The sequence below is a fragment of the Vitis vinifera genome, chromosome 3 (assembly GCF_030704535.1).
Source record: "Vitis vinifera cultivar Pinot Noir 40024 chromosome 3, ASM3070453v1".
Classification (NCBI taxonomy): Eukaryota; Viridiplantae; Streptophyta; class Magnoliopsida; order Vitales; family Vitaceae; genus Vitis; species Vitis vinifera.
In genome coordinates, this window is record NC_081807.1 from 16764822 (window position 1) to 16836910 (window position 72089).

At 35.4% G+C, this 72089-nt stretch overlaps 1 protein-coding gene, 1 long non-coding RNA gene and 1 pseudogene across 4 annotated transcripts; 1 reads left to right on the forward strand and 2 right to left on the reverse strand.

Moving 5' to 3' along the window:
* Nucleotides 1-10195: 10195 nt before the first annotated feature.
* On the reverse strand, nucleotides 10196-11323 carry LOC100853204 (uncharacterized; annotated as a pseudogene).
* Nucleotides 11324-21865: 10542 nt separating this feature from the next.
* On the forward strand, nucleotides 21866-39381 carry LOC104878910 (uncharacterized). Of its 3 annotated transcripts, none has more exons than XR_009465424.1 (4): nucleotides 21866-22006; nucleotides 22521-22722; nucleotides 35442-35663; nucleotides 35736-39381. It is a non-coding gene; the product is annotated as an uncharacterized LOC104878910 (long non-coding RNA). The 3 variants fall into 3 exon arrangements; XR_785503.3 differs by lacking the exon at nucleotides 21866-22006 and adding an exon at nucleotides 22045-22195; XR_009465425.1 differs by lacking the exon at nucleotides 21866-22006 and adding an exon at nucleotides 22045-22195 and having other exon boundaries at nucleotides 35564-35663.
* Nucleotides 39382-58827: 19446 nt separating this feature from the next.
* On the reverse strand, nucleotides 58828-60210 carry LOC132253486 (uncharacterized). The gene has a single exon (XM_059735689.1). The coding sequence runs from the start codon at nucleotides 60208-60210 to the stop codon at nucleotides 58828-58830; it is 1383 nt and encodes a 460-aa protein (XP_059591672.1).
* Nucleotides 60211-72089: the final 11879 nt, after the last annotated feature.

Below are 72089 nucleotides of genomic sequence, written 5' to 3' on the forward strand. Positions count from 1 at the left end.
CGATTCATTGTAGGTTTTGTCCAGTGTGCATCACATACACTTGTGCACTCATCATGAGAAACTCATCTCAACTACTAAGACAAGTTGTCCCTCTAATTAGGAGGTAGTGCACTATAGTTTCTATTGGATTTGCCCAAATTCATGAACTAAGTGTGGAAAATTTATCTATTTACAAGGAACCCATGACTTGTATCTTTTGTGAAACCCTAATGCACATAAGTTATGAACAATATGAGAGATATGAGTTGAATGCTCAAATCAATGTCAATGTATAAAAGTGATAGTAAGTGGATAGTCAAGTCTGGGCTCAATCCCAACAAATTCTCATTAGCCTTAAAAGTAGACTAGGCACTACATAAAGAATCTACTATATAGTCATATCGCTTTTCTTAACTATCTCATAAAGCAAGTAGCACTTTCTCTCAATGAGTTTTCTCTTTTAGTGGTATCTTGGTTCTTTAGACTGTGCCACCATCCCACTATTATTAAAAACATGATCTTGGATGATACAACCAAGGGAACTACCCATAAGCCATTTGACTTCCTTTGTTGCTTTAGAAGCAACAAAAACAACTTAGATGGTACATATACCTAGAAATAGACCTACAAGAGTCCTCGTCAGATTGAAAGTCTAATTCCTAATACCTAACGACTGCTATCTCAATGCAAAAACTCACAAGCACTAAATCCCTTGTTCTTCAAAGATACTTAAGTATATGCTTGACATCCGCCTAAGACTCTAATAATGGATTAGACTTATATGTACTCACCATTCTTACAACAAAGAAAATATTTAGTCTAGCACATACATCTCATACTTAAGCTACCCATTATAGAGGCATAGGATACCACATTAATGCAATCTCTTTCCTCAAATCTCTAAGGACATTGATCCTGAGAAAGACAACTTTAAACCCAAAGGGTAGCAAGCCATTTTTAGAGTTATACATCATGCACATGACCAAATGCTTATCAATGTTTGGAATCTCAGGTCACTCTGTTTCCTTACCCTAGATCTTATAGGGTGCATACATCTATCCCTAGGGTTCTCTAGATTTAACGCGACGAAAAATAATGGTTTCAAAAACCATTATAGAATAAAGATTTAGAGATTTGAAACTCATACTTATGATCTGGATGTTTCAAAATCAAAATCCATCCATTAAAGAACATGCCTAGAAAAACTGAAAAGTATTTCTCCTTAAGTTCCTGCCCACGTGCGCATCCCATGCGATTCTGGTACATGTAGCTTATGTGCGTCCATGTAGTTCTCATGCACGTAGCTTGTGCACATCTTGTGAACTATAGCCCTACATCCAAGGAGGTCTTATACACCAAAGTGTACACCAAAGGTCTTGTACACCAAAGATCTTCCACCCAATGACTCAAACCACAATCTTGGCACTCCAAAGTATGGGCTTTGGAAATGAGAAGTCTATGACTCTCTCTCTCTCTTTCTCTCTGGACGTGGAACACAACTATGACCATAAGTCATTAGAAAACCCTAACCTTTAAAGGGGTATTTATAGGGTTGGCCATTAAGCATAAGTGACTTAAGCCTAACAAGGCTTGAGTCACTTAATCTAACCCAAAACGAGTCCTAATTGATTAATTAACCATATACAATCATCTAATTAATCAATTAGCCCAAACCAGAAACCTTGTTCATTATCCCTTATGCAACCTTATGAAATTATAAAAATGCCCTTATGCACAAGAATAAACCTAAAACCAATCCAACCCTTATAAATCAAATCTTGACGGATGACAATATCTCTACTTTATATCCAATTACTAGATTGTCATCTACCTACAAGATCTAAGAGCACTACCATGTTTTCTTATGCTTTCTTATATACAAAGACTCTTTGCTGTGAAAATTTTTTGTTACTCCATCTCATAAATGAGATGCACCTTAATAGATAGGAGTATTTTGATTGATTTCAGTATGGCTACTGTTGAAAAGGTTTTCTATAATTGAAACAAAGTTTCAAACTATAACCTTTAGTTATAGACTAGCCACATAAAACTTAAGTTTTCCATCTACTCCTTTGTTCCTCTTATAGACCAACTTAAACCTATAGGTTTTATCCGTTCAAGTGCTTCTATAAGAACCCAAATTATGTTAGAATATAAGGATTCTAACTATACCTTTATAGCTCTTTGCCAAGACTGAGCACAAGAAACTCTCACTACTTTCATCATAATTCGTGGGATATAAATCTTCCCATTATGATGAGGTATTACGTACTAGAAATCATAGGAATGGTATGTCTCTAACCCTTTGGATCTATAATATCCTATGCAATGGGGGATTATCTTATATTGTATTCCAATCTATATCACTCTTTGCCTCATTCCTTATCATAAAGTCTTCATTAGAAATTTGGCATATTTGTCAACAAATATCTTTTGATGATCTTGACTATAAAGGTAATAAATAGGTTATCCGATCCTACCTTAAATTAAATGAGTGTATTCAAGGCATCAAATTTCCTATGTAGATATCCAAACCTAGAGTAATCATCACTAAAAGTGATGAAATGCCCATACTCTCCTGATGCATAGACACTAAAAGTTCCATACATGTCAGTATGCACTAACTTCAAATATTCCTTGGCTCTAATCATTTTGGTCATTTTACAATCTATATAAAATTTGTAGACTAGAAGATCTTCTGGAATCAAAGAGTCCAAACTTGACTAGTCTTGGGATCCTATTTAGATTAATGACTTAAGTATATATACTAAATGTTTAATTGGTACTAGGTTCAATCCTGAGATTTCACTATTGTGAATGGTTAGGAAATTTTATTTTAAGAAAAGATAAGTTGGAAAAGGATTAAGAGCTTTCTTTTCTTTTTAAAATTAATTCTTAGAGATTTTAATTTTGTTTAAAATCTTCTCAAATATTTAAGATCTCTAAGAATAAAATCTTTATTTTAAGGAAGAGCTCTTGTTTTTTCCAAATCTTTATAAAACAATATTTTTCCTATTTTGCACAAGATTCTAATTTAAAGAAAATAATTTAATTTTGGAAATTCATGATAGATAATTTATAATTAAGAAAGTTACCAAAATAAGTATTAAAACCTAAAGAAAAATATTTTGGTATTCTTAGTAAATTTTTATGAGAAGATTTTTCCAAGATTATTTATTAAAACTGTTTGTTGCTAATAAGAATGCTATTCCTTTTTAGTAATTTAATTGAGATATAAAATATTTTGAGAATACTTTTCAAAATAGATTGTTTAATTCCTTTTTGAAAATAAACATTTTTGGGAGTTTTTCATAGCGAATATTTTATTCATTAAGGTATTACTAAAATGTTTTGTTTTTGTTAGGATTTATTGGGAGAAATTGTTATGAAGTTTCCATATAAATATTTATTAAGTTGGAAACGTGTAGGGATAAGGAAAGTAAATTTATGAGGAATTTTGAATATGAGAAGCAAAAGTTCCATTATTGGATAAGGTGCTCTCAAGATTTTCAAAATCTCAAAAATTGATAATTCCCTTATTATAGTTTCCAATTTGGAAAATAAATATTTTGGAAATATTCATTAGAGATAATTTACCATTAAAAAATTATTACCAAAAGGCTTAGTAATTTGATGGAAATAAATTTCCTTGAAATATTTCTTTAACAAAATCTTTATTAATAGGAATTGTGTATAGAAGGAGAATTTTATGAAAATAGACTTTAAAATTTTTAGTAAATATTTTATCAAAATTCTTTTTGAATATTACTCTCATGGAAATTTTAAATTTTTCTTGTTCATATTCTCATATTACACTAGGTATCCAACTAAGAAATAAACATTTTTAGAAATTTTCAAAGTAGATAATTTATTTGTTAGGAAAATTACTAATGGTTTTGAAATGCTCTTATTTATCTCAAAAGATTAAGTAGGAAAGGGCCTTAGGCAAGCCCATCTTGATTTAGGTTCATCACCACCCTATTGGCGGGTTGAGCCCTAAGAATCAAGGGATATAAACTCCCCATTAGGATGAGAGTTAACATGTTTGTAATGGGAGTAACCTGGGGTTCCTTATTTGGTGACATTGATAGCTCAAGGACAACTGTTATACACTTATCATTGGATATAAAGTGGTTGAATCCCCCACCGTTGTCCCATTTGCATAGTCCATGGGCCAAATAAAATGTATGTTGATCTTGCCTTTAAATACCTCTCATGGTTAAGGTAAGAAAATCAATCTGAGAGGGTCCCTAACTAGTAATAAGGTCATGACCTACCCACCATAGGCTTGATTCTTATGATACTAGGATACCTTGCAAAAGGATATGTAGTTTGAGAGCACAACATTTTTGCTAAATTAATTACCAAATACCTTGAATGCTCAAATATGTCGTATGCTTTGGTTATATTCTTTGTTACATATATCAAATGTTGGTTTATTATCACTATATTTCTCATAATGGACCAAGCCCAACTAATCAATTAGACTTAATATTATTTTGGATATAGTAACTAATTATATAGAAGTTAGTTTAGGCAGAGCTAGCTATTCCTTATGAACTAACCTAGAAAAAGGAAAAAAGTGGTATATTAAGGTGGTATTAGATGGCTTAGAAGACCATGTGTCTAATACTTGGATCTTTGGATAATGTGTTGTAATAGCAACACATGTCTATTACCAAACACTTTGATATTTTCTTTCGAGTTTGTAATGGTTTTTTGGTGATAAGGGTAGGTTATCTTTGATAGGCTACTCTTATGATAGTTATGAACACTTGTTTTCATATGATCTTAGAGACCTTGCCATTTTCCTTTGAGATGGCTAAGGGAATTCTCAAAGATTATAGGGTGTTCATATGAAATTCAAAGGTTCTTTAGGTTTTTCTACCAAGAAGAAGAACAACAACACCTAAAAAAAATATGGGTATTGCTATGATATACCCCTTGAATAATTGAAAGTCCAATAGAGAATACCTAGAGAGGGGGGGGGGGGGGGGGGGGGAAGGAGGTGAATGAGTGATTTTTAAAATTAAATTAATATTTTTTTAATTATAAGCATTTTTTCTCATCTCAAAATATTCTAAGGATAACCTGGATATTCAAAAAGGATTTCACCCCAATAAAAATATGATTTTTATGGTTAATTGATATCCAAAGATTAACAATATATGTTGAAATATGTTAGGAATAATAATAACCACAAGAATAACCAACCTAACAAACTTAACAACCAATTAACCAATCAATCCAATCTATTCAATATCTTCAACCTTTTAAAATAACCTTGCAAGATATTAGGTTAAAACAAATTAAACTATTTTAGGCAATTCAAACGTAATATCAAATCTAAAGAGATAGACAATGAGGCACAAAATTTTTACATGGAAAACCCCTACAAACTATGGAAATAAAAAACCACGAGGTTTAAGATCTATTAATGGAAATCCACTATTCAAAATCAAGTCACACGGATTTATTTGCTACTTTAACCTAAAGATTTACTCTTCAATACCTATAACTTGATCCACGTTCACGACATAACAACTACTTGTTGCTCCCTAGTAGATCCTTCGGTCCCTCCCAAGGGATTATGAACTTCAACCAACAATTTAAAGAATCGAATCCTTGAATGACAAAATGAGAATGATGTGGCAAATTAGTCTTTTTCTTCACAAGGAGTACCTTTAAAGAATGAGAGGTCTCCAACAAACTTTAAGATCTCTATGATCTCTAACCCTCAAAGGGTCACAAGGTAGGTATTTATAGGCAAAAGCCATAAGGATTTTGGTATTCAAGTTTCTAAATTAGAGTTGGACTGAAATTCATTCAAAATATGTTTCTAAACTCGATAGAATTGTCATAATCACTTGAGCGGACTTAGACCGCTTTAGCACTCTAACCGCTTGAGTGGGATTAATTGCTTGAACGATCCCCATTTTTTGGAAAAACATTTTTAAAAAACCTTTTAAGCTCAAAAACGGTACCAAACCATTTATACCTTAAATAAGCCTTTATATGCCACAAGCCAAACCTTTTTAGACATACTTATGACTTCCTAATTGGACGAACAACAACCCTTGATTTTCAATGGAGAGTAAGTCACTATCTAAAAAGACTTATATGACAAAACATAAATTGGAACAAAATTGCCAACATATAAACAAGACTCAATGTCTTAGCAATTTCCCCTTTTGGCAATTTTATGACAAAACATCATTACATAAACCTACCCATACCCTCATAATGGAGTTTATATAACACGCATTAACGCTCAATTAAAACTAAACTAAGGGAATGCTTTGCAATGCTTTATAGTACTTATCTTCCAACCCTATAACCTACACATATATAGAAAACTATACCAAAGGTAAAGTAGTGTAAAGGATAAAATAATATTGTTAAAGCAAAACAGGATAGTTAGAGACTTTGCTTGATGCATTGTGTAAGCATGAAAAAGGAACATAGTCATGTAATGACACCAACGTACAAAGCAAAGATTGAGAGGAATATACATGTACGCAAATCAACCAAACATAAAAGAAGCTAGATAAGACCTAATAATTTAATAGTAAAGTGTAGGGTGCATTCACCAACCATAACATAACTAGTGAAAACCCAGGGAAGAAGCTTATATGACTAAGATTAGTTCTAGAGAGATAGACAATTCAAACAATAACATTTTTCACGAGGCATCGCTATTGGGTATCTCTCTTGAACTCTAAGAAGAGGTTAATAAGAACCATGTAAGGTAAACAAGGACTCTCACCCTCTCTCTCTCAGAATGGTTGGAAAATGAGTGTTCTAAAAGGCATGAAGGTTGAAAAAATGCTCAACCTTAATGCGACGACTTTGAAAGTGAGCATAGAAATGATCATGTGCCTCATGAGAGTAGAAACACCTTAAATGGAGATTAGAAGGGTCAAAAGGATCCTGAAGAGCGATGCCCTGAATGGGCTCAGGTGACCCAGGTAGAGTCACCTCTTGTTGATGCCTGCGGCTAGACATAACTAGGGGATATGAAAAGACACGAAAACGAGAAACATACTAAAAAAATCTAAATTGCTAGAAATGTCTTAAATAATGCGAAAAACAATATTATGAAGTCGAAAACTCGAAAAAGAAGATAACTAACCTCAAATGATAAATAAATAGAATCCCAAAGTGCTTGAGATGATAGGAAAATGTTTGAAATGACAAAAGGTGCACTTGATTGGTTTTTATACTCAAACGTACCACTGGATGTAGATTAGCGCTTAAGCAAGACACTTGAAGGATGTGTCGTTGGATGTAACTAAGAACACTTAAGTGATAAAGATGTTGGATAAGGCTTGTAAACTTGAGCGTTAAATACAATGAATGCAACGCTCAAGCTACCAGAGCCAGAATTAAATTCTAACAAGGGATAGAATATTCAACTAACTGAAATATAAACAAGGATTGACACCAATTGAAAGAAAATTTAACGATAATGAGTAGATAATTAAGTTCATAAACTTTGAACATTAGCTCAATCTATATAGATGAAGTATGTTATTGCAGATAGTTTATGTCAATCCATCAAGAATGAAATTTCAAGATTAAAGGTCAGAATTAATCATAATCTCATATTCAATAACCCAATGCATAATCATCAATGTATAAGAGAGTCAACATAGAAACATAAGTATTGATTTTCAAGGAAATACAACTTACTGCCTAGTTCAATATTTTGAAATTAATTACTTAGAATGGATCCAGTCATACCTTTGGTCAAATTAAAGAACACATCTAGTCAATTTGAACTAAGATCGCCAAATTTCTGTTTAACATGACCTCATTGATCTACATACAACACAACTTGTCTCTCCCTTGATATGTTATTTTGAAACCCCTTTAGTATAAACCCATGGTTTGGTTTTAAAGCCATAAGCATATAATCAAAGCCTTGTTGGCAAGTTGAACCTAAGAGAAGGAACCTTAATGAATATTTGTTCTTTGAGTTTGTTCTTTATTATTATTATTATTATTATTATTTAGTTTATATGACTCCTCCCTCTCTCACTAGCAAAAATATTTCTTTTTTAGAGCTTCCAACTAGTACTCATAGCCTAAAAATTCATATATCTAGGATAATTAATATAAAATTCCTTGTGGAGATGACTTAGCCACTATACAACTATTAGTTCTTTTTTATTTTTGGTTCAAGAACAGTAAGTTTCAATGATAAGTATGGCTTAAACCCTTTTGTTATATTTTTTTCCTTCCCAAAATTATTCTCTTTTAAACTTTAAACCAAAGGATTTTTAGTACGAACTAGTGATGAAAGCCATTTTCTCTTGGTCTTTTTCACGCATGGGGATATGATTTTATCCAACATACTCATTGATGAATGTTAAGAGTTCATCTCTTGATATAGCATCAACCAAATGAACAATCTTGCAAATTAGATGATTATTTTTTAGGCAAGCTTTGTCAAGATCAATGTAGTCAATGCAAATCCTTCTTGTCCCATTCTTTTTTAGAAACCATGGTTGGATTAACCATCGTTACTAAAATTGGTAATGATTTTTTCATAAATTTAAAAATGTGTGAGGAAGAAAGAGATAAATGTTAAAGATGAGAAAGAAGGAAAAAAAAAAGTATCGTGTATCTAAAAAATATGTATGCGGTGGATATATTAAGTTAATTCCCTTTTTTTCTTTTTGTTATATTAAGATGCAAAGTTTAGATATATGGATAAAGTGTAAAAATAAAACTCTCAAAGTTTAATTGAATAACTTATCCATAACCTTTTTCCATGTGCATTTGAATATGAGAATATGTGTGTGGAAAAAAAAAAAAAGTGCACGGAAAAGAAAAAAGGGTTGGAAAAAAAATTATGTATGTAGAGAAAACATATGCAACAAAAAAAAAAAGGTGTAACAATAAAATAAAATAAAAGCATGAAAAAAAAAGTGGAGAAAACAAAAAAAAAAAAAAAAAAAGTGTTTATATGACAGCAAAAAAAAAAGTATACATGGAAAAAAAAAACAAAAGAGGACAATCCATATAAGTAAAGAAATAAATTTCATATTATAAAATATGAGTGAATTTGATTATCAATGTATATGACTTACTCTTCTCAAGTGATTTATACGTAATAAGATGGTAATTCATGCATTTAATTTATATAGTACATAACTACTCTAAAATTTTTAATTTACATAATAAATTAAAGTAAGAATGAGAAAGTAAATGAATTGAAGGATGGTGGCACAAATAATGGCCTTAGAAATTTAACCACCCTAAAGAAGACCGCTAGTAGCATGATAGTCCATGTAGATGATATAGTTATATGCAACTTTAGGAGATAAATGACTTTGATTATCATTGTGTTGTTTCCTCTTTCTAAGTGATTTATGAATAACAAATTTTTCTATTGATGTATTTAATTTTTAAAATAAATAAAAAACTTGATTGACATAATAAATAAATAAAAAAAGAAAAAAAAGGGGGGGGGAAATTGGATGTAAGCACCCAAAAGATTAGTTTAAAAAAATATTTTGGATAAAACAAAAGATCTTTAAAGGTATCTTGGGTATGAAAAAATAGACAAACTCTCCATACTTCCACTTATATAAATTCATCCGTACACGCATATGTATAAATACTTCAATGATAAAGTTTAAACTAAAACAATATTAATAAAACGTGATAAAAATGGGTGCACTGCAAAACAATCGATACCAAAGGACATTTGCTTAGGGATTTCGTTGATATTGAGTCGACTATTACCATCGATTTGTCCATTACTTTGTATTTTTAGTCCTATTGCTTTACACTATTGGACCCATGACTTCGTACCTTCAGCCTCACTCACATTTTTTCTTCCATATATATACGTCAGCCAAAGTCAATTCTATTATAAAACTAGAAATAAATGGAAAAATAAAATTAAATAAAATGTATAGAGAAGAATTGGAAGAACCAAAGAAAGTACTAAAGAGAACTTTTCTTGTTCGAGGATGTCAATTATACAAAGGATCTTGCTGAACTACTTCCATTTAATACTCATCTTGAAGATGAGTAAACGAATATTCATAAATGAACTTCAATGATAGTCATTCACCACCTCATTTACAACAAATTCATGAATAAAATTAATTTATTTTAAATTTAATTAGGTGAATGAGGTGAATGGAAAAAGAAGGGGCATCTGCTATCTTGTTTTTGAATCACAATAATTGGTCAAAGTGCAGAAAAACAAAGGAAAGATAGAATACCAATGGTGTTGAGTGTTGTCATTATGACTTTAGCATGCTAGGCTTCATATGATTTTAGAGTGTAATTGGAATTTTAAGACCATATGATAGGTATATGCCATAAGCAACCACATATAAGAATTACATCTGGGAACAATCTTTTCCAAAATAGCATTCAGTTCTGTTTGGTGTTTCCAGATGAAGCTGAGTTTTGAGAGAATTTCGTGAGCCCTTGCCTTAATGCTCCAATATTTAACCCATTGCCTACCAAAATGCTTGTTACTCCCATTTTGGAAACCTGCCAATTCCAAGTCATCCAAATATCAGCAAACAAAGAAGAGGAAATGTTGGATGCCATTTTTACCGAATCAATATTCCTATCTTCATCATCGAAAAAAAGAATGGAGTTAAAGGGCACCCCAGTCCTATGAATTCTCTGGAAATGCTGTCTTGTGTGACCAACTGGAAAATATTTCCTGGGCAATCCAAAAAAGGTATATTAAAGAGATGTGTAAAGATTTTACGTGGGCACTTGCTTATCAGTCCTTACCAGTCAGTTTTTATGAATCATGAAAAGAAGGGGGAAAGAAAAAAAAAAGAAACGCAAAGAGTTCCACCATCAACAGTCATTTAGAAATCTTCTGTGTGCTACTACAACTTGCATTGATGTCAAAAAGGTACCAAATCAGTGACAATAATTGATAAAAAGAAATAAAATTTGATTCAACATCTGTTACGTTTTAGAATGCTGTGACCGGCTGCTCATGCCTAGTGATGTTAGCTAAAACAGAGGATTCATCATTTCTGAGTCTCCTCGTTTAATATTTGGTTGAACCTCTCCCCTTCTACATCTTTTTGGCAATATAAGATAGAATTCAATTACAAGTCACCTAGGCTACAAGCATTGACTTGATGCCCAATTTGTCAAGAACTGTTTTTGCTATATCTGGAGTTGGTGATCTAGAAGCTATAACCATATCAATTCCCTACAATTTGAGGGCATATAGTATGCCTTCAGCATGGGGATACAAAGAAGGCATTTTGCGTTTGGAACGACATTCATTGGAAAATAAGCATATGTACATTAAACACTTGATATAGAGTTATCCAAGCATTTAGGAGAAACATATTTTTATTGATAACTTCATAAAAATAGAACTTAAAAATAGAAAAGCAAATGATTTCTGGTTGTAGTCATAGAGTTATTGAATACTGAACTTAGTTGTTACCGACATCATTATGGATGGGCATATAGTATCGGTTGTCACCATAATGGATTTATTGCTATTCAAATAAAGAGAAGTGCACACAGTGAATAATGAACCCAAGTTATGAAATCTTCAGTTTTCAAATTAAAAAAAACCATAATATTTATTGATGACATGACAGGTCCTGAATGCAAAAAGGGATTCTCAGTGTTGAGTATCTATCATCACGATTAGAACACCTTTACTCAAAGAGAGGTTCCAGTGAACTTGGCCCCAGATTGATTGCTTTAAAGAGGGTACTTATACCCACAATTGTCCACACATAACTTGTATCATATGCCATTTTCCTTATTTTTCAACATCTTCTAATGCAATGTTCTAAAAGCCTAAATGTGGTTTGAGGGGTTTAGCCCAAATGAGGCCTCAATCAAGAACAAGACATAAGCCTCAACTTAGACAAAAATGTATAAATAATAAAAAAGAAAAAAATATCTCAAAAAATCTGAAAAATACTGATAAAACAACATTTTTTTGTAGGCAAAGATCAACTATATTAATGGAGTCTAACAAAAGGGTACACAATTGCATATAATATGTAAACAAAGATGCCAAAAGGCCATAACATGGCAGAGGAGTACACAAAAAAACAACATTCTCGTCTTAATTAGAGCTAAGCCAATTAATAAAGCACATATCATGGGCAATGAACAGTTTCCTATGTATACTCTAACCAACTTCAAAAAATTATATATGAAGAATTGTTTGATTGCTTGATCCAATTTTTCGGTATTTTAAATGCTCTCTCTTATTTCTCTCATTCCATATTATCCAAAATAAGCTCAAAGGAGTTGCTCTCCAAGCTTTCTTCCTCTTCTTACCAACAAAAGATCTATGCCAACTCATAAGGACATCTTTGACTATCGAAAACATTGTCCATCATACTCAAAAGACATTATAAATTAGTTGTCATAGCATGACCCCATTGTAGCAATGGAGGACGTGATTAACCAATTATTCTTCTCCTTTCACAGGTGGCATTTGTTCAGCATGCTCCCACTCCTTCTAAAGTGATCCAATGTAGTGTTCTTCCCCATATAGTTTCCCAAGTGACAAAGCCGACCTTCACTAGAACCAACTGATTCAAAACAATGGAAGAGGGGAACGCCTCCATTCTTCCATTAGATAAAGATGAACAAAAGTATTGAACTATGAGTTTGCCATATATCAAATTCAACCAAATTATTTTATACTTTAATCGTCTAACTCCCAATCATGAATCCATCTTGTGAACCTAGGGTTTCAAAAACCTCAACCCCTTCTAGCTCCCACACCTTGGCTACCTATGCATCTTTAGTGGAGGCTATTGAGAAATACATAGGAAAGACCTATTCTAGTAGTTTGTCATTGCACCACTTATCCTTACAAAATTTCACTTGCTAACCATTTCCCATCCTCAATCTAATTCTATTGTTAAACACCTCTCACCAGCTCTTGATTGTGTTTCACACTGACACCCACACCCTTCCTTCACTCTTCTAGAGCACCATCCCCACTCTTCCTCCCTATACTTTCCTTATAATCACCCACTTCCAAAGGGATTTGTTTTGAATTATGAATCTTCAATACCATTTACCGAGAAGAGCCTTATTAAGAATGAACAACTTTTAATACCCAAGCCCCCATTCCTCTTATCCATGCAAACTATTGACCAATTCACTATATACAACTCTCTTTCAAAAGCTCTTTCCCCTAAAAGGAAATCTCTTTGGATCTTTTCCTAGCTTTTCTCAGTATGATAAATAATGAAAAGTAGTTAATCAGTAAATTAGGGTGTTTGATCAAAGTAAGTCTTCCTCCTTTTTATAGGTATTGTCTCTTCCACACGATGAGCCATTTTTAAAATCTTTCCTCCACTAACATCTCAATCTCATAAAGATATGAAAGGAGCTCCTAGCTGAATACCCAAATAATTGGTGAGGCGGGCACAGGATCCACGACCTAATACCTTAGCTAGGTCCTCCATATTAGCAACCCTACTCATATCAACTTAGTTTTATCCAAATTGATTTTTAACCCTAAGATTGCCTTAAACCATATGAATGCCCAACTCAAGTACTCCCTATGTTCCTTATTGGTATCATGTAAAATAAGAGTATTATTTGCAAATAATATGTGGGACATGTCCATACCCACTCCTCTTCCACTAACTAAAAATAGCAAAAGAAAGGAAGGCCCCATTCCTATTTCCCATTTAGAATACAAGAGTATGCATCCATGGCCATAATGAAAGGATAAGGGGATAAAGGATCTTTGCCCTAAAGCCTCCAAAACTCTAGAAAAATCTTGTTGGTGTCTCGTTAATCAATATGGAGAAGCACGTTATAGATATATACCACTTAATCCATCCCTCCACTTAGAACCAAATCACATTTCTTTCCAAAAGTGCTAGAAGAAGCCCATTTAAAATAATCATATGCCTTCTTGATATCCAACTTACACAATACCCACTCTTAGTGTTTTTGGGCCTTGAGTCAATGGCTTCATTTGCTATGAGGATTGCATTTGAACTTTGTCTACCCTCTACATACGCATACTAATAAAAAAACATGAAAGTTTCATAATAAGAAAATCATATAATTAATAATAATCAAATTAATTGTCTATCATTTTCAATGGTTTCTAATATAGTTCCTCTTTCTTTCTTCCAAAATCTAACTCTCTTTTATGATTTCATCAAATAATCATCAATACTACCATGACTATCACTAGTAGAATCCTTCAAGGAATCACAAGGATATTCCATTGTTCTATCATCCTTCCAATTAGAGTTAATATCCACCTAAACTCCTTGTCCATCCATCAATCTCACTAGTTTTTTTCTTTTATTTAATCAATAATAAAATAATGATTATACATGAGCTCATCCACTATAATGGCCAACAAGTCCTTCAGTTCATCTTCTTAATCTCTTTTTTCCTTCTCCATTTAAAGGGTTAATTGGTAGCCAAGTAAGCCCTTAATTTATAAAAGGTTTAACCTAAATGTTGGACCCAAGACAAAACTATTAGAAGAATAGGCCAAAAAATCAGCAATTATTTTTTTCTCCATATATATCTGATTTCTCCTACCATATTTTTCCTTTCTTGTAAAAGCTGGCCCATGATTCTTGTACCAAGAATCTGAGTAAATTCCATATAGGACCCTTGCAACTAGATTACTTGATTTTAGGGATTTTGTTTTTTTATAGGTAGCCTAATTTAAGGGATCTCATTAGTTATTCTTTGTATATATGTATTGTAAATCATAATGAAAAGATATACGGGAGATTATTTTTCATCATGGTATCAAAACCATAAGTTTGACTATGCCAAGATCCATAGAGTCTTCATTGCTCAGTCACATACAACCTTCATTGTTGTAGCTTATTCCCTCTTTTTAGCTAGCCTTTATTGTTGGTTCCTTAGTTCCCATTATAATTTCCTCAAGCTCATATCTTGTTTACTCCAGGGGGAAAAAAAAAAAACAAAAAACAAAATACCTTGTTGTCTTTTCCCTAAAATGTTTGAAACTAGTGAAAATACACCATCCTCTCAAACAACCCTACCCTTCAATCCCTCCTTTACTTTCCAAACCTTACCACCTTTATCTACCCATCATAATAACAGCCCTACACTCCAAATCAACACTCAAAATCCCAATGGCCAGAATTTCCTAATGTTCCCAATCAACCAAACTTTTCATTAAAAGTAAAGGGAAGATGGTTTAATCAAGGGTGCCAAATCAGAACTTCAATGATCCACAATATGAATTATGGGATAAGGAAAATTTCATGGTCATGTCTTCGCTACTCCATGCAACCGGAGATTAACCAAACATACTTGTTTCTCTCCACAGCCAAAGAGATTTGGGATGCCATCCATCAAACTTATTATAGGATTGGAATAGCAACACAAGTGTATGAGTTGAATGAAGTGTCGAATTCATGCTACAAAGCAAGGAAATTGGTCAGTCACTGAATATTACAATAAATTGTGAAGCCTATGGTTGTAATTAGTTCATTACCAACACATAGAAATGGTTGTTACCGAAGACGGTACTAGATTGAAGAAGATAATGGAGAAAGAGAGAGTATTTGAATTCTTGGCTAGTCTTAATCCTGAATTAGACCAAGTAAGAGTAAAAATATTAGGAAAGAACCTCTTCCATCCACCCAAGAGGTTTAATCCTATGTGATTGAAGAAGAAAGTTGTCAAGTTGTGATGCTAGGAGGTTACACTCCAGAAAATTCAGCACTAACTACTGCTGGAAATTTCAAGTCGATGGAATCCAAAGTAGAAAGAAGAAAACCAAATGATAAAGATTCACTTTAGTTTAATTATTGTCACAAACCAAGACATATACATTAATCTTGGTGGAAACCCCATGTCAAGCCTTAGTTAAGAAGTAAAGGGGGAAGCAATAGAGGAGGAAAACCTGTCACAAGATCTGGAAAGGCACATCAAGCTGCCACCATTGATGTCTCTCATGAAAATCTCTCTCCCAATGAATAAGAACCTATATTACTCAGCAAGGAGCATAAAGCTGAAAACACTTCTCAACCAGCTTGACACATGTGCTGAAATTCCCACTACAAAACCGACTCATGCTCTTTTGTCCAAACAAGTAATATCGAAGCTTTAAGTGCCTTCAAGGATTGTTTATCGAGTATTTGGATCATTGATTCTAGTGCTACTAAACATATGACCAGTCACTCCAATTTTTTTCCAATTATACAATACTTTCAAGTAGAACAAAAGTGAAGGTTGCTAATGGCACTTTTTCTTCCATAATCGGTCAAGGCATAGCCTCCATCACTCTTTGACCTTGCAAAATGTGCTAGATGTTCCAAACTTGTCTTGTAATCTCTTATCTGTCAATAAAATCACTAAAGATTTGAATTGCTTTGTAAAATTTTGTGACATCCCACATCGGATAGAGGGGAAAGATCCTGGTGCTATATAAGTATGGATTCATCGTAACCCTATAGACGCATTTTAAAGTCATGAGGGCCCCCTTAGGCCCAAAGATGATAATATCTACATGGTTGGGTATGGGTCATTACAAAATGGTATCAGAGTCGATCCCCAACCCCAGTGTGGGGGTTTGTTTGGCCCCATAAGGGGTGTTTGTTTGGCCCCACAAGGGGTGTTTGTCTATTTGGCCCCGCAATCTTATGGGACACAACGAGGATGTTGTGTCTGCATGGAGGGGTGTTTGTGACATCCCACATCAGATAAAGAGGAAAGTTCCTGGTGCTATATAAGTATGGACTCCTTGTAAACCTATAGACGCATTTTAAAGTCGTGAGGGCCCCCTTGGGCCCAAAGCGGACAATATCTACATGGTTGGTATGGGTGGTTACACATTTACCCCTTCCTATTGTGTTTTTCAAGACCAAATAACGAGGAAGATGATTGGTCATGCTGTGAGGAAATGTAGACTCTACTACCTCAATACACATTGGAAGATTGGTGATTCTATCCCAAAGATCTTATTACCACCAACAATCCCTCAAAAGTTGATCAAATATGGCTATGGCACAAATGGTTGGGGCACCCACTTTTCTTCATCTTGGAAAAAATGTTTCCCACATTGTTTGGCAAAACTAAATCTTATGATTTTCATTGTGAGGTTTGTGAGCTTGTAAAACACCATCGTGTTCCCTTTCCAATAAGAAATAAAAAAGAAACATCTCCTTTTAGTTTAACACATACTGATGTTTAGGGACCCTCTAGAATTCCAAACATTTTGGGTTCTAGATGGTTTGTTACCTTCATAGATGACAACACTCATACCAGTTAGGTTTATTTCCTAAAATCCTAATCAAAAGTTAATTTCATTTTCCCGATATTCCACAAATTCGTTTATACCCAATTTGGCACCAAAATCCATACCTTAAGGTCAAATAATGGGAAGGAATACATCAACCATGATCTTGCCACCTATCTTCAAAACGAAGGTACTATGCATCAATCTTCAGGTGTAGATACCCCACAGCAAAACGAGGTAGCAAAGAGAAAAAAACAGACATCGCTTGGAAGTTGCTAGATCTTTACTTTTTCAAATGAGTCTTCCAAAAACATATTAGGGGAAAGCCATTTTGACTGCTACATTTTTAATAAATCAAATGCCTTCTCGAGTCTTAGACTTTAAATCCCCTATTGATGTACTTTCAAAGTCTTTCCCTAACTTTAAGGGTATTGGAACACTTCGTCCTAAAATATTTGGGTGTGTATCTTTTATTCACTTTCCCAAATAATCTAGAGACAAACTTGACCCAAGAGCTCTTAGGTGTATCTTTTTTGGATATTTTTCCAATCAAAAGGGATACAAGTGCTACTATTCACCCTAAAAAATGCCATATATCACCATGGATGTTACCTTCTTTGAGAGTCAACCATATTTCACACACACTTATCTTTAAGGGGAGATTAGAGGAATGGAAGATAAGTTGTCAGGAATTTTTCCTAGGAATTGTGAGAATGGTGAGGGTGTCCTTCCACAACCGGTTAATGTGCCAAATGTTTCTACCTCAAACACATCAAGCTCCCCTACTATCCAAGATGTTTCAGGCCTAAAGTTTTCATATTTTGCATCAATACTTCCTATTGTCCAAAATGTTTCAGCCTTAGAATTTTCATATTCTGCACCAACACTCCCTATTGTTCCAAATGTTCCAGCCATCAATTCATCTAATGAATCAGCTAGTGAACATAAGAAATTCCAACAAACTCCTAATGAAGAGCTAATCATAGAAAATTTTCCCACTGAAATTCCAGCCAATGAACTTGAGATTCAGTTCAAAGAAAGGGCACACATGCTACCAGCAAACACCTCCAAACTAAAAGTGTATTCGAGGAAGGGAAAATCCACAACATCCTCTCATATCCAATCATCCAACCTTGAATCATGTAATGAAAATACTCATTCTAGTGTCTATAATGATTTGTATTGGCCCATTGCATTGAGGAAAGGGACTAGAAAATGCACTCAGCATCTGATTTCAAAACTTGCCTCATTACATCGTTTATCATCTACATACTGAGCCTTTATTACCCAAATGTCTTCTGTTGAAATTCCAAACACAATTCAAAAGGCACTTAGAGATGATAATTGAAGAAAAGCAATTAATGAGGAGATGCAAGCCTTGGAAAAAAAATGAGACTGGGGATATGGTTGAGCTTCCCAAAGGGAAGAAAATAGTAGATTGCAAGTGGATTTTCACAATTAAATACAAGGCTGATGAGACGATAGAAAGGTATAAGGCTAGATTAGTAGCTAAGGGATTCACCCAAACTTATGGCATTGACTACCAAGAGATCTTTGCACAAGTGGAAAAAATGAATACTATTCGTATTATATTGTCTTTAGCTACTAATCTTGATTGGTCCTTGCAACAATTTGATGTGAAGAATGTTTTCTTACATGACATTGTTATACAAAGAATATAGATTGTTGATGGACTTGTGATGATGTCTTCATTTTGATAGTTGACACATCCTTATTAACTTACTTGAATTTAGAATCAGAGCCTTGGTTAGCTTTGCTTTTATCCATCATTTAGTTTTGTTTTATCAACATAATCTCATGATGTGTGGTTCCATTTGGCATTTGATAAGGCCTAGACATTTTTCATGGTATTATTGTTGCGCATATCTCAAAGTGTAGTAGTTTTATGGCATTCTGTATCTCATGTTGGTCATTGTCACATACTAGGACACACCCCTTCTTTGAGATAGCAGACTTCATTACCACTCAACTTGGTTTTTGACCTTTGGTAGTTGTCATACTACGACATACTCCTCATTTCATCGAATTTGTTTGCATCATTATGAAAATTTACAATTTGATGAAGTCAAATGACTAATTTTGGGAGCTTACTAATTTTCTAAGCATTTTTAGTCATTTTATGAGCAAAATAACAATATTTGAGAACATTATGTTAAAATTATGCTATAATAAAATTAGTTCTTTTTCTTTAATATTAATAAAAAAAAATATGAAATAAATATTTTTTTTAAGATAGCATGAAATAAATATTTTTAATAATTTTTTTCTTTAACACAATATTTTATTTCATTTTGTTATTTTATTCTTATCTAAATAATTAGTGATTATGATAAGTTGATTTTTTTCATGGTAAATAAATTTTAAGTTAATAAATCTTATCTTTATCTAGATAATTAGAGATAATGATCATCTACTTTTTTTCATTTTCATGTTAAATAAACTTTATAGGATAAAGATGAAGAATGAAAAAGAAAAAGGGATCCAATGATTGGGATCCCATGTTCAGGAGTAGTAAAGTGTTCCGGTAATTTTCACATATTGGTGGCATATGCTTAAAAAAGTTTATTAAATATTAAATAATTATATATAAATATTAGAATATCGATGGAGAAAGAAACCGAACCAATAAAGGTAGGTGTAAATAAACTTTCGTCCATGCCCAGAGGCATTGAATGATGGATCATATCATACCTACCTGATTAGAGGAAGAGCGAGAAGAGATGATGACTCCGGTTTGCTAATCCCACAATGAGTGAATGACGAATGACATGATGGGATTGATTAGAAGACCGTCGCTCCAAAACCCTAAAACACACCAGATATTTTCTGCCCACAGGCCACTTCTTCCCCCAATTTATCGCGTCACGAGAAATTGAACGAGTCCTACACTGTGGGGGACATCACGAGTACGAGGCTACAACGCTGCCATTATTATTTCACTGCTGTGATGTGGCATGGTTAATTGACGGAAAAGCACACTTCCAACTAAATTTTTTTTTTAACTTAACTACGACGTAATCATTCAACCTGGGTTTGGACATGGGTCCCACCACCTGTCCTAGGTTACCAAATGTGGGATTCGGACGTTAAATTAAAAATGGTGGATATACGAAGGTAGTGTTTCAAACATTTGATATGCCACCCCTACCCTAAAGTTTCCTTAAAAAGAAGTTTTATTTTATATTATTTGGTATAGTCTCATATTTTATTTTTTATTTATTTATTTTTAACATTTAGCTTTTTTTTTCAATATTATTCTTTTTTAATTTTATTTAATAAATTAGAAAAATGTATTTTCACACTCTTATATAAAAATAATTATAAAATAATAATCTTATGAAAATAATTTAAATTTTATGCACTCACCTATTAAAAATAGTATCTAAAATGATAAAAAATAATACTTATGTTATTAAAATATAGTAGTTAAATGGTCAAAGGTATTATATTTTATTAAAAAAATTGTATGAAATATTAATTATTTTTAAATAACTACTTGAAATTTATATTTTATAATCTTAAGTTCCTATTTAATGTTTTTTTTATATTAAAATTTAGTATAATATCAAATTAGTATCATAAGATTATCGTTTAAATTAACATAAATTCCAAGATTGACAAGCTACTATATATATATATATAATATTATGAAAATATAAAGTTTTAGTTATATCCTTTAATATATTATTTTTAATAGTTTTAATATTTTTTTTTTCAATTTGAATCCAAAATATTTTTATGGTAAAAATAATGATGAACTTTTCATATAAAAATTAGCATAAATACGTCATTAACACTTTCATTATCCTCAAAATCTACCTAGTGTTACCATTTTAGCATATATCACATAAATTTCATACTATATGACCATATGATAAAAAAAAAATGACAATTAAAAGAAGATTCTTGAAAAAATAAGAAATTTACAACTCTTAGGTGACATTTGTTTGTTTGTTTTTTTTACTTAGTTATAAATAGAATTTAAAATTAAATAGTATTTAATAACGTTAAGTATTAATTTGTTTGTTTTTATAATATTTTATTTTTATTAAATATTAAAAAGTAAAAAAAACTAATATATTATTTTTTATTTTAAAAAAGAAATAAAATATTTTCATTTTTTTTATTCAATAAAAAATTTATAATAAATTATGAAAAAATAAAAAAACAAACTACTTAAAATTTAAAAGTAAATTATTTTCAGTAAAAAGCTAAAAAAATAAACACCCTCTTAATCCACTCAATAATTTGCTTAATCAAATCAGATTAATATACAAATTTTTAGGAAATAAAGTATCGAGAAAAAACAGATGTTGAATTTTTGAAAAAATAAAGTGCAATAAAATTTTATTTTATGGTAACTCCAAATTATTATATATAGAATTTAATATTTTATTGTACTAATGCCATAAAGTTATAAAAAGTTGAGATTTAGGTAATAACAAAAGGGTTGGTCCGGTTGGATGCTTAAAACTATTTTATGTTGGTGGATAATTTCTGTATGATTTAAAAAAGGGAAGAAAAGGGTATGGACATATAAGGGCAAATACTAGATTTAATGCTGTTGTCAAATATTACTTCACACCAAGGACCATACATATGAGAGAAAGTAAAAGGAGAGTGTTTGGCCATAAAAAGGAATCTTCTCTTCTCCCAACAGTGGTCACTGCTCTTTCTCTATCTTTCTTTTTCTCTCTTCCAAACAATTGGTGGCTGGGAGTGTGTGTGGGGTTTGTGACCTGTCCACACAACTGGAAGCAACATAGAAAGGTAAAAATGGAATGGAAATCTAGATAGCCTATCCACTATGCTAGCTCCATCTGTGAAAATTGCAGTGCTGATCAGCCCAATGTCTTTGGAATATTGCTAGGATTTTTCTTTTTTCAGCTACCGCCTGGCTCCTTCAACCTTGGTTTCTCATCCAAGTCATATCTTTGGCTTTCTTTTTCTCTCTTTAGGGTTGGTTTTAGATTCTTTGCTTAATTTGGAAATGTGCTTCTCTCTTTTCATGTATGGTCGTTTGTTTATTTTTTTCTCTTATCTCACACCCACATTTTTTTTCTCTCTTTCCAAATCCCCATTTCTCTCTCTCTCTCTCTCCCTCTATTGAATTCTCTTTGAAGTACCAGTTTGATCTGTGAAGGGTCTGATTTTTTTTCCTTATTTGTTCTCTCCTTCTCTCTCTCTCTCTCTCTCTCTCTCTCTCTCTCTCTCTCTCTCTACATATAAGGAGTAAAATGGTTCTTTGGTCTGATACGGAGTTGTGTTGATTTTTTCTGTGAAGGGTTTGGTTGAAAATTTTCCAATGGCGCAGCAGAAGATTCAGATCAAGAAGATTGACAACACAGCAGCAAGCAAGTAACCTTCTCAAAGAGGAGAAGAGGGCTTTTTAAGAAAGCACAGGAGCTCTCAACACTGTGTGACGCTGAGATAGCGCTTATTGTCTTCTCAGCAGCAGGAAAGCTCTTTGAGTATTCAAGCTCAAGGTTAGTTTTCTCATCTCTCCCATTCCTTCTTTTTATACATAGATGTATGAATCTCAGTGCATTTTGCAGGCAATCCTAGTACCTTTTCTTTATTTATTAGCATTTTTTTTTAATCAAGCTCAGACCCTCCCAAATCTAATAAACAAATGGATACCCTCCCAAATGCATAGTACTGTGTGAATTATTTTCTCAGAGTGGAGAGTATTCTACTATTTTGCACTGAGTTATGTGTTACGAATAAAAAATTAAGTTCAACATCATTCTCTATGATGTAGCTGCTTGTTATGGTGATTGTGCTATCCTGATTGTCTTCTGCTTAGCTTAATTTCCCCTCATGTTTTATATATCATTTTCTCAGCTGGTTCCCAAGATCACCTGACAGAAAAGAGAAGAAAATTTAACCTCAGAAGCATTTTTTTTCCCCACTCGATTGGAGCAATCAAAGCTTTACAACCTAGAAATAATAATGTATAATTTTCTTTCCTAGATATACACATTGAAAAAGAACTATACATGGTACGTTTTCTGTGAAATATTATTTAGCTTAGGGCAGTGTTTGATCCATTGTTCTTGGTTTCATTTGAAGGCTCAAACTTTTTCAGATCTTTCAGTTTCCTTACAGTGGTTCTCTTTCTTGCCAATTGTAAGCATGTGATAACATATGATTTGTGAATCACATGCATGTACTGTAGTACTATTAGATATGATACTCTAATGAAGTATGAGCTATGAATTAATATTCCTTAATAATTAATCATAATCAATAATCGAGGTTTCTTCCTGCTTTTAATTAAATTAGGCATATATCTAATTATCCTAGACTGAAGATATGGTTTTTTTTTTTTTTTTTTCTAACTATCATCTTTGTGTTTTGTGTATTGTCCTTCATTTTGACAAGGTGCTGGTTTTCTTCCTACTGACAATCATTAAGATGATTTTGTAAGGAATAAGAGGGATTAGGGAGACAGATGGAGCTTAAAAGAGCATCCTTTGTTGGGTGGATGTCACAGAATAATTAGTTGGCTAAGCTAAAATCACAATGACCATGTTTTTAATAACATATTCTGCATTGATTCATATGTATATATAATTTGATTTGGGCATGGAATTTGTTTGATGATCTGTTGGAGTCATTAATTCCAATATTTTTCATAGGCCTAAGTTCATATAGCTATAGATTTGTTTACAATTCAATATTAGGTTTTGGAAAATAGACAGGTTCATTGAATTGGTCCCATGATTAGCTTGGGTTTGACTTGATTTTAAGAAATCTATTATTTTTGTATGAACCTAATCTGAGTTTGAGCACTGTGAGAGGTAAAAGCTTGGGAAATCAATGCCATATTAGATACTGTAGGGTTTTGAAAAAGGAGTTCTACATCCAAGGTGATCTACCACATGGAGAAAAGATATGTACATTTATGAACATTTACATACAGTTCTCTCAGCTTTTGATCTATGAACTTTTGTTTTTGTAAAGGTAGTCTCCTTACAAAAGAGAAAGTACTACAAATGCTCAACAGTGAGATTACAACATACCATAAGGGATTCATTGCATTAAATCTCATTACTTCATTGTACTACCTTGGATAGCTTTGAAACTAGGATGTATGAAAAATACTGAAAATAGCTTCAAAATTTGGCCACAAATGCATTGAAAAATCAGTCCAAAACAAAATCAGACAATAAGTACTGCATATATCCAATTACATGCATGTTTGTTGTGTGTATATATAGACCGGAGTGTGCTAAAAGCCGAGAAGATTTGTGAAGGTAACAGGAAGTTTGAAGCTTTCCTAAACTCTTGTTGTTTAGTTGATGAGTGAAGAGATTCAGAAAAGAAGTTCAACTCAAATTTGAAGGGAAAATTTTCCCTAGACAAGTTAAGCACCATAGCAACATAGAGTACTTCCATTCTGTAAACTGTATTGAGAAACTATATAGACCATCAAAATCATGTGTGTACAGCCCTCTAACAACTGATGATTAATGAGCTTGCTAACAGCCTCTAATAAATAATCATAAAGTTCTTGAGAAAATAACTTGGTAATAGTAAGCTTCTAGCAATCACTTTGTATTGAAGCATACAGCTATTGCAGGAAACCTCAAATCCAGAAAATCATGCCAAGATTGGCTGATTCTGTTATCTGATCAGTCACAAAGTCATTCTCAAAATCCATAAAATCATGCCAAACTTGGCTGCTTCTGTTATCTGATCAGTCATTAAGTCATTACAGCCTCTGACTTCCATTTCAATATTTATCCCAAAGGGCTTCATCACTTGTATGTCATTATAGCCCAAACTATGCATACCCTACCTTCATTTTCTGTTCTAGTTTACTCATCTTAATTTCTTCTCCTAAACCAATGCTTTGGATTATGACCCCAAAATTACTTCATTCTCCCTTGCCTTGAAAAATATTTCTCACTCACATCTCCATCAAACTTGAATAGCATATCCACATAGTTTAGAGTGATGGCATCAAGAAAATCTTTTGAGAATATATCTAATGTACAGCCTCCTTTTCACCATTGCCAACATATTTCATAGAATCAATAAACAAATGACTTGATAAAATTTAGTTTGTGAAGAGTTGCATGAACTTGATCTAGAGTACTTGGGAGCTCAAATACCTTCAGCATCCCTATGGCAAATGGGGTAATCAATTAGTCGTCCTTTCAGCTGTTATATCAACAATCCGTAGCCTTGAAACCCTGTCTTTATAATAAATTAGAAAATCTGATCAAAGGGGATGATTTTGGCCTTCAACTTTGCCGTTATTCGGTAACAATCATTCATGCTTGCTCTTCCAAATGTTGTTTTTGTTGGCAGCTCAAACCTACTAGATATATTCCAAAACATACATGTGATAACAGCTGTTTTGCTGAAAGCTCTTCTACATGATCTTTTGTTAAGTATTGCCAATCCAAAACTCCTACACTAAGGCAACCACTATTTATCTTTTCTGACTTATTACACTTTTTAGGGCATTAAGCATGCTGTGTGTCTTTGTTCTTATTACAAACTTCTTTGCTTACCCAGAAAACTTTGATCTGCTAGCTGTTAACAACAAAAGAAGGGGTTCCTTTTCTGCATCTATTAAAATTTCAGTTGCCTTTTGAAACTCTTAAAATACCATATAGATGCAAAAAGGGACACTACTACTGTCACATGTGAATCAGTTGATGGAGTAGCCACTTGTCACAATTATCCAAGATTTCATAGAGAAGTTATTTGAAAAAATGTCATAAAAATTAGGCATGGCACCACAATTGTTGTCTTTCATCACTCGTATTCAAAAATTACATTGTAGATATTCACACTTAACAAAGCAGAAACTTGTAACAGCAAAAATATAGAAACTCCTATTAATAAAATATAGAAATCTTTTAGTACTCAACTACTTAAATATAGAAACTAAATCAACTACTCAAAATAAAATGTTTTCTTTGACTTTTAGAAAGTAAATCTAATTATAATATTTAGAAGCTCATGACTCTTAGCCACCAATTTTTCTTTGTATCTATCTACTTCTCCTTTTACATTCTTCTATGTGTCTTATATCCAACTTATTCTAATTGCCTTTTCCCTTTTGGAAGAGGTATTATTTCTCATTGACATTCGTCTTTATTGTTTTTATTTTCTCGTCCATAACCTCTTTTCATCTTTTATTTTGAATAGTTTTTTCAAAATATATTGGTTTACAATTTGCAAAAAGACAAAAGAGGATTAGATTGTTTTGATTTTTTGTTACCTCATAAATCTCTTGTAAACTTCCAAAATGTGTTGTCCTTTCGTTTGAGTTTTTCAATGAAGATGATGTTGTTGGAACTTCAATGACGGAGGTGTTGATGGAGGGGTAACAATCTCTTGCAAGCTTTCTCTAATTTATTCTTCTTCTTCATAGAGGGGACGAATATCGTAGTTATCTTCTTGAGCACCCTAATTTTATGTTTCATTTTCATTAAACTTGATATCTCAACTAATAATAATATTTCCATTGTTTGGATTGTATAACTTGTAGTCTTTGGAGCTTTAGTCATAATCAATGAAAATATTTTTTCGCTTTTGTCATTTGATGTAAGTTACTTTTGATCTAGAACATGAGCATATGCAATACCTTCAAACACTCTCAAACGTGAAATACTCCACTTTCTTTCATTTCAAGCTTGTTATGATGTTTTATTCCTTACACTTCAATTAGGAAAATGATTTAATAAATAAACCATTTTAGCATAAAATTCTTTAGTCATCTTATTTTTCAATATGCTTTGAGACATGTCAAGAATAGTTTTATTTTTCTTTCAACTACATCACTTTGTTGTGGAGATTATGGAACTGTTAAAGGTTAACAAATCTCATGATTTTCACAATATTCTTCAAATTCTTTTAATGTCAATTTAACTCCTTTATCACATCTCAGTGTCTTTATATTATAGTCACTTTCCTTTTGTACAAGTGTTTTAAATTCCTTAAAAGCTTTAAATACTTAAGATTTTTCCTTGAAAAAATGTACTCATGTTTTTCTTCTAAAATAATTAATAAAAAGTAAAAAAAAATGTTTCTTCTTACCAAAAGTGTTTGGATGAATTGGGTCGCATACATCTAATGAATGAGCTTTGAGGTCTTTTGCTCTTGTCATTGCTTCCTGTGAAAAACCTTTTTAGGGATGTTTTCCAAGCAAGCAGCATCCTTCACATAATTGATTCAGGTGATATATTGAGGTCAATCCTTTCACTATATTTTCCTTGCTCAACAATTTTAAACCTCCAAAAAAAGATTTTCAAATCTTAAGTATTGAATTCTAGAAGAATCATTGACATAGGATTTTAGATATTTTACATCATTTTGAATGTTTAATAAACATATTTTATTTTTTATCATAGACACATTAATAATTAAATTGGCATGCTGATTTCTTATTGAGAGACTTTGATTTTTCACATGAATATTATATTCATTTTTTTAAGAGTTGACCTAAGCTTAATATATTATTTTTCATGTTGCGCACATGGTAAACATTTGAGATAAATTGATTTTTTTTATGTTTCAAATGAATGAAGATTTTATCTTTACCGTTTACCAAAATTTTGGATGCATCTCCAAAATAAACATGGCAACTTTCTGATTCATTAAGTTCCCCAAACATGTTTTTGAATCCACACTTATGATTGTTTGCTTTGATGTCAAGATATCATGTGTTTTTCTCCTCACTTTCTCTTTTATATGCCAATAATACAATAGCTTCTTGTTGATTTTTCTTTTCAATATAGTTGATTTTCCTTTCCTTATTGTTAGTGGCACTTCTATACTCATAAGCAGAATGACCTTATTTTTTTATAGTTATAACATTGAATTTTGGATTTATCATACTGTCACCTTCCATTTTATCTTGAGTTGCATCATTTTCCATTCTCCCTCGATAAATATGAGTTTTGGTTTGTTCCTTCATGTTTGATGAATTGAAACCATCTCTTCCTCTATTGCCTTGATCTCGTCCACACCACGTCCACTATTATTTTGACTTCTTTTATTAAGATTTTCTTCATGCTCTTTTATTGACTTCTTTTATTAAGAGTTGATATAAACTTAATATATTATTTTTCTTGTTAGGCACATGGTAAATATTTGAGATAAATTGATATCTTCTATTTTCAAATGAATTAAAATTTTATCTTTACCTTTTATTGAAATTTTGGATGCATCTCCAAAAGTAACATGGTCACTTTCTAATTCATTAAATTCCACAAATCTATTTTTGAATCCACACGTATGATTGTTTGCTTTAATTTCAAGATACCATGTGTTTTTCTTCTCATTTTCTCTTTAATATGCCAACAATACAGTAGGTTCTTCTTTATTTTTCTTTTCAACATGGTTGGCTTGCCCTTCCTTATTGTTAGTGGCACTTTTTATTTATAAGTATTATGAACATATTTTTTTTTTTTTACAATTATAATATTAAATTTAGGACTTATCATACCTTCTCGTCTCATTTGTCTTGAGTTGTGCCATCTTTCACTCCCTTTTAAGTGATATGAGTTTTGGTTTGTTCCTTTATTGTTTGATGAATTGAAACCATCTCTTCCTCTATTGCCTTGACCACATCCACAACTACGTCCATGATTATTTTGACTTCTTTTATTAAAATTTACTTCATTCTCTTTTATAATAAGTTTTGCTTGGAGAACCTGTTTTAATTTTTCTTGGTTCTTCTTTTTCAATCTCTCTTCATAGGCTTGTAATGATATTATAAGTTGATCAATGGTCATAGAATCTAAATCTTTAGATTCTTCAATGGCCATAATAGTATATATAATCAAACTTCAAATCTAAAGATTAAGGTATTTTTTCAATCACACGAATGTCGTTTCCTTTTAATAAATTTACAATAGTCAATACTTTAGAAAAGGTAATTGGAGATTAATTATGATACTTTCATGTACAAACCTTTACGTTCTCCTTTAACAGTTTGAGCACAAACTTTCACACCTTATCAACTATATTTTGTAATATCTCTCTTGCTTCTTTGGAGATGCTTGTACTTAAAATCTTCTTAGAAGTAACTTTATCCATTGCTTCATAGATGATGGTGAGAGCTTTCTTGCCTCTCTTTCTTATATTTTTCAAAAAATCCATTTGATTTGGGGATAGAGTGGTTTCATTTGATGACTCTTTGTAACTTTTCTCCACAACCTCCCATACATCTTGTAAACCAAACAAAACTTTCATCTTGATACTCTAATTATCTTAAATGTTTTTTTATGAGTTGGGGAATTGAAACGGATATATTCCACTTGCGATCTTTTTTGTATGACTGATACCAGTCTCTTGAAGTAATAGGGTTGAAAGAGAAAAACAGACAATTACATAAAGGAAGATAAAAAATCAAGGAGAATTACAAATTTACCGCCTTCTACCACTTCTGTTTGAATGTTACATAACCTTTTATTTATATATACTCACGTTTAACAAAATAAAAACTCCTAATAATAAGAATATAAAAATAAAAACCTTTTATGATTCAACTACTTAAATATAAAAACCAAATCAACCACTAAAAATAAAATGTTCTTTTTAACTAAAAATAAATCTAATTTTAGCTCTTAGAAACTTCTTAAATCAAATTTAACTTTCTAACACTACTTTGGCATGAGAATTAGTTGATGCAGTAGCCACTTGTGACAATTATCTAAGATTTCATAAAGAAGTTATTTGAAAAAATGTCACAAGAATTAGGCATGCCACCACAATTGTTTGTCTAAAAGGGAGTATTCATTGTGGCCTATTAAGAAGTTTTTTCTGGCCTATTAATTTTCTACTAAAAGTGCTAATCTTATTCATTGTGGAACCTGGGGGCCACCCCTTATGATCTGTATTGTCTTTAATATTGTATCATTTTATTGAACATGGGTACTGCCCATGCTGTGCTTTAAGGTGTCTGCTAATTTCCATGTCTTCATGTTATGGCTCCTACTGCTTTTATTCTTTAAACTGATGAGTCTCATGAGATGTTATAATTTGGTTCCATGTTCACATTTTCAATTTGGATTATATTAATTCTAAATAAAATTTTGTCTTCTCCTAGTCATAATTTCCAATTTATCTGATTTTATTTATTATTATTTTTAATTACTCATTGAAGGAGAGAAATTATGCTTTGCTTAATTCTTATTTCACTTACCCAAAAAATTTAATTAATTACATTGAATATTCACATAATTGATTTGTGCATAATGCTTTTTTAGTGAGACCAAGTACATAAATGAGTTCAATCTATATAGTGGCATTCACTTTTCATCTATCTCACCAAAGATAATGTAGTGTAGAAGAATATGATTAAATTTAGATGGCATTACATGTAATTTATATGATTTAAATGCTTATGCTTGGGGATAAAAATATTTGCAGTTGTTCAGTTCAAACTATGATTGTACAATATTTTGAGTCTATAATAGAAATAAAAATATTTTCTATTTAACATTCCTTAAAATTACCTTAAAAATAAAATGATCATTCTGAACAATGATTAGTAATCTGTGGGGGCTCTCTGCTATCACCCTTTTTGTTGATCCTTCACCTTGTACCTACAAGTTATCCATCTTGTTAGCCCCCTTACCAGTAGACCACAAGACAAAGGTTGTAAGCCAAAGGCTATTTTTCTATCAAACATACTATATACTCCTTTTGCATTTCTGTTCATTTGTCTGATTAACCCACAACTTGTATTTCCTGGATGATGTCTTCCATGCATGATTTGAATTTCAAGACCTTCCTTTGAATTAAAATAACATTGATGTTTGCCCTAGCTCATCCTTGGATGAAAATATTTTGTCCGGATGCAGATGAATATATATCCCTCCAGGCCTCAATTCTACAGAAACCTTAATTTAGTTGTTAACCCTTCTATAGTTCTTGATGGGCACTTCCACAAACACCACTTACTTCACCATGGATCAAACATTGAGCCCTTCCAGTTTTCATCATGCATCTCATCTCTTTACAGAAATTTGTAATGACTGATCTTGGAGACATAACCTTTTTCCCTTGGGGATTGGAGGTCTAGCTCTTTTGGTGATCCTATTTCATCCCAAACCAAGTACACCAACTAAGTCAGATGAACTTGCCAACATAAAATGCCCCCCAGACAAATGTTATTTCATAAAACATCAAGCTTGCTTATGTTGACCACTTTTTAAGACTTGTCTTTACTGCTACCATTTGTTAGAGTATCAGACTGACACTTGCAAAGATTGCATGCAAACTAACTACTTGTACATACGCTTTGACATTGTCAAGGAAGTCATAGTTAGTTCCATAACAAGTGTACATCAAGACCTGTAGCTGTTAGAGACTTATCTTTTGTCCCAACAGATTAGATCAATGTCAAAGTGATCACATGTGTATCTTCCAATATTATTTTCTTAATTTGTACTCTCTTTTGATATTCTTGTTCAAATTTTCTATAGGAAATTGTAATAGCCCATCTAAATATGAGGTTTGTTTTTTATTGTAAATGTTGTATGTTATTGAGGACGTGAAAATTGTCTACGACATCATAGCAAGGTTTATTGAATTTTTTTGAAGTTTTGAATAGAGAATTGAGTTTTTTGGTTGTATGCCTAAAATTTGTTTATTACATTAAGAAAAGGTTAAGGTTATCGGTAATTTCTTCTTTTAATGGACCTCTTAATGGAGAACTGAATTGTTTCCTACATAAGTGCTTGCCGAGACATGGCTTGTGTCACTACTAGTCTTTTGTATGTATAATGAACCTTAGTAACCTTAGGTTAATCAGAAGAATATGTACTGGAAAAAGATCACATTACTTCAGTCAATGTAGTTGGCTGTACTGGTAGCACAAGTCCACCATCATTTTTGATCTTTTAACTTATAGATGGAATCATCTCCAAAACCTAGCCTGCAAGAATGAACTCTTACATGCAAACAAATTAGCTTTCACACTCTGGTATAAAGAGTCTTTTAATAGAACATATAGACAAGGGCTGGATAGGACCTTTGAGGAACAATTTTTTCATGCATTATTCATAAGTAAACTACAACTAAGAGAAGAGCTGCAATGAGATAGAACTAAAACACATGCTGGGAAGCTTCGAGGGGTTTTTTTAGCTATATTCTGGCCTCTAAACTCAAAGCCTTGGAGATGGACCTAAAAGCTTGGAACAAAGAGGTTTTTGGTAGTGTCGTAGTTCGGAAGGAATTGATGTTTTTTGAATTGAAAGGAGAGGTAAGCTACTCACTTTGTTGAAGAGGATGAAGCTAGAAGGGTGGTAGTGGAAGAATAAGCTGCTATGCTGGGAAAAAAAAAAAAAAAAAAAAAAAACTTCTCATAGGCAGAAGTCTGGAGAGTTTGGTTGAAGGAGGCGAATAAAAAGACCAAAATTTTCCCCAAAATGGCTGATGTTCATAGAGGAAGCAATTACATGACTAGAACAAAGAGTGAATGGTTTTTGGCTCATAGAGGATGTTGAAATTAAGGAGGTGTCTAATTCCTTTCAAAGTCTCTTATCTAATCTAGGGGATTAGGGACCTAGTATCAATGGGATGTCCTTCAATTCTTTATGGATAGAGGATTCAAGGGCTTATAGCTGTCTTTTCATGATCAGAGGAGGATGCCTTCTTTCACTTTATCCTAGTTGTTTAGGGATAAATCTTGTGTGCTGCAAGATAGATTTCACAAAAGCTAGCAATGCATAAACAAAAATTCTTATCTAGCATGCTAATTTACTTATGTCATAGTTTGAAATTCCAAGAAAGGAAAGTTGAGACTTGGAAAAATTCAAAGAGGTTTTCTTTGAAAATGAGAAGCCCTTGAGAAAAAGTTTTTACTTGAGAAAATAGTCGATTGCTTGCATGAAAAGAAGGAAGATAGACTCAGAATCAAACATATTTTTCCTTAGCAAGACTCTTCCTAGTGAGTGGAGCTGGTAGTTTACTTCAAAAATAGAGCCCATATGGAAATGAGTTATTATTAGGAAGTCTAGGAAGAAGTTGGCTGTTCGTATTCATGTAAGGTGAAGGATGAGTTTGAAGTAGGGTTATAGAAGGCAATTGGGACGGGTAGGATATTTTAAAAATATAACTTGTTTTATTGCGGAGTATTAGAAGGATATGTGGTGTGGTGATTCAGCTTTGAGCACTTATTTTTTCTCACTATATGCCATAACCAACTCAAATGATTCCTGGATTTCAGTTATGTGGAGATGTTGAAGAATTTGTTGCTTGAAATAATTCCATGATCGAAAGTTGGGAAAAGTATCAAAGACATTTATTTTGGTCTTGCAAGGGAGATCAATTTGAAGGGATAGTGAGAAAAAGGTAGTTGGGATAGATTCAAAGAGCAAAAAATTCTCAATCAAATCCTCGTATTCTTTTTTTGAGTTTTAAGGCAAAATGGAGTTTTCATAATAAATAGCTTGGAATTCTTAGGTTTAGATGAAAATAGGGTTCGTCAATTAGGAAATAGCTTGTGGGAAGATCGTGACCTTGGATCAGTAAAAAAAAAAAAAAGCAAAAAAAAAAGACAAGGGACCTTAATTAGAATAAGTTTTATCTTTTAAAATATGAAGAAAAATCATTTTATCACAATCTCATTCAATGTATTAAACCAATATTCTTATGAAAACTCATATTCTCTTTGTTGGGCAGAAAGTAGTTGTTGCCTTCTCTTGTATGAGAGATTGATCTTTTAAATTGGTATAGAACTTTTGCAGGGAAGAAGTAAACAAAGGCATGGAGGGCTGCGACTTTTGTGCTTAATTTGGACATTTTGAAAGGAGAGAAAGCAAATTATTTGAAAGTGTGGATCCAATGGACCAAGCTCCCAACCTCTAATTTTTTTTCTACCCTATTACTCTAGGCGAGAAAGTACAAGAAAGCTTATAGATGAGACTTCATTGTCTATGATAAATTTTGTTGATTGATTTATTACTTAGCAAATGGAGTAAGTCTTTTTTGCTTTTTTTTTCCCCTTTTTTTTCTCTTTTGCTTTGTGGCTATTTTGTTTTTTTGGCACCATTGTATTTGTCTTATTTACTAAATGTTGTTATTAATTTATTTTTTTGTCTAAAAAAATATTAGCATGAAAATGTTAGATGATGTCTCAAATATTAGTATGAAAATGTTAGAAAATTATTGGAAATATTAATATAAATATTTTAGGTTATGAGAGGAAAAATGTTATGAGATGGAGATAAATTTATAAAGATTATACTATAAAGCAATAAGCTCATCATTCAATTAATGACCTGATTGATGGAGAATGGTATCTTAACAAAGGAGCCACTGCACATATAGCAAATGTTCTAGGTGATCTCAGCCACTTCATGGATAAGGTTTTTTCACCTACTTCTTCGTCCTGTTCTCTCTTCAGTATTTCTTCTATCGACAGTGTTTCCTTTAACATTTCATTCTGGAAGGCATTCGATAAAGTACTTTTTCCTAATGTTTATTTGTCTCATATGTATACCTGTGAGGTAAATAGTACCTCACATAATCTCACCATCTCTTTGATTTGTTTCTTTACACTTTTTTGTTATTTTTCATCCAAACGTTTTTGAGTTTTACTTCCTAAATATTAGGTCTTGGTGTGTTTGGATTAAATTCTAATAAAAGATTTCATTTTCCAATTTCCTTAACAAAATGATCCAATACATGCACGCACCTAACAGGGGGATTTGAAAAGTCCAATGCACACCAATAGTGTTTTGTCTGAAGTTTGCTTCATTGATATCTGAAGCAATTTTAGGGAGATGACTTCTAATTGTTCCTGCAATCATATTACAACATGGTACTGCAGATGCCTTTCTTGTGAGAAAGGAACAGTGACTGCAAATATAATGCACCTGAAATTGCAACTTCAGACCCTAATTCTATGACAAGTGAGATCCAGAAAAGCCCTCAAAATTTCTTCCTAAAGGCGGGGTAATGCCTTTCTTTAAAAAGGGGCACATCCATTCCAAACTTGACTGGGGTGGCATATGATCCTACTTCTGTAAGATCAATTAAAAGTCATTTTCTTGGGAGTTACTTGCAAGAGCTTTAAGTTCTATACTGAACCAACTAAAGTGGGAACATGATCTTGAGCTTGCATGAGACCATTTGGAATTGGTTTTTCATGGGAGTTACTTGCTGCACCCTAATTTATATTCATATTGTATATAAATACTAAAGTATTTCCGATTGGAACTTTCTGTAGCTGGAGAACAGCACCTTTGCAGTCTTGAGCGAAGAAATTGCCCAAACAATTATCATACTTCCATTCACTTTCTCCATTACATACCACATTGTAATTCGGAGACATAATCTCATCTGCAACAGGAAAATGAGAGGAGAAGAGCTCCAGGGATTAAAAATAGAAGAATTGATTGAACTAGAGGAATTGCTTGAAGCTGGTCTGTGCAGCATTGTGGAAGAAAAGGTCTGTTTTATCGAATTATGATTATGACATTTTCGACAAACTTTAACTTGTTGAAATTTCTTTTGGTTTCAGGCTGAAAGAATTCGAAGAGATCAGTGACCTCCAGAGAAAGGTCAAGAACCTAACTTCGAAATTTTCCAAGGCATTCCATATACAAATTTTTAGAATAAAAGAGAAAACTAAAGAAAATGGAGACTAGCTAGTATCAGGTTTACATTGAAAATTTTCACTTTGTGATTGGTTCTTAAGTGATGATTTCCACCATTTATGATGCTTCCTGGCTCTTTTAACCTTTTGTTAGAAGTCTTAAGCAATGCATCTGTTTACGGAAAAAAATTAATTACTATTGCAACTGCAGTAGTGCCAATACATGTTGTAATAAGTCCATAAAGATCAGGTTTGCTATTGGAAATAAATATTTCAGGGTAATTTGCAAAAAGAAGGTTTGAACCTGGAAACTACAACAAATTCAACAACGGCGAGACCAATAAAACTCAGGAGGGACTTGGGACTTGTTGGATTACGCACACTCTGATAGTGTCACAATAATAGGAATCTAAAGGAACTATAGATAAACTGAGATATAACCTAGGATGACGTTGTAATGATGGGAATCCAAAGGAACTTGAGAAAATCTAAGATGCAATTGCCATGACCGAAATTGAAGGGTGATAAAGGAAACCAAGGATGTGGTCGCCATGATTGAAATCCAAGGATGATAAAAGAAAACCTATGACGCGATTGTCATGACTGAAATCAAAGGATGCTAAAATAAACAAAACTTAAGATGTGGTCACCATGAACGAAGTCAAAAGATGATAAGATGAAATCATAAAACATACTTAGTTTATAACCGAAATCACCTTACACAAACTTGGAATGAAGGGACACAATCTACAACTAGAATCACCTAAAACATACTTAGAAGGAGAAGATGCAATCCATAACCAAAATTATATAAAACATACTCAAAATGATAGGACATAGTCTATGACTCTCTAAGACGAAGGAGTAGCTCAAGACTAAAAGACTTGATGCCTAAAGGAGAATGCATGTTGTGACTTCTACGATGAAAGATAAAAACTTGAGGTTGAAAAGCTTAAAGCCTAAGGGAGAACACAAGGTGCGACTCTTAAGAAAAGGAATAACTTAAGACTAAAAGGCTCGAGGACCAAAGATGATTAAAAAGATGTAGAAGGCACGGAGACTTAAAGATAGCTGAATGTCACGGACTTAGTCGTTCACTAAGCTCATGCGGCACTTAGGAAAGTCAAGACGCTTGATCTTGCTAAGTTAGCCTTGCTCCCAATGCTTAGCTTGCTAGGCTAAGATGCTCACAACTCGAAAGCTTAAGAAGCTTAGCAGACAACTCTTAGAGAATGGAAGCTCTTATTACTTAAGGAAACCTTTACAAGTGCTTTAAAGACTCACTTGCTTGGTTAGAAAGTGATTTGGGTGGTGTCTTGGCCAAATGAGGCCCTCACCTATTTATAGGCACCAATGGAACTCTCCGGAACCTTGGAGGGTTCCTTACAAATCAAGAATATTCTAGAACTTCCTATACTAATCTATGTACAACACTATGTACAAGAATATACAAGAGATCTTTAGAATTTTCTAGAAAGCCTTAAGCTCCTCTCATGCCTTCCACCATAGTGTAGAGATGTGTGGACATCTCTAGGCATCTCTAGAACCTTCCAGACTCTTCCCACCAATGGCTTAGTGTAGATGACTCTAGGAGTCTCCAGAAGCTTCCCTTCTCCTATATAAACCCATGGGGAGGGTCATTTGAAGCATCTTGTGACATGAAGGTGCATCTCAAGGCTGAAGGATGATTAAAAGATGTGGTTGGAGGCCGATTTATGATAAGAAAATGATGAACTGAACCAATGACGTGGCGTAAGGCTAAAAGATGACTAAAGATATACTAAAGGCATGAAGACCTAAAGATAGTTGTAAATGTAACTCAAGACTGAAGGATGATTTGATAGCATGACTTAGGACTGATCTATGATAAGAGAAAAATCTAATGATGTGGCTTAGGGTTGATCTATGATAATAAAATGATATAATGGTGCAACTCATTATTGACTTATGATAAGAAAAAGTTCAACTAAACCAATTATGCAGCTTGAGGCCGAAAAATGACTAAAAAGATATACTGAAAGTGCAAAGACCTAAAAAATTGAAGGTGCGGTTTAGGGCTGACCTACAATTAGATAAAGATAAATTAAACCAAAGACGCAGCTTAGGGCTGATCTATAAATAAGAAAGAGATGCTAAAGGCCTTGAGAGCTATAAAACTAAAGGTACAACTCAGGGCTGAATGATGGTTTAAAGGTGCGACTTAGGGTTGACATACGGCTAGACAAAGACAAACTAAACCAAAGATGCGACTTGTGGCCAATCTATAACTAAGAAAAAGATGTTGAAGGCGCGGAGACCTATAAATCTAAAGGTGCAACTCAAGGCTAAAGGATAATATAATAGTGCGGCTGGGGCCAATCTATGATAAGAAAAAGATCTAACGGTGGTTAGGGCTAATCTTTGATAATAAAAAAATCTAGAGGCACAACTTGAGGTCGATCAACAACTAAGATGCAAATCTGACAATGTGGTTCAAGGCTGATCAATGATAAGAAAAATGTGAACTAAACTAGTGATGCGACTTGAAGCCAATTTATAACCAAGAAAGAGATACTGAAAGTGTAGAGACATAAAAATTGAAGGTGCGGCTTAGGATTGAAGGATAATCTAATCGTAAGGACTCGCACCCAATCGTGTAGATATTATTTACTTTGAGTCCAAAAGGGCCCTCACGCCTTTAAAACATCTATAAGGTTAAGAGAAGCCCATACATATATAGCGTTAAGAACTTTCTCCTATATCTGATGTAGGATATCACAATCACCCCCTCATGCAAACACAATGACTTCATTGTGTCTTATCAGATTACGAGGCCAAACAGAAATACACCCCTCACGTGGCTAAACAAACCCCTGCAACGGGGTCAGGAATTAACTCTAATACCATTTGTAATGATTTGCACTCAATCGTGTAGATATTGTTTGCTCTAGGTTCAAAAAGACCCTCATGACTTTAAAACGTGTCTACAAGATTAAGAGGAGCCCATGCATGTATATAACACTAGAAACTTTCTCCCCTATCCGATGTGGGATATCATAATCACCCTCCTTCCCCTATGTAGACATAATGTTCTCATTGTGTCTTACATGATTGTGGGGTCAAACATACAAACATCTCTTATAGGGCCAAACAAACCCCTATCTGGGATCAGGGATTAATTTTGATACCATTTGTAAAACCTCACACCCAACCATGTAAATATTATCCTATCTAGGTCCAAAAGGGTCAGACGTGTTTTAGAGTTATTAAGGCCCTTTTAGGCCCAAAGCAGACAATATCTACACGGTTGGGTATGAGTCCTTACAAATGAAAAATTAATCAAATATCATTTGTAATGACCCACATCCAATCGTGTAGATATTGTCTGCTTTTTGGGGCCTGATGGCTTTAAAACTCGCTTGGTCCCTTTGAACCCAGAGTAGACAATATCTACACGGTTGGGTGTGAGTTGTTACAAATGATATCAAAGTCGATCCATGACTTCGGTGTGGGGGTTTGTTTGGCCTCATAAATGGTGTTTTTCTATTTGGTCCCGTAATCCTATGAGACACAACGGGGATATTGTGTCTGCATGGGGGGGGGGGGGGGGGGGGCGGTGTTTGTTATGTCCCACACGGGATAAAGGAGAAAGTTCCTGATTTTATATAAGTATGAACTCTTCTTAACCTTGAAGATGCTTTTTAAAGTCGTGAGGGCCCTTTTGATCACAGAGCGGACAATATCTATACAGTTGGATGCGAGTTGTTACACTAATAGTGTGGCCTAAGGTTGATCTATGATAAAAAAATAAAAATAAAAAATCTAAGGGCATAACTCGAGGTCAATCAATGACCAAGATGTAAATCTAATGATGCGGCTTAGGCCCGATCTATTATAAGAGAAAGATGACCTAAACTAATGATGTGGCTTGAGGTTGAAAGATGACTAAGAAAGAGATCTAGTAGTATGACTCAGGGTTGATCTATGATGAGCAAACATGGTTGTGATGGCCAAAAGGATAACTAAAATAACACTGAGTATGCAACTTCGAGTCTAAGGACAATCTAAAGGTGTGGCTCAAGTCTAATTTATGACTATGATAGAGATGAACTAAAGGTGCAACTCAAGGTCATAGAGAATCTAAGATAAAAATAGTAATATTATGGCATGACTAGAGGTTGAAGGATAATTGAGAAAATGATCTAAAAACGTGGCTGAGGATCGAAGGATGGCTAAGATAATGATGATATCAAAGTGTGGCTCAAGGCCAAAATGGGACTAAGATAATGATGCAAACAAATTCGATGAAATGAGGGGTATGTCGTAGTATGACAACTACCAAAGGTCAAAAACCAAGTTGAGTGGTAATGAAGTCTGCTATCTCAAAGAAGGGGTGTGTCCTAGTATGTGACAATGACCAACATGAGATACAGAATGCCATAAAACTACTACACTTTGAGATATGCACAACAATAATACCATGAAAAATGTCTAGGCCTTATCAAATGCCAAATGGAACCACACATCATGAGATTATGTTGATAAAACAAAACTAAATGATGGATAAAAGCAAAGCTAACCGAGGCTCTGATTCTAAATTCAAGTAAGTTAGTAAGGATGTGTCAACTATCAAAATGAAGACATCATCACAAGTCCATCAACAATCTATCAGGCCCTATCATCATGGAAGATGCTAAACCCAATGTCCAAAAGGCACATAAAAGCCTGACCAGGAGATTTTAAGATTGATTTACATTCTCCTTTGATTAGGAGAGTGGAATAAGGTCACATGTGATGATGAAATGGGTACGCTCAATAGAAAACATCGATCAAGCTCCAACAAAATAGATACAAGTGTGACAATATTAAAGGTAGAACATTCGAGTATGCAATATAGGTAAGTACGTATCCAAATCAGAACAAGTACGTTGAGAAGATTGAACCCAAAATGTCAACATCTCTAGAAATCTCACACAATCCAAATAATAAGCAAACAACTGAATCTCAATGTCAAAATCCAACGAGGTGGCGATGCCCTAGTATGAGAATGCCTTTTCAAATGGCTATATTTTAGTATAATCATATCAAATCAACATTTCCTCAGTAATATCTCTTACTTTGATGTGAACGGGATATCTGATGACCTCCAAGTAAATGGTTACACCCAATAAGAATATTGTCATCTCAAAAATCAATCACAAATGAGAGGGTTACACCCTACTATAGCGAACCAAGCTAAGTGGCTATGCTCTAATAAGAATGCTCTCTAATGTGGTCATGCCTTAAAATAAACCACTATCTCCAAATCAAACACTACTCAGAGTTTTATGACCCAATATGGGATCATCTCATAATCTCCAACCAATCTCAAGTATTGCCTATATGTGATCTATCAAACACAATGCATGATATCAAGGCCTTAGGGTGGTCTCAAGACTTAGAATGTAACAGAGTGAAGGAAATGAAAAGAAATTGGGCTAAATAATCTCAATGATATAATATGCATGCCTCTAACATACACAATGCAACAAATAAAGAAGCTTTAAGGTCATGGACTTCATAGATACTTTATCTTACACAAAGCGAGGAAGGTGAATGAGTCGAATAGACTATGATACATATGATTGGATGAACAAGTAGTTTAAATTAGTGAAAAGGTACACAACAATCCACATGCATAAGTTACCTAAATGAAAAGGCTAAAGGTGAAACTCTGAAATAGGCTTAAAGGAGCAGAGGAATAGTACAATGGTTAAAGGTAAAATAGACAATGTTGATGGATGATAATTCAATATATGAGCAAAAACCAAGGACATGACCAAGATAAATGATGGTAAAACTCTAAATGAGAAACGTGATTGTATATATGAGACAATACATCACAAATAAGGATAAAACTCAACTCAATTTCCATATACATATAGAGTGGATGCATACAATGGGAGGACCAAAATTGTTACATATGATACCAACAAAGAGTGACTCATAACTTTTTTTTTTTTTTTCTCTTTTTTTCTTTTTGTGAAATAATGAAATCATTGAATTTGGGGAAAACATATACTAGGATCCTAAAGTAACTAGATGATAAATCTTGACATATATATATATAGATAAAAGTCAAACCATATGTGCAAGTAACAACTCAAAATGGCAAAATAATGAACAATGACTCAAATAGATACAACAAGCATCAAGCAGAGGTATGAATGGAAGAATAAGAATGGTCACATAGATATGATGAATACAAAAGATGAAACAATTGTAATGTCCACAAACTAGGCAATCCTATCTATATACAAGGTATGCCAAGAGGCCCTAACCCAAGGTATGAGAATAAAGGTAAGCGGGGTGATAAATGAAAAGGCCAAGCGTTCATGGCTCAACTGGATGGAAAATGATAACTATAAGTAAGGGTAACAAGGTAAATAGGCTCATGAAATGATGACCACCTATCCTTTAAATACAATCTCAAACATTGTGCTCTCAAGCTCTCACATGGTCAACACTAGAGACCGATATTCATCCAAGATAGCCATGTCAAATCTCTAAAATATGTGGAAGGCCCCACTCTAGATGCTTCATAATAATCTCAGAGATGATCCCTCAACCATAGAATAGTTAATAATCTCATCAAACAACCCACTCGCTTATCACAAGCCACCCTACTTGTCTTGAAAAGTCAACCTTGGGCTCAATCTTCCCTAACCCCACTTGATCGGATCAGATAAAGGATAGAAAGAAAATATGCTTTGAAACAGAAGCAACACCCAAGGCTCACATATGCACCCATATATAGATAGGAGTTCTAGATGAAGGATCTAAAGCTTGTCCTATGAGGTTAAAGTGGTTCTAAAAAGGGTACGCTAAAAAAGGTCCTTAGAGCCCTCTTTCTATAAGTGAACATGAAGATTTTTTAAAGATTGAAGCCCTAACCTTTAAGAAGGGTACTTATAAGCTTCTAATAAGCTCAAGTGACTTGAGCCCATCTTGGGCTTAGGTCACTAAAACTAGTCCTCATGGTTCCGAATTGATTAATTAACCTTTTAGGCTCCAATTAATCAATTATCTTAGTTAGAAGAGATCATTCACAAACTCTTATGTAGCTTTGTGTAATTATTAAGACGCTCTTATGCATACAAGTTGATAAAGAACTTAAAACAACCCTCATAAACTATGCTATTAAGGAATATGAGCTTAAGAGGGGACCATTGGAACTTATGGGTAAATACTATTTTCCTGAGAATCCAATTTTGAAGTTGACTTAACATTCTATTATAATCAACTGCATCCCCAATATCCTATGTATATTAGAATGAGACAAAAAATGCTCTAGTCCATGACCTACTATCCATTGTATGTAAGCTCTCTATGAGTTAGTATCTATAATCTAAACAAGGTGAATGATATTACCCTCTATAATCCTTGAGTCTCAAATCATCCTATAATGTGATCAATTGATATACTCCAACTCACAAAGAGTTTAGGTCAAGTTTGAAAAGCCACTGAAAGTCCAACAGGGAACTTTTTTTTTTTAGTGTTATCTACATAGCCCACATAGTTGCATGTATGGATGTATTTTATCCTCTCAAGTTCTTGTTTGTGTGTGTTATACTGTTATATATGACTAATTAACAAGCATGCACAAGTGTGGTCATTACCCGTGTAAAAGTATGCAGTTTTTTCTAGCCTATGTTTGCAGCCAGATTTGAGATTTCTTTATATCATAATGATGCCTAAACCCATATTAATCTTAAAATGATGTAGTACAAAAAATAATATGAAAGGAGAGTATAATTGAAAGGGGATTCATCCCCATTGCAGTCATGCCATTCGATTCTGGCTCAGACAGGTGTTATCAACAAAATTTATAAAACTTAAATCACCTCACACTAGGGTAGCATAGCTAACATAGTATAGTGGCTCTAGGATCGTCCACAGAGATGGGTTTTCATCGTACAATTGACGTTAGTGAAAGAAATAAAATTGTGCTTTTTCTTATGAAAGTTAGCTTTTAAAGAAAATGGAATTATGGTTTCAAAGATTTATTTTAAGTTAAGCAAAAACAATAAGTGAAGTTACTACAAAGAAAAGGTCTTTTGGAGCTTTAGGTCACTAGGATTGAGTTCCTTAGGCAAAGGGGGAGGTTTCGGATCTTCTCCTCGCGTTGGAGATAATAACATAAAGGATGGTTATCTCCCGAACCGGTTTTATGTTTAGCAATTAAGATTTGATCCAAAGGGTTCATGGAAACTGATAGTTGCTTCCCATTAATGGCTTCAAACACTAAATACCCTCACCTTGAACCACCTTCCAATGCCTCGTAAATGATAATTAATAGACATCCATGGATCTAGCAATAACCATCCATAGAATCCGAAAAGCTTACCAAGTATTGGACATTTAAGGTGATTTTAAGGGATTTAAGGTTAAACCTTGAAATAAAAACCATTGATGGTTAACAACTGTCAGTTAAAGCAAGGACAACTCCCACCTTTGCATTCAGGTCCTTCACCTAGCTTCCATCACTCCAAGAAACGTAAAACCTAGCCACTCATCCCCTAAGAAATCATCCTCAAAGGTTGTTTGGCTAGAAAGAAAAGTGAAGACAAAATGAGAAGGAAAGGTAGAGCAAAAACTCTGTATATTTCTTACTATGGGAATTTCACAAGTGTTTTATGAAAAACATACATATCTCTCCCTCTCTCCTTCCTTATATATATGCTACCTAAAATATATATAAAAAGATATAAAAAAAAATATCTAGGTTGGTTACAAGGAGAAACTAGGAAATTATACAAAATATCTTAAGATAAAAATCTAACGGAGTCGGTGCACAGGAAGATTTTGCATACCATGCGAAATTTGGCATGGTGTGCAAAATCCTTTGGCCGCCTCAAGTGGTTTCGCATGGTGTGCGAAATTTCGCACAGCCATGCGAAACTGCTAGTTGTTAGATTTCTTCCTTTGGTTTTCTTCGTTGCATCTTTGATTGACTTGGAAAAGGGCTATGAAGTGCTCCAAAGCTTGGATTCTTCATGTATTTGAGCTTCAACTTGCATTGCCATTGATTTCACAAGATTCTCCCTCTTCTTGGCTTGTTTCAATGATAAAAAAGCTACCAAAAACACCAAAACTTGCCAAAAACTGCTTAGTAACCCTTGCTATGTTCCTTAATGTGCCAATTGAGTTCAAATGTATTAACTACTACTCAAAAGAGTTTAAAACAATTAGTTTCAAGCTATAAAAGAGTACTTTTTGAGTAGTAATCAAAAGGTCCTTAAGAATCACTCTTAGAAACCTTAGACTTTACACCCAAGTACTCTTTGCATCTTACAAAGGAAAAACTGGCTACTGAAAAATTCATTCATTGATTGATTCTTTCCAAAATACTAATCAACTATTATATAAAAATTTTCTAGGGACTTATAACTCCTTGGAACTAGACACAATAAATGCAACTTGAAAATGACAAACTTGGATTGATTACTAACCACATTAAAGACTGTTGGAAAATGACAACAATAATGATTGAAAATGGTAACTTTAACCATTGACTAAGCCCATAACTTAATTTTTGAAAGTACTTTCTAGGCTGAACCTATATTGACTTATATAAGATTCCAACTAAGCCCATTATCATCTAGAGAGTGCCAAATTAAAGCTTGGGCCTTGGAGTCCACTCCTTTGCGCCTCTGATAAACTTTTAAAGGTGGCTGCCACTTGTCTCTATCAACTCTCCCCGACCTAGGAAAACTCGACCTTGACGAGTTAAAGACATGAAATCTCTCATAAAAGTCTTGATTCAAGTGTTGGAATTCCCCATCTGTGATCCATGTGCAATATGAAAGTAGCCTTCCTCTCCATTTGACAAAATACTTTTGATAGCCCCCTCCTCTAGTTGAAACAATTTGGTGATCAATAAAATCTTCAATTTCCTCCTTTAAACGAGGAGCTAGTGGTAAGCAAGCATTTGGGCCACCATTAGTTATAACATCTTCAGGATTAGAACATAGGGTGAGGTCCTCAATGTTGAAGATGTTACTAATACCCATATTTTCTGGCAAATCAAGAACATAAGCATTGGAGCTAATTTTCTTGAGCACTCTATATGGATCAACATTCTTTGAGTGAAGTTTCTTGCATGTACCTTAAAGATATCGTTTTGGCCTTATCCTCACCATAACCATATCTCCTTCCTTAAAATCAACAAACTTCCTTTTCAAATCAGCTTGTGCCTTGTAATTCTCATTGCTAAGAGCAATCTTCCTTTGAACATCCTCATGTAAATCACGTATATGCTTACTAAAAGCATCGGCTTCAACACTTGGTCGTGCTTCCATTGGTAAAGGAACTGAATCAATAGGCTTCCTAGGAAGCAAGCCAGTCGCGATCTCAAAGGGGCTGCGACTTGTAGTCCTATTTACTAAACTTTTCTATGCAAACTCAGCCATAGGAAGAATCTGATCCTAATTACTAACATGATCTCCAACTAGGCAGCGAAGTAGATCATCCAAACTTCTGTTAACAACTTCTGTTTGGTTGTCAGTTTGAGGGTGAAAAGCTGAAGAAAATTTCAGCTTTGTGTTCAACATCTTCCAGAAGCTTCTCCAACAATAACTCATAAACTTTGCATCCTGATTAGAAACAATAGTCTTGGGCAAACCATGCAGTCAGACAATCACTTCGAAGAACAATTTAGCAACATGGACAACATCCAAAGTCTTTGAACATGGGATAAAGTGCACCATTTTAGAGAAACAATCTATCATGACAAATATGGAGTCATGCCCCCTGAAAGTTTTTGGCAAACCAAGGACAAAATCCATGCTTAGGTCTTGCCATGGCTCGTGTGGCATTGGAAGTGGCATGTACAGTCCAATATTTTTCTTCCTTCCCTTCGATAGTTGGCATGTGCGACATTTAGAAACATTCTTAGCCTCATTTCTTTTTAAACTTGGCCAATAAAAACGATGTTCTATCATTGCAATCGTCTTATCTCTTCCAAAATGACCAGCTGCTCCTCCAGAATGCAATTCTCATATCAATTGCTCTCGAAGTGATGTGTCAGGTAAGCAAAGGCGGGTCCCTTTGAAGAGGTATCCATCATGCAGGGAAAAATCTGGATATGCTCCTGCAATCCCTGCTGCTAAGGCATCATATAAAATGTTGAAATCCTTGCAAGAATTATAATCCCACTTCAACAAATCAAATCCCAAAACCTGTATAGCCATAGAAGAAAGAATATACACCACTTGACTAACAGCATCAGCTGCCTTGTTCTCAACACCATATTTATGCCGAATAATAAAGGTGTATTCTTGTAAGAGAGAGACCCACTTCCCATGACGATGGTTATGCTTCTTTTGAGAGTTGACATACTTGAGAGCTTCATGATCAAAATATAAAACAAACCCCTTTGGAAGGAGATAATAACACCAATAGCACAAAGTTTGAACCACGACATAGTATTCTTTATCATAGATTGAATACTTTTGCTTTGCTTCATTCAATTTTTCGCTGAAAAATGCAATAGGATGCCTTTCTTGACTGAGCACACCTCCAATTCCCACATTCGATGCATCACAAGCTACTTCAAATACTTTTGAAATATCGGGAAGTTGTAGAACAAGTGCTTTAGTTAGCCTCTTCTTTATTTCTTCAAAAGCCTTTGATGTTGCCTTGGTCCAAGCAAACTGGTTTTTCTTCATACAATCAGTGATAGGAGCCATAATAGTGCTGAAACTTCTGATGAAGCGTCAATAAAATGTGGACAGCCCATGAAAACTTTGTAGTTCCTACAATGTGCTAGGAATTGGCCATTCCAGGATGGCTTTCACCTTATTAGGGTCTACTTCTAACCCTTTGGTTGAAACAACAAAACCTAGGAACACAATAGCTAAGGTCATGAAGGAACATTTTTTCCAATTTGTGTAGAGTTTCTCTTGTCAAAGGATTCTCATAACTTGTCACAAATGAGACACATGATCATCCTCAGTCTTGCTGTAGATTAAAATATCATCAAAGTAAACAACTAAAAACTTGCCAATAAATGGTTGAAGCACTTGATTTATGAAGCGCATGAATGTGCTAGGAGCATTGGAGAGTCTAAAAGGCATGACTAGCCACTCATAGAGACCATCCTTTGTTTTAAAAGCAGTCTTCCACTCATCCTCGGGCCTTAACCGTATTTGATGATACCCACTCTTTAGATCTATCTTTGAAAAGATGTAGGAACCGGCCATTATATTCAACATATCATCAAGCCAAGGAATGGGAGCCAGCTGCCATCTTTTTTGAGGGTTAGTAAGGCCAGGATAGCACAAGGACTTAGCAAATAAATCCCTTGGACAGTAGCTTCTCTACTTATCTTTTTAGCTCTGCATACTCAACTGGATTCATACGATAGGCTGGAAAATTAGGCAATTGAGATCCCAACACAAAGTCTATAGAATGCTGAATGTTGTGGAGTGGGGGCAGCTCACTAGGAAGATCTATTGGACCTATATCTGAGAAGTCGTTGAGCAGTTCAGCTGCCTTCTTAGGTATAGAAGAAATGCTGCCAGCATCTTTCATGTCAACTTTTTTCATTATTTTTTTTAGATAAGCAAGCATCATATATATATATAAAAAGGCAAAGAAGCCTCAAGGCATACAGGAAGTATACGAGGCTACCACCCCCACAAACAAAAAACAACACGACCCAAACCCTATTTAGAGGCTAACCACTCCAAGAAACCTAATAGGGAATTCGACTCCATATCAATGTACACTTTAGCCCAACCCCAAATAATGTATACAAACGAAGTTTTTAATTTCTGAAAAGCCAACACTCCCCCCTTAAAGGCTAGCCTATTCCTCTCCTTCCATATAGTCCAGAAAATGAATAATGGGATGTATTTCCACACTTTTTTCCTTTTTCTCCCCACAAAAGAGCCTTTCCAACTACTAAGAACCTCCTTTACATAATTTGGAAAGACCCACTGTACACCACACAACGCAAGAATGATGTTCCACAACCCTTTTTCCACTGTACAATTTATTAGTATATGATTGATCATTTCCTCTTCGCACCCACACAAAAAACACCGATTAGGTAATTGTCACCCTCTTCTCTACAGCCTATCCAAAGTGAGGACCTTCCCCCAAGAAGCTTCCCAAGCAAAAAAAGCAATTTTGGTTGGAACTTTGTCCACCCAAACATTGCTATGAGGAAATTCCGCTCCTTGGGTATTTGCCAACACACTATACGCTTTCTTGACTTTAAACAGCCCGTCCTCACCTTTCTTCCAAAAAATCGAGTCATCTTCCAAATTTACTCTATAATCCCTCAACACAACTAAGAGATTGCCCGTCAAGCCCAACTCCCAGTCATTAAAGTCCCTTAACAACCTTAAATTCCACCCTCCTTGGCCCTCATTCTGATCCCAACATTCCTCCACTGTGACATTCCTATGGGCAGCCATGGAGAAGAGGTTCGGGAAGCCTTGGGACAGCACATTGTTACCGCACCAACGGTCAGTCCAAAACCTTATTTTGTTACCTTTTCCCACCTTGAATACCATATTTTCCCAACACCAAGTGGACTCCTTCAAAATCTCCTTCCAAACTCCAACTCCAAACACCCCATTTGCCTTCCTTGTCCTCCACCCAAACTCCTCTTGCCCATACTTAGCCTCAAGCACTTTTTTCCAAAGCTCCTCCTTAGCACGCGCAAATCTCCAAATCCATTTGCCTAGGAGAGCTTTGTTCAAGATAGCAAGTTTCCTTAGACCCAACCCTCCCTTTTCTTTATCCGTGCACACCACCTTCCATTTGACTAAGTGAGCCTTGTTCCCCCCATTGGCTCCACCCCACAAAAAGTCTCTTTGAAGCTTTTCAATCCTTCTTGCCACTAACTTAGGCATATGGAAAACCGACATTTGATACAAGGGGATGCTGGACAGCGTACTCTTTATAAGAGTAATTCTCCCTCCTTTGGATAAATATTGACGTTTCCAAAGGGCAAGCCTTCTCCTCATTCTCTCCTCCACCCCATCCCATACGGAAGAGGCCCTATTTGGCGCCCCAAGGGGCAACCCCAAATAAACGGTAGGCAGCTGCCCCACCCTACACCCAATTTCAGTCGCCATTTCAAGCACACCTTGTTGACCCTCAATTTTGTCCCTTTAGCACATGTCTTTGAGTTCGTTTTCAGTACTTCAAAATAGTTCCTTGGTGGCCCATGGCTACTCATACCACTTACCTTTTTCTGAGTCACCTCGGAGATTTTGGTCGAGGGATTATCTGACCCATTATTGTGACCCTTGGCAGCCCTATTTTAGACTTAGGCTTTTCGTTCATTTTTAGGATAGCTTTTAGGGTAGCTCATTTAGGCACCCTAGGCCCACTTAGGCACTTAGGCCCATTTAGGCACCCTAGATCCACTTAGGCACTTAGGCCCATTAGGTCCACCTTGGCCCACTTAGTCTCACCTTGGCCCATTAGTCTTTGTTTTTAGTATGACTTGTATGGTTGTACGACCCATTTATCTCATTTACTTATTTATTTATCTTTATTTTTTATTATTACTAACCACTTTTATTTGATCATTTATTATGGTTTTATTTATTCATTTGTTTTAATTTATTTTCATTATTATCAATCATTTTTTAGTTATTTATTTATTTAGTATTCTTACTTATTTATTTATTATCTTGTTATTTATTCATTTATCTATTATTATCATTTTATATTCTCCGATTTATTTATTTAGTTATTTATTTATTTATTTAATTTAATAATTTGAAATTTTTATGGAAGAAGTCTACCATTGGAGAAGTTTTTGAAAACGGTAAAACTCTTTAAATGATATGCATGGATTGTAGGTGATATGCGTGGATTGGTATTGTTTGAAATTAAAAAAAAAGGAGTTTTTCCGGTGCATAAGATAAAATCTGGAGAGAGGAAGACTCCTCACGTAGAAGGACTGTTATTTGCTATAAAAAAGCTCTAACAGATAGGTATAGGGAGAGGACTTTCGGCACATAAGAAAAAAAAAAAACAGAGAGAGAGAGAGGCGGAAAAATTGGATTTTCAGAGAAAACTTTCTAGTGAGAAGCTGTCGGTGGAGAAGAAGGAGAGGGCGGTTGAAGAAATCTCAGACGACGAACCAGTGGGATCTCCTTACCAGAAGAGAGCGTTCCTCGGTATGTTTGTTGAGAACTCCTTACTCATTGATATTATCACTTTGTTCTGTATCCTCTCTGGTTAGTGTTCTTTTACCATTGTTTTTTGTTAGGATATGAAGGTGATATTGGTCTTCTCTTCTCTCATATTCTTTTAGTTTCATCTAATCATAAATCTGAACATAGTCTCAATCACACCACTGGTCTGCGAATCTATCGACTTCAGAAAGAAATGGGATCCCATTTAATGTCTAGTTTCCTTGTTTATTTTGTTATGGATATCCTGTATTTTGTTTCGTTTACTACTCTACATCTAGTATCCTGATCCATGTCCCTGTTTTTGGCTCACATCTTTGAATTTACTCCGGACGTTTGGTTTCGTGTTCTGATTTGCACTTGAGAGAGAGGGTTCAGTACATGACAAGCCATATATTGTGTTAAATGGAAATTTGGATTTTTTTTCACTGGAGATTTTAGATTTCAAAATTTGGTTTGCATAGGAACTCTTCCCAAAGTCGGACCTTCGACAAGCCATTCAATTCCTAGTCATTCCTAATCTCTAGCGTTCCTCTATCTGAATTTCAAATAGATTTGGTTACCCACTTCCCGAAAACACTAGAAACTGAGTCCACTCCTTTTAGGTCACTGCTTTCTCATCATTCGCGGGATGGGTCTTCCACATCTGCTTGTGTTCCTGTTCCTGACATGAAGACCCTAACTGGTTCGTTGCGATCTTCTCGTTTTGAAGCCCTAGATGATCAAAGTTTGGTTCCTACTTCGCCATGGTCTTGGAACAGAGAAACTAAACCACCATTCTCTTCGTACCTTCCTCGGGAAATTGAACCCACTATGGTGGGTGCTGGGCTTGTAAATCTAGGCAACACATGCTTTCTTAATGCAGTGCTCCAATGCTTCACGCACACTGTCCCCCTTGTCCAGAGCCTTCGTTCTTGCAATTATGCCATGCCTTGTCATAGTTTTTATGGAGGGTTCTGCGTTCTTTACACTTTCCGAGATCATATTGAGTCTTCCATAGACGGGCGATCATGCCTTTGAAACTTGTTGACAATTTCAGCTAGTTTGTAGAGATACCCGCAGGAAGATGCTCTTGAATTCTTGTAATGCCTGTTAGATAGACTAGATAGTTTTTTTTACTTGACAAATCAGGATAAAGGCTCCCATTCTCCAGATGATAACTTAGTGAAGCATGTTTTTGGTGGTCGTCTCTTCAGCAAGCTTCAATGCTGTGATTGAGGGCATATTTCCGACGCATATGAGCCCTTGATAGATCTGAGTTTGGAGATTAAAGATGTTGATACACTTCCTCGTACTTTGGAATCATTCACCAAGGTAGAAAAGATTGAAAATCCTGAGATGAAGTTTACACGTGATAACTGTAAGGAAGAAGAGTCAATAAAAAGCAGATTTTTCAGGCAGACTTCAAATGGTGGGTCCCTTGGGATCAGGGCTGGATGATAGTGATAGATATGTAGGGATGGTGGCAGCTAGTGGGGAAATTATATTGTACATCAGCTTCAGCACGTAAGGGAGTAGCCACCATTCTGACGTGAATTCCCCATTGTGCACCCTGTTTATGATTATCTTCCTACAAAATACACAAAACTTTGTCATCTCAGGTGCAGCTATAACATCAGTATACCTGTTGAGACCCCTTCCTACTGAGATTTCTTGATCTAAAATCGGTTTGTTAAAAAGAAAAGCACTACCCATCTTAGGTATTAAATAATTTAGTCTTTGCTGCCAGTTTTCATCAAACCACTGACCCTTCAACTTCAAAAATTCATTTTGACAACTTTAGAATATCTGTAAAAAATTTCCAGAAATTTTATGACTTTCCTCACTTCTTGAACTTGAATTTGAGGTTTTGTTTGAGTTAGAAAGTCATTCTGAGATAGAAGATATAAATGAGTCTTTAGGGGGACTCCGTTTTCTCATAGTTCTGGACACCCAAGACCTTTTGGAAAAAATAAAATACTAGAGGACTTTTTAAAATTGATTCAACATTTTTTCTCAATTATAAGCTTCTTGAAATTGATTTTAGACACATAAAATATTAGAAAATATGCATTTTTGAGGGAGATATGATTTTTCAAAGTTGTGCCTACTGCGTATGCTGGAGTTTGTACATCTGATTAGATTTATACTTTTAAAAATATTTTTGAGTACTATTCGACCCCGAATTTATTTTTCATGTGATATAGACATTTTGAAATATGTGTGTGTTTTTTTTTATGATTTTATAGGATCATTCATTATTTTTAAAAAAATTCATTTATGCACGTCACTTTTCCTTATCTAATCTGGACTTTGTAGAACCTTTTGGTGCCTTTGCAATAATCTGTCTTTTGAATGAGTGTTTGGATTTCGGTATGTTAATCTAGGTGTGTAGGAGCTGTTTCCTGAAAATTTTTTGTAATCAAATTCCACTCTAAGCCATTTTTTTAGAAATTGTTTTACGATGCTTCATTTTCTAACCGCTGATGGTTTTATACCTTACTTGAAATTGTTATTATTTTTGGAGTCATTTAATTTGTCTTAGCTCTATTTTGGCTTCGAAACTGTATATTAGACATAATGGATATTTCATATAATCTATGCTTGCCCTAACCAATCTAGCATTTTTCAAGGAATCTTATAAAATATACTTGCTATCCAGGTACGTTCTCTATCCTCTAATTCCAAAATTCTATGAAAATGCATGCTATCATGAGCTATATCCATGCTTTGATTTAAATCCTTGGGTGCTTAGATGTATGTTTGACTTGCTTGGATAAAATGCATGTTGCGTGCTATATCTCTATACTAACTTTGATGTTTTGTGATAGCGCTTGAAAAGTCGTTTAGGTACACACTTCGATTCCCTCTCATGGTTTGTTTTCTTATTAGGCATGCAATATTTGAAATCACCTAGTCTACTTAGGTATCCATGATCAACCATTTAATTGCCACGCTTCCCTTAACTTAGTCAGTAGAGACCTTTTTAGGGCTTAGAGGGGTGCTACCTCCTAGAGGTACCTTCCCAATAAGTAACCTGATCCCCGGACTTAGTCTTGGGTTTCTCAAAGACATGCTTTTTCCAAAACTATGGAGTCACTTTTTAGGGTTTTTCTTTCTTGTTTTATTTTCCCTTCAAAATAAAAATAAAATAGGTGGCGACTCCAACTTTTTTTCAAAAATCAATTTTTCACAAATAAAAAGCGAGTCTCGCCGATCGAGTGGGGGCGCACGTGAAAAATGCGGGTCCACACACCTTCCACCTCCCCTACCGGAATTACCATACTTTTGTCCAAATTAATCTTTAAACCTGAGGCTGCTTCAAACCAAAAGAGGATCCAGCTCAAATGCAATAATGCCTCTTTCTTTGCCTCGCAAAAAACAATTGTATCATCCGCAAACAGGAGATGAGTAATATTGACAGCCTGCTCTCTTCCTCTCCATATCCTGCAGCCATGGATGAAACCCCCTTCAACGGCCCTTGTGATGAGCACACTTAGAACTTCCATTCCCATAACAAATAAGTAGGGGGAAAGAGGGTCTCCTTGCCTTAACCCTTTTGTACTTGAAAAAAACCCAGCTGGAACCCCGTTCACCAGCACTGAGTATTTGACAGTGGAAATACAACTCCACATCCATCCTTTCCATTTTGATCCAAACCCCATCTTTTGCATGACCTTTAGCAAGAAATGCCAATTGATGCTATCATATGCCTTCTCAATGTCCAATTTACAAATTATACCTTTCTCTCTCCTTTTTTGCCAAGAGTCTATTACCTCATTTGCAATTAGAGGACCGTTAAGAATTTGTCTCCCTTTGATGAAAGCATTCTGATCAGGAGAAATCACCTTTCCTATAACTTTTTTAAGCCTATTGGCCAGCACCTTAGCCAATAATTTATATAAACCCCCAAGCAAACTGATTGGCCTGTAGTCACCTAAGTCCTCCACCCCCCCTTTCTTCGGCAGCAGCACCAAAAAAGTATGATTCAGGCTCTTAATGAATGAGTTCTGATCATGGAACTCCTTGAATAAACCCAAAATGTCCTCCTTGACAATCTCCCAACAACTTTGCCAAAAAGCCACTGTGAATCCGTCCAGACCCGGGGCTTTGTCCCCATTCATCCCCATTAAAGCTGCATAGATTTCAGTCTCAAAAAATGGAAGCTCAATGCCATCCGCTTCTGAGGGACTGCTCTGTTTTAGCAAGAGACCCCCTATATCCGCCTTCCAATTCGAGTTTTCCGAGAGAAGCTGCTGATATGCATTTGCTATACCTTCCCTCATATCTTGTTCCTCTGTGAACCTCACCCCATTTATCTTAATTTTAACCAGGGTATTGACTCTCCTATGGGCATTGGCCATGCAGTGAAAAAGCCTCGTGTTCTTATCCCCTTCCCTTAACCATAGTTCCCTTGATAGTTGTCTCCAGTGCACTTCTTCCATCGACACCCACTTTGCATAACTCTCCTTAGCTTCCTTTTTGTGACCTAGCTCCTCCTCTGTTAAATTTCTCTCTTCTTCCACTAAATCCCACCGCTCCACTTGCTGAAGAGCTTCAGCTTTGTTTTTCTCCAATCTTCCAAAAACCTCCTTATTCCATATTTTTAAACTTTGTTTCAACCCCTTCAGGTTAGTCGCTAATCTGTAGCTCGGCCTACCTCTAACCACTATCCCTTGCCACCACCCCTCTATCAGCTCTTTGAACCCTTCACTTTGAGCCACATATTTTCGAATTTAAAGGGGGACGGGCCTCTCTTTACCCCTCCACCCTCTAGCAGAATCGGGAAATGATCCGATGTTGGACGAGGCAATCTTCTTTGATGAACCCTGCTGTATTGGTCTAGCCAACTAGGAGTCGCTAGAAATCTATCCAACCTGGCCCGCGATTGATTATTGAGCCCCCCACTCCAAGTGAAAGAATCCCCTTGTAATGGGATATCAACTAGCCCTAAATCGTCTATAACCTGGGCAAACCTCCTCATAGCTGAAGTAATCCTCCCAGTTCTACTTCTTTCAGCTTGGTACAGCGTTGTGTTGAAATCTCCTCCTAAACACCACGGCTCCTCTCATAATCCTCTGATTGCCCCAAGCTCCTCCCATAAGCACTCCCTATCTTCTCTGGAGAAAGGACCATAAACCCCCGTAAAAACCCAGGTTGCACCATCTCCCTCATTCCTGAATCTACAGGAGATGGAAAATTGACCTTCTTCCACCCCCACCATCTCCAACGAACGTTTGTCCCAACAAATCAAGACACCTCTTGCCGTCCCCATAGCATTCAAAACCTTCCAATCAAGAAATCTCCTCGGCCCTAAACTCCTCACCACCTCTTCAGACATCACTTGCACCTTCGTCTCTTGAATACAGAACAAGTCCACCTTTTGGTTTTTGATAACTGACTTAATAATTTTCCTCTTGGATCTATCATTCACACCCCTCACATTCCAACTCAAAATTCTTAAAATCATTGGACACTTGCATTCTGGTTCCCTCTACCCTGAATAGGGCCTTTCTTCTTAGATTCCCCCTCATAGTTAATAGAGCACTCCAGTCTCTTAAGCTCCCTTTCAAACCTTGAAGACTCCAATAAACCTTTACCTACAATCTTTTCCTTTCTTTTTCTGATTTTGCCCAAGAAGCTCAGTATTTCCTTCTCCAGGCCTTCCGTAGAAAAACCTAAGAAGTGACTGAATTTGATCAGGCTACTCTCCTCCCAGTTCAGCTGGTCTTTCTTTCTACCCTCTTGGAACTCTGTTTGGTCTACATTCCACCCCGAGCTTCTTCCCAGAGGGTCGACATTGTTGACCTCAACCAAATCCCAACAGCCATCCCTTCTCTCTATATGTTCTTCTGCATTTGGTCTTCGTGACCCACTTCCGATCAAAACCCCCTCCCTTCGCACCTCAGAATGGTCGTAACCCTCCCTCTCCGGAGACCGACCAAAACAAAAGAAATTAGAGGAAGAAGACCCTTGTGCCCTGAGACCCCCCAAATTTACTTCTAAACCATACCTTGCAGCTTCTTCCTCTAGCATCCTTTTTGCTCTCTGATATTTCATATCCGTCTGCTGCCTTCTCTCCATTTCTTCTTCTCTGCATCTGATGAACACACTATCCATATTGACATCTTTATTATTACCGTTGGGGCCAGAGGAATAAGTTTTTAAAAGAAGCCCATTGTCCAATAAATGGGCCTAGGATAGGATGGCTTTCCCCTTTTGGATGTGGCCCAGCCCAGCGTCAACAGCCCGCCCCAAGCTTTTAAGATGCCCGATCTGAACCCCCTCTGGAGCTTCATAACCTGAAGTTAATGAGAGCCCAAAAGCCCAATCCTTCCCCCGGCTTGGACCCGCAGACCCAGCATACGAACCGGGCCCCCGCAGCAAGCCCACTTGCGACGTGAGCCCATTGCTGCTGAGCCCACATCCTGCGTCAGGCGGCCCGCCCCGTCCTCTGACTAGCGCTGCGCCTCGATCCCCGCACACGCCATCTCCTCCATTCTCGACCCGGCGCGTGGAGCTTCATCACCACTAACCTCCCCTCTTGGACGATTCCACAGGTCGCGCTTCCATCCCTCTTCCTGCCTTAACGACGGCACCGCCTCCCACCATAGGGATAGGGAGTAAGACATCCCTTCAACCCCTATCACCAGCGAACCAAGGATGTTCTCGCCGTCCGATCTGATCAAAATCCTCGCCCACTGCAAATCCTCCATACTCTCCGTCTTTGGGTCGACATCTAAAAACCCGTCGCAAGCATCTCCCACCTTTCTCAACACCGACGGGACCCATAGCGAGATTGGAAGCCCCAATATCCTCACCCACACTTCCTTTCTTACCTCTCCTTCTTCCATACACCCCGATCTTGGGTTCCACCGCTCTAAATCCACTTGAACTCCTCCCACCGCCTTATTACCAGAGAGGTGAACCCTTCTTGCTTCTTCCGTGAACTCAAATTCCAATAAAACACGTCCTCTTCCCATACTCGCAATCCTCATTTTGCCTTTCAATCCCCATGCCTTTGCCATTTTCCAACCCAAATTTTCCAAGTCTTCCCCTTTTGCGTTGCTAGGGTTCCAGCTTCCAATCAAGCAATGCTCCAGCCTGCTAATGTTTCTGCTTAACTCCTCCCGTCTCACCTCCACTCTAATGATATTGGACTCCTTGTTCCCCCAACCCTTCACTGTGTCCGCAAACGACCTTCCGTTCACCATTTTCGGTCGCTGCCTTCCCAATGCCCTCACTTCTTCTTGTTGTACCTTTTTGCCAACGGTGATATCCATCTGGCAAAGAGCCTCCACCATCACCGTCCAACCCCCTTTGTCCCCTTTGCCCTTTGGGATACAAATACTATATCTCTTCAACTCCACATCGACGACCCCTAATCGCAAGAAGCAACCCGCCCTGTTAGATACACGCACCAGAGAGAAGCTTCGTCCCTTCTCCTTCCATCCCTTTTCCCAGCTTCCTATCTTCACATCCTCGATGCATTGCTGTAGACCTTCCATGAAAAGCCCTACGCTGTTCAACCCCATTCGCACCCAAGACAATACCCCTTTCTTACTTTCCGTTATGATTAGGGTTTTTCCTCCCCTTTCCACCATTTCTAACTCAAACGACTTGGATTCCACCCCGAATCTGCACGTCTTCCTTTTCCTCCTATTTTCCGCGCGACGCGCATTCCCATCGCTGACGACCTCTCTCGCTCTCTCGCTCTCAGTTACTCTCGCTCTCAGACATTTTTTCATTATTACAGCATATATAACCCCGTTTTCCTTGCTTTCATGTTGAAACTTATTCTTAGTAAGAATATGAAGAGATCTCTTCATACCTTCAACAACTTTTGTTGACTTTTGAATCTAATATTTTCCCATTTCAGCAACAGTCATTGGTTTCAACACAACCTTTTGGTTCTTAAACATGAAGCTATATGTGTTCTCTTTCCCACAATGATGCACATCCCGATCATAAAGCCAAGGACGACCAAGAATGATATGTGCTGCTTTCATAGGGATCACATCACACCAAATAGAATCATTATAAACACCACAAGAAAGAGAAACAAGACAACATTGATTTACTGGAATAGACATGTTATTTATCCATGCTACCTTGTATGGTTGTGGGTGTGGCTCAACTGGAAGTTTAAGACGCTCTACCATGGAGGCTAAAATAACATTCATACAACTGTCACTGTCAATGATGAGTTTCTGAGCTTGATTCCCACATTGGACTAACATTTGAAAAATAGAAGTTTGGCGCCAATCTTCTTCCTCCATTTTAGGGGCTGCAAGAATATGTCTCACAACAAAAGCTAGAGAAAAGTCCACTTCTTCGTTATCCAAGTCAACAGGATCATAGATTCCATAGTCAAATGAATTTTCATTTTTCTTGTCCTTCTGTGGTTCTGGTTCCTCTTCATGTTCCAGCCCAATATGCAAGTTCTTCTTTGGACAATTGTATGCCATGTGGCCAGGTTGTTGAAACTTGAAACATTTGATACTCTTACCTTTAGGATCAACCACTTGAGAAGAAGATGACTTAAACCCTGTAGGTGGATTAAATGGATGAGATGAGCCTGGCTTCATACTTCGACTTGTGTCATGGAGCTTCTTTTGGGCGGATTCCATGGTCATAGCTTCTGGTTTCCTATGGAATGAATGTCCCACGTATTCTTCCATGTCTAATGCAACTTGAAAGGCATGTTCCAAGCTGTATAATGGCTGATGCAACAACTCCTGCTTGATTTCAGACCTTAATCCAGCTTTGAATCTTGCAAGTGTTTGTCGATGGTCTTCTACTATTTGACTCCTTGTTTTTAACTTATTAAATTTTTGCATATACTCAACAACGGGCATGTTGTGCTGCCTCAAATTAATGAGCTGGTCACACAGCTTATCATAGTAATTTATAGGCATGTATTTCTCTCGAAGCTTAGCCTTCATCTCTTGCCTTGTGCTGATTGGTGGTAGCCCCATCCTTCTATTGTTTCCTTCAATACCTGTCCACCAAACTTTTACTAAGCCCACCAGTTTCATTTTAGCGAACCTCACTCTTCGATCATCCATCATATCATACCAATTGAAGTACTCTTCAATTACAACCAACCAATCAACAAATTGAGTAGCATCTACCTTTCCTTCAAAATTAGGAACCTCCATTCTCACTATCTTTGTGATATCTTTAGCAGTGTCACACACTTCATGTCTTCTTTCGAGTAATCCTCTAGCCCATTCAGACATAGGGTATCGTGGTGCTTGAATTGCTTCTTGCTCCTCCGCATTTTCCTGGTTGTTAGCCTGAGTTGTTTCCCCTTACTCAACATGTGATGACTCATTATTTGGCCGAGATATTCATGTCTCGACGTTACTTAGTCGAATATGGAGGCTATCAAGCTGATCCACCATCCGAATCAACATTTCATCACATTGGCTATCAGTTAATCTTCCTCTAGAACTCCTTTTAGATCTTGTAGCCATGATACCACCCTCGCTCTGATACCAAAAATTGATGTAGTAAAGAAAATAAAATGAAAGGAGAGTATAATTGAAAGGACCTTAAGATTCACTCCTAGAAACCTTAGGCTTCACTCCCAAGTACTCTTTGCATCTCACAAAGGAAAAACTGGCTGCTGAAAATTCATTCATTGATTGATTTCTTCTAAAAGACTAATCAACTACTATATAAGACTTTTCTAGGGACTTATAACTCCTTGGAACTAGACATAATAAATGCAACTTGAAAATGACAAACTTGGACTGATTACTGACCACATTAAAGACCGTTGGAAAATGACAACAATAATGACTGAAAATGGTAACTTCAACCATTGACTAAGTCCATAACTTAATTTCTGAAAGTACTTTCTAGGTTGAACCCATATTGACTTATATAAGATTCCTACTAAGCCCATTATCATCTAAAGAGTGTCAAATTAAAGCTTGGGCCTTGGAGCCCACTCCTTTGTGTCTTTGATAAACTTTTAAAGGTGGCTGCCACTTGTCTCTATCATAAAATTAATTTAAGTAAAATCTTATGAACACTCAAAAGAACTTTCTGGAAGAATTTTACTGTCCCTATTTCAACCTGATTTGTTTCATAACATAAAGAGGTAAAATTTTCATAAAATTAAATTGAAGATTTCCCATGTGATACCTCTGTCAAAATCTTTTTTCTATGCCAGTGATTTTACGTAAATTTATCAATAACCTCAATCCTTCTGTATCCAGGTTGTGAAGCTTTTCGAGTGATTCATATCTGTTTTATCATTGCCTGTGAGATACATGCATGTAACTTCTTAAAGAGAAAAAAGATTATCCTTATCACTAAATGGAATCGTAATGATTTATTCGTTATGGTCAAACAATTTTTTGAATGAGCTGAACTTCAAAATTCTGGTCATGTATTCGGGTTTTATTGCTTTGAGACTCTAATGGATTGTGAATCAGTTATTTTATTATGTACTTTGAACTAATGTATTATTTGTATATCATCTGAACCACGGATATGTTTTTATGTATCAAAATGAATCAAGTAACTGCTACAAAATGTTGCAGTGGCTAAATCTTCTATATTCTTATTGAAACTGTAACTGTGGTTGCCATGTGAATTGATGGGGAATAAATAGCCTCCTTAAGATGTGTTTCTAGGCAGACAAGTGACAGGTCAAGCAAAATAAAAGTGTATTTGATGGTTTAGATTGTTGAAAGAGAGAGCTTATTTTCATTCATTATTATGAATAATGTAGATAGTTGTTGATTATGCATTAGTTCTCGTAATTCCGAAAAAGTAAATAAAATATTCCCTTAACAGAAAGGAAAATAAAATATTCTCCTAGTTTAGAAAGAAAATATGATCATAAAGCTTAAAGAGAACAAGAGAATCACAAAACAAAATAAACATGTCATTCTACCATAAATAATAGAGACAAAATAGGAAAATACTTTCTGGTTTTATCACTTCCCTCAAACTGGAGCATAAATATTCTTAATGCCAATCTGATAAGAAAAAAAAAAATCTCAATATCAAGCCTAGAGCAAAGGTCCAGTAACATGCCCTTGGGCATAACTTTAGTGAAAAAGTCTACCATATGATCTTCTGACCTGATGTAGGGACTGATAAGTTCTCCTTTCATGACCATCTCTTTGATAAAATGATATTTAACTAAAATGTGTTTTCATTTTCTCATGATATACAAGATTACTAGCAAAAAGTTGCAGCTTGGTTGCCACTGTATGATTCGTGCCCAATTGGTGTCTCAACTGATTTGTGTTCAGCTGGTGCTCCTTGATTGAGGAAGTGATCAACAAAATTTATTACCTATAACACCATACACTAGGGTAGCAAAGAAAAAGCTACTATAGTATAGTGGCTCTAGGGTCGTTCACTGGGAATGACTAACAAGCAATCAATGATACCAATTCCAAGTGAATTGGTTTTGTTTCATTTCATGGTTAGCTTAAGAAGTAAAACACAAATTTTGATTGGTAAAGGTTTAGAATTAAACTAACTAACTTAACAGAAGTTTGGAATAATTTAGGAAGAAAAGCATTCCCTGGAGAGTTAGGTTCACTGGGGTGGTTCCTCATGCAAAAGACATAGCTCCGGTCAGATGGTTCATTTCCTCGCATTAGAGATTCAACATATAGTCAATTCTCTAACCGGTGTTGTACAGAGACTCCTTCAATTAGATTTCACTTTAATTCTCTCACTGATGCACTTTGCAATGGTTTAAGCCTCTCACTAAGCCTTAACCATTCAAGGTGATCTTTAACCTTGGATTACCCGTCAAAAGCTCGCAAGAGATAACTAATGGATGTCTCCTAAGAGTCCAAAAGCTTACCAAGTGTTGGCTATTCTAGAAAATCCTACCTTGAAGTCACCTCCCAGAGGCTCGCAAGGGGTAAACTAGTGCATTTCCATGGTTGGAAATCACTTGCCTTACCAAGTGTTGGCCCAGGTGACTCCAAGGTGTTTTAAGTTAACTAAAAACATAGAAATCACTAAAGGATTTCACTTCCTCTTCATTACTAGCTAAAACCACAGAGCTTTGCATTCTTGCACTTGGAACCTTCCCCGGCAACCTTAGCTCCAAGGAATTGGAGGTTTAGTTACTCATTCTCTGGGGAAAACTTCTCAGAGAATTCATAACTTAGAAATAAAATGAAAATACAAAGTGAGAAGGTAAGGCAGTAGAAAGAAAATAGACTTTACTTGCTTACCCAAACGGTTACTGAAAGAACTCCTCCCTGAGAACAGGCTCCCGAGAGGTATTTATATCATACCAATATAAAACTAATTTTTACAAAGATATTTAGTCTTTTTACTAACTTAAAAACTAAGGAATCATGTAATTGGTGGTTTACAAGGAGTATTTTGGGATTTAGACAACAAAAATCTAATGGAAAATATCTCCCAATGTCGGTAGCAAGCTTCGGAAGGCTTCAGGAACCATTTCGCAGGAGAAAAATGGTGTCTACGAAATTTCGCAGACACCCAAGTGGGTTGCGAAATTATTTCGCAACACCAAGCTATCTTCACAGGGCTGCGAAGTTGGCTTCCACCTGGAGGTTCCAAGCTTCCTTCTCGCGGTATGGTTCGTGTATCGTCAGAAGGAGAAACACCTTACTGTACAAAAATGCTGCGAAATCACTTCGCAACAAAAGGGTGATTTCGCAACACTTTGCAAAATGCTTCCTTCAGCTCGGAGTGACTGGCTTGTAATGGCTGCAACTTCTTCGTTTCAACTCCGAATTGAACACCATTTGAAGCATTGGATTTTTGACTTCCTGAGCTTTGAAATGGTATATAGCATGTATCATTTGGACTTCAGAAAGTGCTCCAAAAGTGGCTGCTACGACTGTCATCAAGAATAAGCTTCATGGCAGATTCTCTTTGCTTTTTCTCCTTGCAATCCGGATTCACTCTTGGCAAATGACTTCTCAACTTTGCCCAAGATTCCTCATAGCTCTCCTCATTCTTGACTTGCTTTGGTGATCAATATACTATCAAAAACACCAAAACTTACACAAAGTGATCAAAATTGCTTTAAAGGATCCTTAACATGCCAATTGAGTTAAAAGGCCTAAACTACTACTCAAAAGTGTTTAAAAGGATTAATTATAGGCTATCAAATAGCACTTTTTGAGTAGTAATCACTGTACATTATCAAAGGGCTTAATATAAACTTTTAATTGGTTCAACAGATTCTTTATCCATATAAGTTTACAAGCTATATCAGCCATTGGAAGTTACTACTTTTGCACTAGATTTGGTGAACACCATTCTACTTCTTGCTCCTCTAAGTAACTAAATTACCACATACCAAAAATCTGATAAGCATTGGCGGATTTCCTCTCAAATTTGGAACTGTCCAATCAGCATCTAAAAACTAAGTACTCCAAGCTTTGACCTTTTTTAATAATGCACCTACACTAATTGTTTGTTCGAGATATTTGAGGAGTCTGCAAGCAGTTTCCCAATGTATTTGTCTTGGGCTTTGTTCACATATACCGACTAGTACCAGTAACAACAGATGTGATATCTGGCTTTGTTGCTGCTAAATAAAGCAAGTTTCTCACCAGACTTCTCAATCTTCTTTTGGTTTCAAACTTAGGATTCTTTTCATCTTCCAATTGTAAGTTAGAATCCATAAAAGTATCTGATGGTTTATAATCTAACATAACAGTGTCTGTCAAGAGGTCATGAACATACTTTCTTCAGGATACAACAGTTCTTCTCTTGCATCTAGTAGCTTCAATGCCTAGAAAATACCCAAGTTGTCCCAAGTTTTTTGTTTGGAAGTGTTTCTTCAATTGACTCTTCACCTCCTCTATGCCTCCCATTCTAGAGCTAACACCTGCACACAGTATTGGGTAGAAATCCCCTCTTGAATAAGCGTATGATGTGATGATCACAAGCCATGAATCAACCAATCTCCAACTCTAGCTGCTGAACAAGGCCTGCAAATTATTACAAAGCTACCAGTTGTCTGATGTATTCACTGTTTACCATGCAAAACCTCATCTGCAACCCCCTGGTCCCTGCTCCCAACCAGGGAAGCTGTGAGTTTCTGGAAGACTTGCTAAGGGCATCTTTGAGGGGCATTGCTTGAGGCCATCCCTTTGACTTGGCTACCATGTTATTAAACACAATCATAGTTGCAAAAAGAAGTTATGATCCATGATAGAATACATTTTCTTATAATTACATATTCTATCTCAAATTATCCTATCATGTACATATGATTTGTACAAGGCATGATACATTGACACTTGACTTTATTTTTTTTGTAATAAATTTTAAGAAAAATCAATTTTGAACCTTTTTTTTCTTAATGATACCATATTCTTTAACGTACTTTAAAGTTGAAATAGAACTTTAGAAAACCCTCTTTTTCTTTTACCCAAACTATGAAAAGAAATATTGTTCTTATGGAATTTAGGAGTTAACATCATCTATAATTCTTTTTCTTTTTAAATTTTTATTGAGTCCCATAGAGGAAAGGTAGAGAAATGATTGTGTGTGAAACATTTTACATATGCTGTCAAAGGCATAGATGAAAAATTAAAACTTATTATTCAATAAATATTGGGGACATGTTGTTCAAATGAAAGACGTGTTATATAGAGGATTAGAATAATGATTTTGAGGATGATAACAAATGAAAAAAAAAAATGAAGGTTGTGCTTAGCATATTTCGCTTTAATGTTCTTTTTTAGGTTGTTGGGACCTAGGAGGATGAACTTGAAAAGTAAGAACTTTAGACATGATACATTAACATATGTATGAATGTTGTCTATGCAAGTAAAAAATTATACTTATATGTGCCTGTAATTTCATTTTTGGTGTATTGGTCAAGGACTTGGTGAATATGGAATTGTGGTATTGTAATATTTATTGGATGAGTTTGACTTGTGGGAAATTTATACTTTTGATTATAGTTAAAGTTTTTGGATTCTATGAAGTTTGTTTTATGGGTTTTATGATGGATTAAAGACATTAATTATGCCTATATTGCCTCTTATCATCTTATTAATTGGTTATATATTGCTTTATAGTTTGTTTTGATAGTAAATTTGTTGCATTTACTTTATACTTATTCTTTTCTCTCTTTCCAATATAGTAAATTGAAACCTTATGATACATGATAATTATATTACACTAGAGTTTTAAAAGGCTATCGAGCCTTAAGGCCAAGCTATGCCACTTACCCTTGAGGCTATAGTCTCTATATAGGTTAATCGAGGCTTAAGTTGCACTTTGTTGACGCTGACAACCTTGAGGTTATAGTTCGGCAGTTATTAAGGCTTAAGCTTCAAATATTTAAAGAGTTTTAATGCAATTAGAGACTTTATGGGCTTTTTGTATATCTTTTATAAGGGATTTAAACCTCGATATTCAATAATTTTAATGAGTTGTGCTTTTGGTGGGGTTTTGGTAAAAACTTATAAGTTTTTGATGAAAAATAATCTCTCGTATATCTTTTCATTTTGATTTACCACACATATATACAAAGAATGACTGATGAGATTCCTTAAATTAGGCTACCTATACAAAAAAATCCTTAAAATCAAGCAATTTGATTGCAACGGTCCTATATGGAATTTACCCAGATCCTTGGTACAAGAATCATGGGTAAGCTTTTACAAGAAAGTAAAAATATGGTAAGAGAAATCATATATATATATATGGAGAAAAAAATAATTGTTGATTTCCTGGCCTATTCTTCTAACACTCCCCCTCAAGCTGGTGCAAAAATATTTTGCATTCTTATCTTGTCTAAGATTGTATAAAAAGTTGAACTTGGTAAGCCCTTTGTTAGTATATCTACCAATTGTTTAGAAGAAGGCATATACGGAGGAGTGCAAATTAGCCCACTATCAAGTTTTTCTTTGATGAAATATCAATCTATCTCCACATGCTTGGTTAGATCATGATGAACGGGGTTATGGGCTATATTTATAGCAGCTTGGTTGTCATAATATAACCTCATGGGTCCTTTCAAAGTGATGCCAAGGTTGGTAAGAATGATCTTTATCCAGAGTAGTTCACAAATCCATTGAGCCATGACCCTAAACTCAACTTTTGCGCTAGGTATGGCCACCTCTGGTTGTTTTTTACTTCTCTAAGTAACTAGATTTCCTCCTAAAAATGTATAATATCTAGAAGCTGACCTTCTATTGACAATTGATCCAGCCTAATCAACATCACTTTAAGCTTCCAATTCCATATTTCTTGTCTTTTTAAATAAGATTCCCTTACCTGGTGTAGACTTTAGGTAACGTAGGATTCTATATATTGCCTCCATGTGAGATTTATGTGGTGAATGCATGAATTGGCTTATAACACCTACAACATATGCAATGTCTGGTCGAGTGTGAGATAAATAAATAATTTTCCCTATCAATCTTTGATAGAGGTCATGGTCTACCATATCATCCTCTATTGTTCCTCTTAATTTATGATTTGGCTCAATTAGAGTCTCTACTGGTTTGCATCCTAGCATTCCTATCTCCCTTAGCAAATTGAGTATATATTTTTGTTGGGAAATATATATTCCCCATTTTGAACATGCCACTTCAATCTTGAGAAAATATTTTAAACTCCTTAGATCCTTGATCTCAAATTCATTAGATAAATAAGTTTTTTGTCTTTGAATTTCCCCCTCATCATTTCCAATAACAATAATGTCATCCATATAAACCATCAAGGTAGTCAACTTACTAAAGGAGTTATGTTTGATAAACAATGTGTGATCTCCTTGGCTTTGATGGTAGATCATTCTTATCATTGATTTTGTAAATCTCCCAAGCCATGCTCTTAGAGTTTGTTTAAGTCCATAAAGAGACTTCTTAAGCTTGTAGTGTCACTAAACCTTGGTGGAGTGTCCATGTATACCTCTTCTTCTAAAGTGCCATGTAAGAAAGCATTCTTCACATCAAATTGCTGCAAGGACCAATCAAGATTAGTAGCTAAAGACAGTATAATACGAATAGTATTCATTTTTGCCACTGGTGCAAAGATCTCTTGGTAGTCAATTCCATAAGTTTGGGTGAATCCCTTAGCTACTAGTCTAGCCTTATACCTTTCTATCATCTCATCAGCCTTGTATTTAATTGTGAAAATCCACTTACAACCTACTATTTTCTTCCCTTTGGGAAGCTCAACCATATCCCCAGTCTCATTTTTTTCCAAGGCTTGCATCTCCTTATTAATTGCTTTTCTTCAATTATCATCTCTAAGTGCCTCTTGAATTGTGTTTGGAATTTCAACAGAAGACATTTGGGTAATAAAGGCTGAGTATGTAGATGATAAATGATGTAATGAGGTAAGTTTTGAAATCGGATGCTGAGTGCATTTTCCAGTGCCTTTCCTCAATGCAATGGGCCAATACAAATCATTATAGACACTAGAATGAGTATTTTCATTACATGATTCAACATTGGATGATTGGATATGAGAGGATGTTGTGGATTTTCCCTTCCTCAAATACACTTTTAGTTTGGAGGTGTTTGCTGGTAGCATGTGTTCCTTTTCTTTGAACTGAATCTCAAGTTCATTGGCTGGAATTTCAGTGGGCAAATTTTCTATGATTAGCTCTTCATTAGGAGTTTGCTGGAATTTCTTATGTTCACTAGCTGATTCATTAGATGAATTGATTGCTGGAACATTTGGAACAATAGGGAGTGTTGGTGCAGAATCTGAAAATTCTGAGGCTGAAACATTTTGGACAATAGGGAGTATTGATGCAAAATATGAAAACTTCAGGCTTGAAACATCTTGGACAGTAGGGGAGCTTGATGTGTTTGAGGTAGAGACATTTGGCACATTAACCGGTTATGGAAGGACACCCTCACCATTCTCACAATTCCTAGGAAAAATTCCTGATAGCTTATCTTCCATTCCTCCAATCTCCCCTTAAAGATAAGTGTGTGTGAAATATGGTTGACTCTCAAAGAAGGTAACATCCATGGTGATATATGACCCTTTTGTGGATGAATAGTAGCACTTGTATCCCTTTTGATTGGAAGAATATCCAAAAAAGACACACCTAAGAGCTCTTGGGTCAAGTTTGTCTCTAGATTGTTTGGGAAAGTGAATGAAAGAAACACACCCAAATATTTTAGGAGGAAGTGTTCCAATACCCTTGAAGTTAGGGAAAGACTTTGAAAGTACATCAATAGGGGATTTAAAGTCTAAGACTTGAGAAGGCATTCGATTTATTAAAAATGTAGCAGTCAAAATGGCTTCCCCATAATATGTTTTTGGAAGACTCATTTGAAAAAGTAAAGATCTAGCAACTTCCAAGAGATGTCTGTTTTTTTCTCTTTGCTACCCCATTTTTAGTACCTTCATTTTGAAGATAGGTGGCAAGATCATGGTTGAAGTATTCCTTCCCATTATTTGACCTTAAGGTATGGATTTTGGTGCCAAATTGGCTACAAACGAATTTGTGGAATATCGGGAAAATGAAATTAACTTTTGATTAGGATTTTAGGAAATAAACCTAACTGGTATGAGTGTTGTCATCTATGAAAGTAACAAACCATCTAAAACCCAAAATGTTTGGAATTCTAGAGGGTCCCTAAACATCAGTATGTGTTAAACTAAAAGGAGATGTTTCTTTTTTATTTCTTATTGGAAAGGGCACACGATGGTGTTTTACAAGCTCACAAACCTCACAATGAAAATCATAAGATTTAGTTTTGCCAAACAATGTGGGAAACATTTTTTCCAAGATGAAGAAAAGTGGGTGCCCTAACCATTTGTGCCATAGCCATATTTGATCAACTTTTGAGGGATTGTTGGTGGTAATAAGATCTTTGGGATAGAATCACCAATCTTCCAATGTGTATTGAGGTAGTAGAGTCCACCTTTCCTCGCAACATGACCAATCATCTTCCTCGTTATTTGGTCTTGAAAAACACAATAGGAAGGGGTAAATGTGTAACCACCCATACCGAACCATGTAGATATTGTCCGCTTTGGGCCCAAGGGGGCCCTCACGACTTTAAAATGCGTTTATAGGGTTACAAGGAGTCCATACTTATTTAGCACCAGGAACTTTCCCCCCTATCTGATGGGGGATGTCACAAACACCCCTCCATGCAGACACAACGTCCTCGTTATGTCCCACAGGATTGCGGAGCCAAATAGACAAACACCCCTTATGGGGCTAAACAAACCCCCACATTGGGGTCGGGGATCGACTCTGATACCATTCTATAACTACCCGTACCCAACCATGTAGATATTGTCTGCTTTCGGCCCAATGGGGCCCTTATGACTTTAAAGCGCGTCTATAGGATTATGAGGAGTCCATACTTATATAGCACCAGGAACTTTCCCCCCTATCCGATGTGGGATGCCACAAACACCCCTCCATGCAGACTCAACATCCTTATTGTGCCCATGGGATTGTGGGGCTAAACAAACAAACACCCCTTATAAGGCCAAACAAACCCCCATACTAGGGTCGAGGATCGGCTCTAATACCATTCTGTAACGACTCGTACCCAACCATGTAGATATTATCCGCTTTGGGCCTAAGGGGGCCCTCACAACTTTAAAACGCATCTATAGGGTTATGAGGAGTCCATACTTATATAGCACCAAGAACTTTCCCCCCTATCCGATGTGGGATGTCACAAAATGGTACAAAGCAATTCAAATCTTTAGTGATTTTATTGACAGACAAGAGATTACAAGACAAGTTTGGAACTTGTAACACATTTTGCAAGGTCAAAGGAGTGATGGAGGCTATGCCTTGACCAATTATGGAAGAAAAAGTGTCATTAGCAACCTTCACTTTTGGCCTACTGGAAAGTATTGTATAATTGGAAAAAAATTGGAGTGACTGGTCATATGTTCAGTAGCACTAGAATCAATGATCCAAATGCTCGATAAACAATCCTTGGAGGCACTTAAAGCTTCGATATTACTTGTTTGGACAAAAGAGCATGAGTTGGTTTTTGCAGTGGGAATTTCAGCACATGTGTCAAGCTGGTTGAGAAGTGTTTTCAGCTTTTCATAATGCTCCTTGCTGAGTAATATAGGTTCTTGTTCAGTGGGAGAGAGATTTTCATGAGAGACATCAATGGTGGCAGCTTGATGTGCCTGTCCAGATCTTGTGACAGGTTTTCCTCCTCTATTGCTTCCCACTTTACTTCCTAACTAAGGCTTGCCATGGCGTTTCCAGCAAGATTCATGTGTATGTCTTGGTTCGTGACAATAATTAAACTAAAGTGAATCTTTATCATTTGGTTTTCTTCCTTCTACTTTGGATTCCATCAACTTGAAATTTCCAGCAGTAGTTAGTGCTGAATTTTCTGGAGTGTAGCCTCCTAGCATCACAACTCGACGACTTTCTTCTCCAATCATATAGGCATAAACCTCCTGGGTGGATGGAAGAGGTTCTTTCCTAATATTTTTACTCTTACTTGGTCTAATTCAGGATTAAGACCAGCCAAGAATTCAAATACTCTCTCTTGCTCCATTATCTTCTTCAATCTAGTACCGTCTTCAGCAACAACCATTTCTATGTGTTGGTAATGAACTAATTACAGCCACAGGCTTCACAATTTATTGTAATATTCAGTGACTGACCAACTTCCTTGCTTTGTAGCATGAATTCGACACTTCATTCAACTCATACACTTGTGTTGCTATTCCAATCCTAGAATAAGTTTGATTGATGGCATCCTAAATCTCTTTGGCTGTGGAGAGAAACAAGTATGTTTGGTTAATCTCCAGTTGCATGGAGTAGCCAAGACATGACCATGAAATTTTCCTTATCCCATAATTCATATTGTGGATCATTGAAGTTCTGATTTGGCACCTTTGATATAAACCATCTTCCCTTTACTTTTAATGAAAAATTTGGTTGATTGGGAACATTGTAGGAAATTCTGGCCATTGAGATTTTGAGTGTTGACTTGGAGTGTAGGGATGTTATTATGATGGGTAGATAAAGGTGGTAAGGTTTGGAAAGTAAAGGAGGGATTGAAGGGTAGGGTTGTTTGAGAGGATGGTGTATTTTTACTAGTTTCAAACATTTTAGGGAAAAGACAACAAGGTTTTTTGTTTTTTATTTTTTTCTTTTTTTTCCCTAGAGTAAACA

Excerpts from the sequence above, each read along its gene's own strand:
- LOC132253486 (XM_059735689.1), bottom strand. The coding sequence starts at position 60,210 with ATGTCTGAATGGGCTAGAGGATTACTCGAAAGAAGACATGAAGTGTGT.